The sequence below is a fragment of the Mustela erminea genome, chromosome 14 (genome assembly GCF_009829155.1).
Source record: "Mustela erminea isolate mMusErm1 chromosome 14, mMusErm1.Pri, whole genome shotgun sequence".
NCBI classification, from domain to species: Eukaryota; Metazoa; Chordata; class Mammalia; order Carnivora; family Mustelidae; genus Mustela; species Mustela erminea.
In genome coordinates, this window is record NC_045627.1 from 75,454,025 (window position 1) to 75,526,113 (window position 72,089).

Below are 72,089 nucleotides of genomic sequence, written 5' to 3' on the forward strand. Positions count from 1 at the left end.
GAGTCAATTTTCTGCTAGGCTCCCATATTTTGGGACAAGTCAGAAGCTGTCTTGGCTTCCCTTTCTAAGTCTAGAAGACATGTCTCAATGGTTGAACATGGTATCATGTACAACAGTGTTTTTATAACAGTACAATGGGTTAAGTGGGTTACGCAATGGTTTACGGAGTCAGACGGACACAGGTTCAAGCTCCAGTTCTGCTCCTTACTGGCTGGGGGCCCTCCCATGTGTTAAATGGGCTATTTCAGAACTAAATGAGATTAAACATTAAAGGGGGAGTGTAGCCTAGTACTTACAACCTAAGAGACACCGTTGCCCCATTATGATGGCTATTTTATTAAACTATTATCATTATCTGGACTCCTGGGTGGCTCAGTCCATTAAGCCTCTGCCTTCGGCTCAGGTCATGATCCCAGGGTCCTGGGATTGAGCCCCGAATCGGGATCCTTACTCAGTGGGGGAGCCTGCTCTCCCTTTGTCATTCCCCCTCTTGTGGTCTCTCTCTCTCACACACACAAATAAATAAATATATTTTTTAAAAAGATTATTATCATCATCATCATTATTCCAATTCCGAGATCAGCCACTTCTTAACTGAATGAACTTGGAGAACTTCCTTTTCTTCCTGAGCCCTGATTTCTTCAGTTGTCAAATATGAGTCATAGCATCAACCTCTCAAGATTCTCAGAATTAAATGAAAATATTGTGTAATCCACAGACTGGCATATTTGAGGTTCTCTCACCGTATGATCCACTAAGCGCTATTTTCTCTCTTTCCTTCTGTGGAGAGATGTAAATCTCCTTCCTTTTTGTGGCGCAAAGACACGAGAACATGGCTGACTTCCCTCAATTTGGTGCCTGGGGAGACAATATCCACAAGACACCTACGGATTTGGGGTGTGTTTTTTTTGTCATTTGTCACTTTACCATCTCCTCCTTTCTGCATTTCATAATAAAAATCTGTAGGAACCAGCTTGGCTAACTCAGGACTTCATTTTTCCAAGTTCCTGCACGGGACTCCATCTTCCAAGGGGGTGAGTCCCCATAGCCCCTGAGCTGTGTGACTGAGAAATTATGTGTTTCTAGGACTTCTGCCATGAGAGCTGCCCGAACCACATACACACATTTAACCTCTGATGATCCACTGAGAGGCCCCAGTTTTTACGGAGGTTATTAACTGGCTGGGTGCTTTGGGATTAGCAACTCCTCCAACTGTAATGACTCTCCAAACAAACCATTTAAAAATCTGCCTTCCAGGAGAGTGACAGGACTGACTCATCTGGACTTGCCCGAACTTTCCTTCTTTGAAGACTGACAGACCCATATCCTCAAAACCCCCTCAGTCCTGGGCATCCTACCACATCTGTGAACCCACTTTCCCGGGTGATCAAATTATCTTCCCTATAAGCTAGTGGTGACACCAAAACAAGTGTGGGGTTTCTCTGGCAGAAAGGAACATGAACACCCAAAGAAACCTGGGGTCTCATACCTGAACTCCTCTTCCCGAAGAGAGCATATGAGGCAGGTCTTTCCTGGAACAGATTCTGTAGAAAGGACTAGATGGTATGGATGGTATGATGGGGCCACACTCAACTTCTTTGAAACCAAACCACTCCTTTTCTCTACTCGCTACCTTTCCTTTGAGTCTTATGCAAGACCCCTTTGGGTAAAGCGCAGCCCAAAGTAAATCTGAAGACAATTTTGGTATCTCTCTGGGTGTAAGAGTCATAAAAACTCTAGTCTCTTCGAGAAAGAGCAGCAGAAGCCACTCTACCAGATTTGTAAGAGAAACTTGAGAATAATTTTAAGCATAAGCAAAACAAACCAAGTTAAAAATACTGGTCAATTCCCAGTGTAAATGATGTTTCTGTGGACTTTAGATTGGGAAGAAATGGAGTAAGTGAGGAAAGCAAATATAGTAGTGGATGTTTCCTGGGTCCGTGGTGCACTCCAAGCACTGTGCTAACCACTCCTCTGCCTTATCTCATTTATTCCCAGTCGTAAGTCTAGAAGAGAGGTACCATTATTATTTGCTTCTTGAAGCTGAAAACATGAGTTCCAAAGACGTGGAAGGAACTGATCTAAGGTTGCACAGCTAGTGAGGGTCAAGGCCAGGATTTGGATTTTGGTCTTCAGGGCACAGAGCCATGGTCTTGACTAGTGAGCGACACTGCCTATCACTGTCTTATCTTCCTCTTATAGCCAACCTTACCACTGTCCCTATAGATTTTTAACATGGTTGTTGAAAACTCTTCATAGGTGCTTTGCTCAAGAGGAAACAAAGTAGTCTACACTATTGTAATGCCAGGTATCACATGCATGCACACACACACACAGACACACATACAGACACACACACACACATCTGATGAAAAAAATGCAGAGACACAAGTGGAATCATTGTAAAACATGCAGCTTTCCTTTTAACTTTGAGATTTCCATGCATGCATCTCTTTCAGCCAGACATCAGACATAGCCCTGTAAATTCTGAGGGATTTGGAGGGGGTGGGAGAGGGAGATGAAGACGCTGGAGCAGCGGAGGGAGAGCCATGGAAAGTAGGAAGCTCTGTGCAGGTCACTGCCCCTCCCTCTCATGTCTTCAGAAAAGTTAAAACCTTTAGGATTGGAAGCCTTGAGAACAACAAGGGACCAAAATCTACCCTGTGGCCATCCTGAGATGTCACCGCAGGAAAACATGCCCAGAACTTCATGGAGGGTGGGAGGAGTCTGGGAACTGGAAGAAGCTGGGAGGAGGGTCTGGGCTTAGTGGCTGAGCTGGGAGGCAGATTGGAATTGGGAATGTGAGTCAAGTTCACCTGGTCTGTCAAGGGAAGATGGTTTCAGGTGGTGTCTGGGCCACACACATCCTTCAAGTCCCCAAACTTTTGGCCACATGTTTTCAAAATCCCAGACTCCACTAGCCCAAGACTCTGAGAGCAAGGAAGTGCTGTTCTGGGCAGCTTAGCCCTGTCCATGTATGTCTGTAAGAACCCTAAGGGCTGGAAAATTCTGATTCTGCCACAAAAGTCCTTTGAGGGCATCTCCTTTCCCTCTCCTCTACCTCAGGTTCCTTCTCATTCCTCCTTCCCCTAAAGGATGCTGACCAGTGTATCAGATACTTTGGGTTTGCCAGCTTCCAGAAGCAGGGTGAACTGAGGGTATGAAGGTGTAACTTCAACTGCCTTCAGTGTTGCCCCTTCATAGGAGGCAAACACTGAAGACCACCCCAGGGCCATGTGGTTCACCATTGGGAGAGACTTCTTGGAGATACCTCCAGCTCCAAGTTCCCAGAGTCCTCCATGAGCTAGAAGTCACTTTAACTTGCCTCTAGAAAGTATCCTCCTTTATAGATCATGTAGACAGTATGGTGTGGGGGCCCTGTTCTCCGAGATTCTGCAAAAGTTTTCTTGAACATCAACTAGTCGCTGACGTTGATGTTCAAGTCTCCAAGACCATTAATGCCTCCTCACCCAAACGACAGTCAATGAGGAGCTTTTGAAAACACCATCTTCACAAGGTAAGGCATTAGGCAGTAAATCTGGACTTTTTTCTCCCCCTTCCCTGTCTACCTTTTTTTTTCTTGCTAATTGGCAGAAAATTAATGAACGAGGCACTGATTGAACAGATGCTCCTCATGGAAAAAGGCAGAATTGGAGTTTTTCTTGCCCTCTTTTTTTTTTGAACACATCAAGAAAATAGTAACATGTGGCAGGTCAAAAATTAAGAGAAGGTAACATTACAGATTGTACAGAACACAAAGGAGTTGGAGTATGTGTGTGTGCATGCGTGTGCATGTGGGTGTGTATTTTCTCTTTTGTTTTAACTTCCTTGCATCTTTTTTTTTTTTTTTTTTTTTTTAAAGCTCATATTCGGCTGTAGCTCATAATTAGCAGCTAGGCCTCTGGGACCTAATTAACCAATTCAATTAACAAAAAAAGCACACAAGTCACCCTGACATTTGTCAGCCATTAGGAAGGATGTCAGACTGGCAGTTTCAGCCGAAACATTAATGGTGATTAGCTCATTTGCGACTCACTTTCCTCCACCATCCTTCTGGAGAGGCGGCCTCTAAGCCATGTTGTCAGGAGCTAGGGCCCAGTTGCTTGACCTTCAAAGGTCAATTGAAGGCTCCCTCCTCCCTCTTCCACTGGGTCAAGGGGTCCCACCCCAGCCTGAGCTAAGACATGCCTGGACTTCTCCCAAATTCTCACCAAGTCCTTTTGGATAATCCTAACTACTCCGGGTATTTCTCCAGGGCATAAGAATCCAGCAAAGACTTCTTTATTAGGGATGAAGTTTTAAAAATCTCATTGCCATTATTATTTTTGGCCTCTTGGTTCCCGCATTTACTTCCTGCGTTCAGCAAGGTGGCTGTAGCCAGATCCAGCAGGCAGTTCTTGCATTTGGGCACCGCCTTTGTTCCTGGACTTGATTTAAAGTCTGGTATCTTAGAGGAGGCAGACAGGTATACTTACACGGTAGCCGTGGCTATCTTTGCCTCTGATCTCCCTTAATTTAACTCTACTTCCCTGGAAGCCCTGATTTAATAATAAGCAAGGAAGTCTATGTAAATATAAGTCAGGTGGACAGATAAAGGGGGTTCGTGAATATCAGAAACGAGGTGGTTTTCTCCCTGCCGTCTTCCTCTTCCTGACTTCTGGGGGTCTTCAAGGAAGTTTCCAAGGCTTCTTGTGCCAGCCTGAAGAAATAATAATCAGCAGGTATCAACAGGGAGATTTTGCTTGGCTGCGTGTAAGAGAAAACTCGAGTAAGCATGAGTTAAATGCATGGGGATTTACTGTTTTCACCCGATAAGAGGACCTGTACCTCAAGCTGGTACAGCCACTCCGCAACCCCACAAGCCTTCCCCCCCATCCTCTATCTACCCTTCCGCCCCCTCTCCTCAGCCTGTGTGGGGCCCGTCTTCATGGTTGCAAAATGGCACCTCCCAGGCTTCCAGGCCTGGTGACTGTGTCCCGGGAAGGAAGAGTGTGCAGGGCAGAAGGCAAAAGGCTTTCAAAGTCTGTGTCTTTTTAAGGCAAGAAAACCCATCATTTTCTAGGAAGGATACCCCCTTTTGACTGACCCAAACCGTGTCAGATGGCTCCCTCCCCTACAAGGAACACTGAGAAATCGGGATTTTCTTGACCAGATACACTGCTGCCCTGAACAAAATTGAGATTCTGCCGGTAAGGAAGAAAGGAGGGATGGATATTGGTAAGCTAGCAACATCCGCCACAACCGTGTACTGGATCCCACTGGAGGGATGTATTTTCTCTGCAAGAGCTCTGCAGGGTGGTAATGAGATCCTCTTTTGAGGGATCAGACAAAGGATGCTCAGAGAAGTTAAGTGTTGGCCTAAGATCACACCGCAGGCAAACAGCCGTGCAACAATTGAGATTCAGAGGTACTGGCGATGAAGACTGGGTTTTCTCCACCGTTACCACCATAGGCTAGCCACGGGTTCTCAACCACTTTGTCTATAGCCACGCAACATAAACTCCTGCCAATTAAGATTTTGCCCCGATGACAACTCGGGCATAGGACACTCAGAAGGTGCTCTCGTCCTTCTAGCTTGCCTCTGTCGTTGGCCTGGGTCCGAGCCTCATGTTAACAGCCACACATACGGGTCTCATTTCCTCCCAGAGCTGGCCCAAGGGAGCCCCCAAAGCCACCTTGCTTGTCACCCTCTGCCCCTTCCTGCCAGCCCCCAGCCCCGGCTCATACACAAAGTTGACCCATTCAAACTGGAGATACCCCAGGCTGTGCAATTAGGCTGGGGGAGAAAACAGACCCTGTTTCAAAAGGTGACTCCCTACCATTTTGAAATAAGACTTCATTAATTGCAGGCCCCTATTGATTCATTACCATGAAACAGCCTGGACGGCTCACGTGTAGCATAACCTTTCTCAACCGAGGGAGCTGGACATTCTTTGCAGGTAATCTACAGGGCCCAGCAGCAAGTATCTGGAATCGGGACTATTCATGCATGAACAATATAGCAGCTCCGTATTGTTACGCCCATTGTTCCTGCACAAAGAGCAGCGGGCAGGTTAAATCTATTTTAGCTGAGAAGGCTCTACAGAAAGCCTTGCTACCAAGCATTTGATACTGATCACAGAGTCACATCAGGGAACAGCCGCTGAAAGGAGGAAGTCATTTTTATTGCTGAACGTGAGAGGTGACAACCTCTCTTCTGCTCCGGCTCCCCAGGATTTAGGCCTCTAAGTGGGAGTGAGGGTTTTGTTTTGTTTTGTTTTTAAGGCCACTCAATGAGAGTGGGCTTTTAAAGGGGGAGATGGTACGGATAGTCGAGGGGGGCAGAAAAAAAGCTATCACACAATGTCGTATTCAGGCAACATATGTGAACTCGGGATTCATTCAATTTTAAAACCACGTTCCCAGGGGAATCAAGTCTGTGAGTGTGAATTATAGCAAAGGGTGTGGCAGCTGGAGAGTTGGTGGCCCCAGAATGGTACCCTTTGGAACAAGGCATCTAGCATAGGAGAATGGGCATTCGGCCCCGGATTTGCCTTTCTTGGCCAGGCCACGCAAAGGCCACTGGCTCCACGAACCCCCCTTCTGTCAGGGGTGGTCCCTTCGAGATTTCTGGGATGACCAAAGCATGGGAAGGCTGGATGCCGATGGAGTGTAGATTCAGCCGGGTAAGATACAGAAGGGACCGAACGTATTTAGTCCGTGCTCCTATTACAGCAAAAGGAAGCCACTGGTGGCTTTCCCTGCTTGTTAGTTCTGGGATTAGAAGCCAACCCACAGCTCCTCAGCCTCTGAGGTCATTTAGCATAAGAAAGACAGGGCTAAGTTGGGGCCAGAGCACCGAGCTGTCAGGATGGACAGCAGCCATATACACGCTCCCGTGCCCTCCCAGGGCATCTCAGAGCCGACCATCAGGCCTGCTCTAGATGTCAGGAAACCATCATGTGTGCACCGGGGTTGGAGTTGGGGAATGAACCTCCAGTTCCAGGGCAAAGAGGAGGGAGCAGCTCTGTTTGCCAGCTGGCCCAGCAAGAGGCGGAATCAGGGAAGTGGGTGCCATTGGTGGCTTGGAATCATTCATGCCACAAATACCTAGAAAGGTGTGGGGAAATAAAGACCAACCAAATGCAAAAAGTAAAGGCTATTTAAGCAGAGCTTGCCACAGCTGGGGGTCAGCCCCCATCACTGGCATTTGGCAGAGACTCAAAGGAAGGCAGGAGTGAAGCAGCTTTCCTGTGGGAAAGAGAAGCTAGAGGCGTGGCCTCCCTGGAGGCTGTTGGTCAGGGAAGTTGGAGGCGGGAGAAATGGAGTGTCCTAGCCGGGGAGTATCCCATGGAGCTGGTTAGGGTACGTCTTTGGCTTTCTCTGGTTGGTGCTAAGTTGGAATCAGGGATGACCACTAGGTTAGGCTGTCAGTTATTATCTGAGTCCTGGCTCTTTGGGGCTGTTTAGCTCCCTGGACTGTCACCAGAGAGAGTAGCCAGGCCTCCTGGGCTGTTGGTGGCAGATAAGGGAGCACTGTGCATTGCGGGTCAAAGTTCCCTTCTTACTTATGGTCATTGTGCCTTTGTATTTTCAGTCTCTCAAGTGGATGAGGCCGTAAGTTGAGGATAGATGCCTTAATCCCTCATGTAACTTCTAGTTTGGTTCAATTAGTTCTTCCCCACCATCCTTGTCCTTGGGAAAAAACAAAAATAATAACACAGATTTGCTTAGATGTGCCTTCTCAGTAACACAACCCACTCTTCATGGATCTCACTTTGTTCCCAAATCACAGTTGCCTCCAAAACTGAAAATCGAAACTTGTTGCTTCAGGTAGGAGCCGCCATGTTGTTCTGTGAGCCACGTCCCCAAATAAGAGAGACCTCTGGGAGTCCGGCATCCACCTTCCTTCTTCCATCCCAGCTCCCACATGGTCAGGCAGATTCATAGTCAAGTCCAGGGAAAATACCATTCTGCTTTTGGTTTTGTGTTGAACTTCTTACGGTCTTGGGGCCACTGCCATGTGCTAACATTGCCCGCCGTGTGGTAATACATGTGTGCACACATATACATTTCATTGTTGTAAATTATGTAACTTATACTAACATATGAAGCATCCCATGGATCCTAAGAGTAAGAACAAAGGGTACGTGGTTAAAAAGTGAACTAGTGGGGCGCCTGGGTGGCTCAGTCGGTTAAGTGTCCAACTTCTAATTCAGCTCAGGTCATGATCTCAGGGTCCTGGGATCCTGCCCTACGTCAGGCTCCCTGCTCAGTGAGGAGTCTGCTTCTCATCTCTTCCTCTGCTACTCCCTCCCCATTCCATTTGTCCTCTTTCTCTCTCAAATAAATAAAATTTTGAGAAAAAAAATAAGATTCTCTCTCCCTCTGCCCCTCCCCACACCCTTCCCTTAAAAAAAAAAAGGGGGGGTACCAGAGACTTTCACAAGAGCAAAAAGAGCATGTCCTTAGAAAATGATACAAAAGGTTGTAGAAGTTGTTTAGTTTGTGACAGTAAATTTTTATTTATTTATTTATTTTTATTAATTTTTTTTTAATTTTTTATTTTTTATAAACATATATTTTTATCCCCAGGGGTACAGGTCTGTGAATCACCAGGTTTACACACTTCACAGCACTCACCAAAGCACATACCCTCCCCAATGTCCATAATCCCACCCCCTTCTCCCAAACCCCCTCCCCACAGCACCCCTCAGTTTGTTTTGTGAGATTAAGAGTCACTTATGGTTTGTCTCCCTCCCAATCCCATCTTGTTTCATTGATTCTTCTTCTACCCACTTAAGCCCCCATGTTGCATCACCACTTCCTCATATCAGGGAGATCATATGATAGTTGTCTTTCTCCGCTTGACTTATTGCGCTAAGCATGATACGCTCTAGTTCCATCCATGTTGTCGCAAATGGCAAGATTTCATTTCTTATGATGGCTGCATAGTATTCCATTGTGTATATATACCACATCTTCTTGATCCATTCATCTGTTGATGGACATCTAGGTTCTTTCCATAGTTTGGCTATTGTGGACATTGCTGCTATAAACATTCGGGTGCACGTGCCCCTTTGGATCACTACGTTTGTATCTTTAGGGTAAATACCCAGTAGTGCTATTGCTGGGTCATAGGGCAGTTCTATTTTCAACATTTTGAGGAACCTCCATGCTGTTTTCCAGAGTGGCTGCACCAGCTTGCATTCCCACCAACAGTGTAGGAGGGTTCCCCTTTCTCCGCATCCTCGCCAGCATCTGTCATTTCCTGACTTGTTGATTTTAGCCATTCTGACTGGTGTGAGGTGATACCTCATTGTGGTTTTGATTTGTATTCCCCTGATGCCCAGTGATATGGAGCACTTTTTCATGTGTCTGTTGGCCATCTGGATGTCTTCTTTGCAGAAATGTCTGTTCATGTCCTGTGACAGTAAATTTTTTTAATTAAATGGATAACACAGAGACATTTCCTGTATCCTTTACCCTTGCCCAGGTCTATTGCAGAATAATTGACAAATGTACTTATTTGAAGGGGACAACATGGTGATTTGATGAGCATATATTTTGCGGCATGATTACTAAGATCAAGAAAATTAACACACTTATCATCTCGCATAGTTAACTCTTCTTTTTTTGTAGTGAGAATACTTAAGAACTACTTTCAGCAAATTTCAAGCATTAGGTATCATATTATTAACTATATAGTTGCTACGCTGTACATTAGATGCTCAGAGTTTATTCATGATATAAATGAAAGTTTGTAACACTTTGACCTACATCTCCCCATTTCCCCCTCTGCCCAGCCCCTGGAAACCACTGTTCTATTCTCTGTTTCTATGACACTGATCTTTTTTCTTTTCTCAGCGTCCACATGTAAGTGATAAATACAGTCTTTGTTCTTCTCTGTCTGGCTTTCACTTAGCACAACGCCAGGTTCATTCATATTGTTGCAAATGTCAGAATTTCCTTCTTTTGTATGGCTGAATAATATTCCATTGTGATATATATATATATATATATATATATATATATATATATATATATCACATTTTCTTTATCCATTCATCAGTCAAAGAACATTTCGGTTTTTTCTATATCTTGGCTATTGTGAATAATGCTACAATGAGCATGGGAGTGCAGATGATCTCTTTGAACTACTGATTTTGTTTCCTTTGGATATTATGCCCAGGAGAGGGATTGCTGGATCATAGGGCAGTTCTATTTTTAATTTTTTGAGAGACTGTTACTCTGTTTTCCATAATGGCTGTGCCAATTTACATTCTCACCAGCCGTGCTTAAGTGTTTCCTTTTCTTCGTGCCCTTGCCAACATTTATTACCTTTTGCCTTTCTGATAATAGCCATCCTAAACAGGGGTGTGATATTTCATTGTGGTTTTCATTGACATTTACTTGCACTTGTTTAGTGATGTTAAGCACCTTTTCGTTATCTATTGGCCACTTACTTATCTTCTTTGGCAAAATATCTATTCAGGGTCCTTTGCTCATTTCCAATTTTTTTTAACTATTTAGTTGTATAATTTCCTTATATATTTCAGATATATATTTTGGACATGTGATCAGATATTTATTTGGTTTACAAATATTTTTCCCATTCTGTGGCCTGTGTTTCAATTCATTGATTGTTTCCTTTGCTGTGTAGTATTTTAGTTTGATATAGTCCTACTTGTTTATTTTAGCTTTTGTTGCTTGTCCTTTTAATGCTTTATTCAAAAAATCATTGCCAAGAACAGTATCAAGGAGCTTTTCCCCAAAGTTTTCTTCTAAGAGTTTTATAATTTCAGGACTTATGTTTAAGTCTCTAATTATTCTGAATTAGCATTTGTGAGTGTTATATGAGAGGGGTCCAGTTTCATTTTTTTGCATGGGGATATCTGGTTTTCCCAGCACCATTCATTGAGGAACAATTCTTTCCCTGCTGTGTGTTCTTGGCTCCCTTGTCAAAGATTTCTGGGTTGTGTATGCCTGGGTTTCTTTCTGGACTTTCTCTATCCTGTTCCATTGGTCTATGTGCCTGTCTTTATGCCAGTACCATACTGTTTTGATTACTATAGTTTTGTAATATAGTTTGAAATCAGTTAATGTAATGCCTCCGCTTTATTCTTCTTCCTCAAGATTTGGCCATTCAAGATCTTTTTTGATTCCATATGAATTCTAAAATGGTTTTTCTATTTCTGTAGAAAATGGCATGGAAATTTTGATGTGGATTGCATTAAATCTGAGATCACCTTGGATTTTATGGACATTTGAATTATATTGATTCTTCTAATCCAAGAACACAGGATATCTTTCCAAAGAGGCTTGAGAGTTAAGTAAGGGCCAAATGCTATAGAGGGTCTTGCCTACCATGCTTGGAGCTTGCCCGTACTTGAGTAGACACTTGGTAGCTCTGATTCTGAACAGTAAAATGATGTGGTCAGATTTGAGGTTGAAGCACATTTTTATGGTGGCTGGGTGGAGGACAGATTGGAAGGGGACAAAGACAATGCCAATTCAGAGTGTGCCTTGGTATTCTGGTGGAAGAAGATGAGGTCTGATAAATAAGCTGTACATTGTGGGGTAATAGTAGAGAAGCTGCCATTCAATATATTCCCAATTTCAACCCACACCTTGAGAAAATACTCCCAAACTGGTTTGAAAGACCCTCAGCAGAGAGCTTAGTGTCATTGAAAACAACCAAGACCTACTGAGAAAGAGCAGCAGGGTAAATGACAGCTTGACAGAGGTAGAGGGGACAGAGACATCGGGACCTGTTTTCTTCTTCTTTGCTTCCCACTACATTGCAATTTTTGGCACAAACTAGGTACTCAATGACTGTCCTTTGAGTGAATGAACAAATTCACTTTTGAAGGTTATCCACTACCTTGAACAAGTTTACCATTTTCAGGGAGACTCTCATCACATAGCAGCCAGAACAAGATACCCTTGGTTAGTTGAATTTTTACCTAAAATTTTATTAGGTCCATCCTACGATTATCTGTTCATTTGTTAGAGACAGCATGAGTTAGAGGGTCTGGGACTTTGGGGCTGTACAGGCTATGGAGCAAAGGTCCCTGGTGCTAAGGAGCAGAGAGGAAGTTCTAAGTCAGACCCTAGACTCTTCCAGGCTCCCACTCGTAGCCCATAGTGTCCCAAAGCATTTGACCGTCATGGTCAATCCCAAGTGTATTTCAGGGGAAATTTCATCCATATGGTTTTGATTCATTTATACTTAACTCATCAAAACACTTCCTTTTTCCTGGGAGAGTTTGTTGCCATTTGGGAAGCATGTTCGGATGTGATAAAAGCCTTTAAGCAGGAAAGATGCTGGGAAGCGGCCACAGATTCGACGTGTGAGAAGGCTGTGGGCCAGGCTTTGGCTTTCTTGGCTCCCAGTCAGAGACTGCCAATTTCAGCCCATTTTTCTTCCTTAACTTGAGAAACAGACTAGGGTAGGGAAATATGGAAACCTTGGGAGAGAAGCTCCAAGTGGCAAACATCACAGAGCAGGGAGGGTGAGGCCCTGGACCACACCTTTAGGCTGCCTGGCAGGGAAACGGGTTCTCAAATACAGCCATGGTGCCTCCAACTCCATGTCAAGCCCAGTTCATGTGGTCTCAGTCCCCTTGGTTATTGAATGGCTCCCAACCCTGCACCAGGAGATGGTTAGAGTGGGTGGATCCTTTTTTTTTTTTTTTCCTTGAGAGAGAGAGAGAAAGAAAGAAAGAGTGAGCAGGGGCAGGGGTAAAAGGAGAGGGAGAGAGAATCTTAAGCAGGCTCCATGGCCAGTGTGGCGCTCAATGCAGGGCTCGATCTCACAACCCTGGGATCATGACCTAAGCTGAAATTAAGAGTCAGACACTTAACTGACTCAGCCATCCAGGCGCCCCATCAACCCCATGATTTACGTAAGAGAAACCAAAGCCCAGAAAAGCAAGTGACTTGCCTAAGATCACATGTGAGGTTAGTGGTAAAGGAAAATCTAAACCAGGCCTTCTAAATCCCACTCCTGCATCTGCCCATTACTGCAGACGTGACCACGCCCTGGAACGTAGCCAGCTGGTTAGCACTCTCCTAGCTCCTCTGTGTTCTCTCAACGCGTGTCGGTATCAGACCCCAGGGTAAGCACTTTGTGCCCAATATTATGAGATATGACCTCACACAAGTCACTCCACATCTTTTAGGTTCAAGAGGTGATAAACATGGTGGTCAGGAACTAATGTTCTCCAAGCCATGTTGCCAAAGTTCAAATCCCAGCTCTGCGGGGAACTAGTTAGCTGATCTTGAACAAGCCATTTAATGTTCCTGCCCTTCAGTTCCTACTCCTAGTACTGGGATAAGGCCCAATATTCTTATTATTTCAGACAGACCTCCCTAATGACCCAATGATGGAGCTACTCTTGTTATCACAGTATTACAGATGAGTAAACTGAGGCCCATGACCATTATGACAGTTGTCCAAGGTAATTGGCAGAGTCAGAATTCAAACCCAAATCTTTCTGACTCCAGAGAAGTAGGCTCTGTGATTTACTGGATAATATGATTAAGTGTGTTTGTTTATTTTTGTTTATTTTTTTCCATGAGTGTAGGCACAGCACAATTTCTCTTACATCTTTTATATCTCCAACATGAAACAACTTTGATGGATATTGCATATCAAATACATTTCAAATGAAATTTTCCATTGTATCTTCAGCTCTCAGTTTACCGATACAATATTTCAGGAATGTTTCTATATTAGGAGGCCTTCAGGACTAAGAGACAGTAACTCTACTCAAATCTGCAAAACACCAAATGAAATATATTAACTAACATTATTAGAAAAATTCACAGTTGAATCCAGCCACTCAAAAGATGTCACCAGATATCTTTGTCACAGTATCTCCTTTCTCTGCTTTTCTCTGGGCTGCCTCCTGTCTCAGCTTGTTCTCCTCATGTAAAGCAACACAGCCATTAACTCCAGGCTGATGAGCTCCCAGCTTAGCAATGCCTGCAGAAAGAGCCTGTGCTGTCCCTCAGTTCCAGCAAAACCTCAGGACTGACTCTCTCTTCGTTTGGCTGAAGAGTGATACCCACCTCTGAAATACCCCGCCTCCAGAGTATGAAGAGTAAGGATTGGCTGGCCTTGGTCATGTGCCCATCCCGGAGCCAGTGAAGAGAGTAAGCCTCATTCAAACTGGAAGCCTAGGAGTGGTAGAGGGGAGACCTTCTCCCCACACACCTCCCAACCCCCTGGAAAACCCAGGATGCTAAGATGAGAAGAAAGAGAATTGAGGTCAGCTGTGAGAAACATCAGATGTCCACAAAAACTTGCCAAACAAGTTTAGAGGGGAAAAAAAAACAAGCTGTTTGCATCACACTTGACACCGCCATTGGACCCAAACCTTCAATCCAAATGTTTAATTTGTAATAACTTTTTTTTTTTTTTAACCTGAGAAACCCTGTAATCTGCCAGGGCATCCTAAAGTCCAAGGTGGCACAAAGAGCGGCGGAGGAAGAGGGACTTGTGTGTGGCTCAGCTGCCATCCATCTTCTGGGCTGCCCTGGCCTGCGGGTTGCTGGATGCCACTGTTTTCCTCGTCAGGTGGGGGGAGATCTTTGGAGGCATTTGCTGTTTCCCTTCTCCCCTAGGCAGCTCGAAACAGCCTTTGCCTTGGGCGTCTGGACACAGTTAACTTTACCCCTGATTGACTTGGGACAATGAGATCTCCTTCCTAGAAGTCAGATGAGACAGCCATAGAGCCAGAAGGGGGCTCTGAGGAGCTTCCTGTCCCACAGATTGGCAGTCTGCCCACAGGAGTCAGCTCACCCAGGTGCAACTGAAGGTGGGCTGGACAGAAGCTTATGATGGCATGTAAGCTGATGGGACGGCCACGTCATAACTTCCCGGCATCCTGTGTTGTGCACATGTGCAGCAGGACATAGCCTCCTAGGACAGAATGGGTCATTGGGACCAATGCAACAAGCATCTGAGTGCCTCCTTTGGCCCGGGGACCACCTAACGGTAACATTCTAGTCAATTCCATCAAACCTCTCAAGACAGTCTTCCAGATTTAGAGCCCGACTGCCCTGGGTGTAAGCCTCGTTTCAACACATATTTGCTGAGGGATCTTCGGCCTCCATTCCCTCACTTGGATATCTGCTTACACAGGGGCACGTGTCACAGGGCTGCCCAGAGGATGACCGCAGGAAACAAATATCACCCAGTAGCCGCCACCGTGAAAATCACTCCGCAAAGGGAGTGACCTTCCCTCTCCCCTCCCTCGGCTGCCTCGTTCTTGACCTGAGGGGCCAACCCTTCGATCTTTCTCATAAGGATGGGTGCTGACCAGGTCCTGAAAGCTGAGACGGAGGCATGGGTATCTCGCCCCATGCATGGCATTAGCTTTCTCCACCACCCCTTCAGGGGGTAAGAAGAAACAGCAGTGACTGTCTGAAAATTGGCCATTCATTGCCCAGATGCATACCTTCATGGGCTCCTGGGGCTTTCCATTGGGCTCCAAAATGCAGATTTAAGCGTTTATATTGAGCTTTGATACCAAGGTTCCTAGGTCTAATAATAATGGACGCCAGGCATGGAGCTGGATCTAACACTTTCCATAGCTCATTTCGGGCTTACAACAGTCCACGAAGTCACCATTATTATTCTCTTTACAGATAAGGAAACTGAGCCTCAGAAGGGGCAGTCAAAGCCTCCACAATCCCGTGCGGTCTGTGTGAATAGCGCCCTCTGGAGCTGTGAGGTGCATAGCAGTCGGGAAGGCGGCAGGTGCGCCGGTCTGCACCCAGGATACACCAGACACCGTTGCAACGTGCATTCTCTAGTCCTGCGCAAAATCTCAGGAACCATACACGGCGACCCCGGCTAAGTAACTTGCCCAAGATCAACAGCTAATAAATGGTGAAGCCTTCCAGAATCCGTGCCAAAAGACCCTGCACTTCTCCCGCAGAGCCCTTGTTATCACTGTAATTCATTCCTTCCCTCCATCCCCCACCTAGATGCACGTTCCCTGACGGCGGAACAGTCCATTCTTGGATCCCCACTGCACAGCAGGACACCTGGCTCGGAGGAGGTGCCGAATAAATACTGAAAAGTCAATGAATGAACGAACAGACAGCATGCGGAACAGATATGGGGAAGACTTTTTAATAGCCCACACTGTCCACTCTTTCACAGGGGATGCCTGGTGCGGGCATCCGGGGTGGTGGTCAGGGCGGGTCAGGGGACCCTGCCTGCCTGCAGTGGCACCAGACTGTACAGAATAAAGTCCCCCAGAGCAGCCAAACTGAGGTTAGTTAGCGAGGATGGGCTCTCCAGAGCACCGCAAAGATCCTTGGCCTCCACACATCTGGCCAAACAAGCATTCTGTTTCTCAGACAAACTAAGACAATCCAGCCCAACATCCAAGGTGGCTACTGGCCAACAAGCGCTTGGGTTCAACGCTGATTTTGTTTAAACAGCTGAAGGTGCACCAGAGATCCAGCCCGTCTGCTCGGGCCCTCTCCTCTCTCGTCCCTGGCTGAGGACGAGAGCACCTCAGGTCGGGACTCTTAATCCTCCTAAATATGAGGAAAGATATACTCCTGACTGGAGGCCAAGGCACCCCGGCGCCCTGAGAGGCGTCCCCGTGGGGGGTGGGGGGGTGGGGGAGAATGATCTGGAACATTCAGAAATGCTGCCATCTTGTGGTACCTTCGGGCCAGAGCAAGGTACTCAGGCCGACTGCAACCAACCGGCACCTGGAGGGCTCCTCCCAAACTCCTATTTCCCTTTTTTTCATCTTTTTCCATCTTGACATGGCCACCTTCCAGCCCTGCCCCCAACACACACCCTGCTCCACAATGGCAACAAATTCAAGTTTGAATATCATTTGGAAATTTGGATTTTTTTTTTTTTCCCTGAAAAGAACACAACTTTTGAACGCACTTTGGAATCCTTGGGCATTTTTTAGAATTCTTTCTTCATAGAGAGCACTTCATTGAGAGTCTGTGAGGGGAGTCTCCCCAGTGTGTGCAGCATGGTTTGGGGCCCAGCTCAGAGCACAGGCCGTGAAGGCGAGGCATCCGGGCTCCATCCACCAGAGCCGCTCCTGCCGGCCGTCCCCTCCAGGAAGCCCGTGCTGGACGTGGGTTTTTACCCTCAGCTTCTGAAAGCTCCCTTGCGAACTGTATGGCATTCGCACTGAAAGATTCGGCCTCAAATTGAAAGAATTTCTGGATCAGGGACACCAGCAAAAAGTCCCCTAAGGGCTCCAGGTAAAAAAGCCACTTGCCAGTTCCAAGATGATGGCACTGGGGCCGCCGGCCCTGGGTAGCCTGGATAGTTCATGCTCACAGCCTCCCAACCCTCCCGTCATCCTGGGGCGTCCTGGACTCCTCATCGGAGGATCTCATTGGAAATGAAGAAACCCAGCCTTGACTGGGTGCTCAGAGGCTGACAGCTGGAAGACGTTGCTCTGAACCCACCGAACACACCGTACAGGCCCTGCATGTTTGCATCACAAGGAGCTGAGCTGCGGGCACCACCAAGCTGGTTCTGCCCAGGGTGGATTACCTGCTCCAGGGCCAGCCCTCGGCAAAACTGTCAAGGGAAAAATAATGATCTCTTCCACCTCCCAGCTCCCCTGCAATGCATGGGGTCTGCAGAGGGCAAGCTCCTGAGGGAAGAGGGTAGGACGCAGGGCAGGTGAGCTTTGATGGAAAGTGAACTGGGTTACCATGTCAAGGACACTCCTAATGGAGCCTGCTTGAGCCCTGAATAGATTGGCTAGAATCGAAGAGTGGGAAGGTGCCCTCAGCCCTAGCCCTCCCTGCTGGGGCAACAACCAGCAGCAGAGTGTCGCCACCATGAACTTGGATTATCAGGACTCTGCCTGAGTGCAGCTCCCCGCTCTGCCTCTTGGTGGCTTTGTGACCTGGGGAAAGTTACTTAACCTCTCTGGGCCTCAGTGTCCTCAGCTATAAAATGAGGGCAATGACCACAAAGGGTTTTTTTTAAGTATTAAATCATTTTTAAGTCATTTAAATAGCGCAGGTGTATTGTAACTGCTAAACCAACAATTAAAGAACATGTCTTGTGTCCTTGGAAGCAGTTTTCATCTTCCCACACCCAGGCCCTGCGCTGGGTGTCAGAGGTGCAAAGACGAAGCCCCAGTCTGGCAGGTGCAAAAGGCTGCGGGATCAGAGTTGAAGGCACCCTGATGTCCCAGTCAAACAGAGCTCTCAGGAGTACAGTGTATGGAAGAGGCAGGTTTTGTAGAGGAAGGACCGTGGAGGGGAGTGGGAAAGAGGGATGAGGGGAGGGACAAGCGCCCTTGGCCAGGTATTTTCAGCGTCTGCCCCGCAGATGCATGGCGGGTTTGTTCTTCCTTTCACTCGAGGCCCCATGTAGTTGGTTGGAGCCTCCTGATTAGTTCCCACCAATGAGTGTGACCAGAAGGGACATGTGTCACATTCAGCCAAAGTGCTAGACCCTCCAAAGCGCTCTCGTCCTTTCTGGCACAGTGACCCCTGTGATTTGAAACGATGGCTGCTCCGTCGGTCTAGGCGCCCCCCATGACGGCATACATGCAAACCCATGATGGACTTGTAGGATGGGTGACAAATTAAGCTTGTGACCTGGAGGTTTATTTGCTACCATACCACACCTTGATTTAGATCAATGACTGGTTATTAGGAAAGAAGGTGTGACTTTGAACCAGTCACTTGCCTTCTCTGGGCTTCCTTGTTCCCTCAACACAACATTATCTCAGAAGGGCGGCTGCTAAGAGTCCATGCACAAGAAGGAGGGAGAAGCAGCACCACCGTTGGTCTCCCCTAACACTGCCGTTTAGAGACTGGTCCCAACAGACCTTCCTGTGATTTCTCATGCTAACCTAAGGAGGTAGGCAGCGGGTGGATTTTACACTTGCTGAAGATGGAGAAAGTTGGGTCTTCTGCATTTCTGGTTTCCCCTCACACCTCCCCCTACCCTCCGCCACGCCCCCATCTCTCTCCCTCCCTGCTCACCTCACCCTCTCGCCCACATTTCCCTCCCCCTCCACCAACGCCTGCCCAGTGACCTCCATCTTTTCAGGCAGTGGTTGCCCTCTCTGGGTGTTCATGCGAATGTCTCCTGGAGTTGCTTTCATTTTACTTTCGTAAGAGTTAAAAATTTATATATTTTGAAACCAAATCTGGGCTATGCTATCTTCTTAGTTTAGATCCACCCTGGGATCTCAGATCTACACGGATAGCTTTGTACAGAGAAAACGGAAGCTTGCCACAATGGCCCCAAGGTGGGATAAAATCCTAAGGTGTCTTCAAAAATGAAAGGAAGATACAACTGTGTGTGAGAGATCTTGAGTTATGGAAGGAAGCCTAGGGATGGGTTTTTCAGGTTATACATAAGAAAAATGAGACCCAGGAAGATCAAAGGACTTGCTCTGAATGATGTAGGAATGATATAATTATTGGAAGGAGACGGACTAAGTATTCTGCTTTCCAAATTCCCTTGTGTTCGTTTGCAAGATGCCTCCTGCAGGCTCTGTTCAGTCGGTCTGGGGTAGGGGCTGGGATCCCATGGTTTTAAAGTCTCCCAGGTGGTCCAGGAGGCAGTCGGGTAGAGCGCTGCAGTGGAAGCGGGCAGGGGTCAGAGCAGGGAAATTGACAGACAGGGACCTTTGCGTGGGAAGCTCCAGGCAGCTTGCTAGAGCGCAGGAGGCCAGGCTTCTGTCCTCCAGTCAGGCTGCTGGGAGAAGGCTTGCCGGGTGTCTGCAAACTTTCGGGTATAGGGCAGAGCCACACAGTTGTATGTTAGTGCTGAACTGACTTCACGGGTCCCCCCCGGCACACCAGGCCTGGAGTGTGTGCAATGGTAAGAAGTGATCATGGCCCCACTCTACTGATCAGGACACTTACTCAGAGTGCATGGCGGGCTGAAGCATCAGGAAAAGGCAGACTTAGAGCCAGGCTGCGTTTGTCTGCTGTTACGAGTTACCACTTAGCGGCTTAAAACAACACAAATTTAGTATCTTAAAGAGTAGGACACCGGTCTCCCTGGCTAAAATCAAGGTGTCAGCAGGATTTGTTCCTTCGGGAGGCTCTAGGGGAGAATCCACTTCCTTGCCTTTTCCAGCTCCCAGAAGCCACTGCATTCCTTGGCTCGTGGCCCCTTCCTCCGTCTTCAGAGCCAGGCATCCCCCGCCCCGCCCCTTCTGCCGGCACACCTGGCTGTCCCGACCTGGGAACGCTTCTCTGCTTGTGAGGACTCGCGGGATTCCTCTGCACCCACATGGATCATGTCTCCGTGTGCAAGTCCTTAATTAGCCTCAATCACATCCCCAGAAGCCCCTTCTGACAGGTCGGGGAACATATTCACAGGATCCGGGGGATTAGAGTGTGGGCACCTGGGCAGGGGGCGGCGGTTTGCTCTGCCCACCACACAATCTCCACTCTTCTGGCTCTTAATTCAGAGCTCCAGGCCGTCCACTGGGCTGTGCATCTGCCCTTTTTCCTTCCGCTCCCTCCCAGTCTCCCCTCAACACAGGGAGTGACTCCACCTCGGGCTACATCTGCTTCCAAAGTATGTGCACGGTTCTCACCCGAACCCACCATTTGCTTCCGAAATTACATGCAGGACTAATTGTTGCTGGAGGCTACTTGTGAAATGGGGATAGTTTGCTACAAAAAAGAAAAAAAAAATCCCAGCACAAGGATTCAAGGTAGGAAATGAATTGCTCTGGGAATGGGAACGGGAAACACACACACACACACACACACACACACACACCCCATTGGAACACCATACGACAACTCCCTCCCAGAACCCACGGAGACCTCCTATGGGGAAGCGGAGAGCGGAGACGCATCTTTAAAAAAGTTTTGTCTACCCCGACACTGAAAAGGAAGCAGGCAGGCAGAGCAAAGCGGACTCCGTCGGGACCACTCCGGGTTCTGCAATTAGAAAGACGGTGAGCAAGTCATCCCCTCCTCCTGGACACTGCCTTCGACAACCATCAGAGAAGGGGAGATTGCTTGTCTGTGGGGTCGTCCCACGGTAAAGCCTACAGGGTAGTGTCCTCATTATTAAAATGGACGCGTGCTCCCAGGGCTCCTGGAGAGCTCAGGGGCAGAGCTGCGTAAAAAGTCCGGCTCTGGCGCACGTCAGGAAATCCTGGCTGACCCTGGGATGCTGTAACCCGCCTTATTCTCCTTATTCCGCGTGACGTGCTTTGTATGCATCACCTTATTGAACTCTCATGACAAACCTGTGAGGGGGGCGCTAGTCTTACTCATAGTTTCCCAATGAGGACATTGAAGCCAGAGCTTAAACAACAGGTGTCAGGTCACACAGGGTTAAATATCTTCTGTAGGGTTCCCATAGCTTCTCTGAGGCAGGGCTGGGGCATGAAGCTAGGGACACGGAGCCCAGAGTTTCTTCTCACACCCCCAACATGCTTCTCTGGGATGCTGACCCCCTTGTCTGGAGCTCTTAGCCTGTTCCAGTATCATCGGTCCTCAAAGATCATCACGGAGCGGTCATTGTGAGCCAGCATTGGATTCAGAGAGCACCTCAGGGATTGTTCTTTTACGTGTCAAATGAATCTGAAGGAAAAACTGTCCAATAAAAGAAGAGAGGAGGAGTTAAAACCAATTGTTTAATATATAGGCCTTTGAAAAAGAGGGATTTAAAACTAGAAATGTTTGCTGTAGATTTTCTGAAAAAAAAACTGCATTCAGTGATAACCCCCAGTTGAATGTGGCCCAGGGCTTCCGGTTGACCCCAGCTGCCAGAAAAAGTTGGGGCTGAAATCCAATGATTTTTATTTCCTGAAAGAATTCTTTGACCTTCCCGTGTTTGTGACTTGGAGTCTCTCAGACTTTATTTGGATGTGTTTTTGTTTCTCACTTTACATGTTCTTTTTTATTATGAGCCCCTTCCAACCGTTTTGGCCAGTTCAGGGTCCATACAATAAGGCCAAGGTGGGTGGGAGGATCTTAGCTCGTCTGAACTGCCGGCCCCTGAAGATGCAGGCAAGTGGGGTCCAGGCTGTAGGACCTGAGGCCCACCCAGCGGGAGTTTACTTGCCTGAGAGATGGGAGAGCCTCCTGGGATGGAACTCACCCTAGGGGAAGGGACAGCAGACAGTGTTAAACAAGATGGGGGGTGGTCCTCCAAGGGGCTGGTGGCCACTCACAGCCCCTGATCCACCCACCCAAGCTGGGCCTGAGTCCTCGGAGGAGGGTCCTCGACAGGAGAGGAGGAGTGGAACTTGAAAGGGCAGGACAAGATGGCGAGCTGACTGGGTTGCTGCTCCCTTCCCCGACCCCAGCCGTGCAGATGTCACAGAGGCCAGAGCAAGGTGGATGGAACGAGCAAAGTGATGAACAGGGTGTGGGGCTCTGAAGGACGCCCAACATGAAAGGGTCTCCAGGTTGAGGAGTGGGAGCACTCCAAGCAAAAGAGGATCGGTACCCCTGTGTAAGAGTGCTTTTAAGCTATGTTCTTTTCTTGTCAGCACACTGCCCAGGCCGACCACTGATTCCTTTGTCTCCTGTGGGAGGCATTGCAGTGCCCAGACAGTGGCTCCTGGGGGCGACAGGTAAGCATCACAGCGAGCTCCATCCTCCTGCGGAAGTTCTTCTCCAGCTGGAAGCAGTCTTCTCTGCTTTCCCTGTCCTGTTCTGTGTCCCTGATTCTCCCTCTCCTGAGGGCTCTCCTCTCACCCGTCACTTGGACAAGAATTCCTGCCTCAGGCTCTGCTTCCAGAGAATTTGACCTAAGCCAGTGTAACAGATGCAAACACCTGAATAAAGTAACAGGAATGAGTCCTAATATATTAGTTGTAAATAAGTTAAATTCACTGATTTAAAAAAAATAGAAATTCCAGGGACGCCTGGGTGGTTCAGTCGGTTAAGCTGCTGCCTTCGGCTCAGGTCATGATCCCAGGGTCCTGGGATCCAGTCCCACATTAGGCTCCTTGCTCAGCGGGGAGCCTGCTTCTCTCTCTGCCTCTGCCTGCCACTCTGCCTGCTTGTGCTCTCTCTCTCTCTCTCTCTCTCCATCTGACAAATAAATAAATAAAATCTTTTAAAAATAAAAAAAAAGAGAGATTCCAGGTTGAAAGTAAAAACTAAACAAATGAATAAAAAACAAGGTATGGAAATATATGTAATAGGTAAACTCAGATTAGGTGTTTATAGAACAAAGCATTTTACACAGACGATGTATACATCAAGTTTTGAGCACACATAAAACCCACACAGAGGGCGCCTGGGTGGCTCAGTGGATTAGGCCGCTGCCTTTGGCTCAGGTCATGATCTCAGGGTCCTGGGATCGAGTCCCGCGTCGAGCTCTCTGCTCAGCAGGGAGCCTGCTTCCCTCTCTCACTCTTTCTCTGCCTGCCTCTCTGCCTACTTGTGATCTCTGTCTGTCAAATAAATAAATAAAATCTTAAAAAAAAAAAACCCACACAGAAACTGGCATAGATTCAGCCATAAAAGAAAACTCAAAAATTTCTAAAGAAATAAACCAAACAGTGTTTTCTGATGGTGTTGGAAAAATAAAAAAACCAATATCTAAGTATTATCTTAAAAAAATTGTATTGGTTAGGTAACTAAAAAGTGGGCTATTTAATTACTCTTGGGTCAGAGAGAAAATCATAAAGGAAGTTCTAAAATAACACTAAAAGCAAAATGAAAACACTGTAGGTCAAACTTGTGTGACAGATAAAAGAATGAACATATGGCTTTAAATACATGTGTCAAAAAAAAAAAACTTGAAAACAAATCAGCTTAGTTTTGATATTTAAGCTTTTACACTTTTTAATTGGCAAAAAAGAAATCTCAGAAAGGCATGATGGGAAGAAATAAAAAATATAGGATAGAAATTAATGAAACAGAGAACAGAAAAAAATAGGTAAGACTAGCAAGACCAAAGCATTTCGAAAGTTTAGTAAGCAGGATCAAACATCTGGCAAAATTGACCTTTTTCATGCAAATTTTGGTTGAAAGAATTGTGGATTTACATGCAATCAGAACAATCAATGTAGAGAGAGTCTCGTGTACTCCTTCCTCAGTTTCCCCAAAAGTAACACTTTGCAAAACCAGACTACAAAGCACAATCAGGATATTATTGCAAATACGATATACTGATTTTATTTAGAATTTCTCCTCTCTACTTATACACATTGGTGTGTGTGGGTGTGTGTGTGGATGTGTGTGTACTTAGGGCTATGCAATTTGGTCACATTTAGACTTGTGTGTCCCCCACCCTAGTCAAGACACTGAACAGTTCCTTCACCGTAAGGATCTCTCATGAAAAATCAATTTTTAGGGCACCTGGGTGGCTCAGTGGGTTAAACCTCTGCCTTTGGCTCAGGTCATGGTCTCAGGGTCCTGGGATCGAGTCCCACATCTGGCTCTCAGCCAGCGAGGAGCCTGCTTTCCTCTCTCTCTCTCTCTCTGCCTGCCTCTCTGCCTGCTTGTGATCTCTGTCTGTCAAATGAATAAATAAAATCTTTTTAAAAATCTATTTTTAAAAAAGGGAGTGAAGATATTTAAAAAAATAGCTACACAATGAAAGCAGATAAATACTTACAGATGCAGTAGAGAGGAATAAAAGTTTATTTTGAAAAACCGTGTACCAAAAAAATCAGAAAACTTAGGCAAAATGGATAAATTGTCAGTCAAATACAAAAAGCCAAAATTGGGATAAGAAAACTATAAGTATTGAATTAATATAACTAATCAAGTAATAGATATGGTGATCAAATAGCTTTCCATGTTAAATCCTGGTATTGAACAATTTTGGAAGTAAGTTCTATTAAATTGTCAGATTAAGAGATAATACCTACTTTACACAAATTGTTTCAGAGATCAGAAGGACAGAAAGTTGCCTAACATATTTTGTGAGAGGAATATGCCTCAAGTGAACACCCAGATAAAACAGTTATGAAGTAAGAGCTAGGAAAAGATTAGTCAAACAAATTCAACACTGTAGCTAAAATAGATAATGGCAAAGCAAGCTGCATCTCAGAGTACAAAGATAGCTTCACTTCAGCAAATCCAGTATTGTAATTCGCCATATTAATGTACTGAAAAGAAAAATTAGGGATGCCTGGGTGGCTCAGTCGGTTGGGTGTCTGCCTTTGCCTCAGACCATGATCCCAGGATCGTGGGATCCAGTCCCTCATCAAGCTCCCTGCTCAGCGGAGAGCCTGCGTCTCCCTCTGCCTGCTGCTCCCCCTGCTTGTGTGCTCTCTCTCTCCAACAAATAAGAAATACAATCCTTAAGAATACAAAAATAAAAATAAATAAACAAATAAGAAGAAAAATTACATGTTTATCTCAATATATCCAGAATATGATTTCAATACAGTTTAGCATCTAATTATGATTTTTTTTTAACTAGGAAAAAAGGTAAGGTAAGATTAACTAAAAAAAAAGGTAAGGTTATTTTTTAAAGGTAAGGTTACTTTTTAAAAATATGTAGTATATATACTAAACTTAAAAATCTCTATAATATAGTATAGGATATTCCATTTTCAATACGACAGTGTAAGAAAAGGAAACAAAACATGGAAATTCTCAGAATAAAAAGAAAAACTTTCTTTACAAATGGTAATGATCAATGGAAAATCTCAATACTCGGAAGTGTTCATAAGATTGCCAGACACGAGAGTAGTTGATTTATGTCCGTGAAAAAAGTTATCTCTGACTTCTGCTTATGGTCCTGTTGAATTACCGGGCCAGGACTTACCATCTTACCAGAAACAACAAGAAAACAAGATAAAATACACGAAGCAGCTGTTTTCAGGCATCAAACAGGCAGCACAGGCATGTGGTCTCTAGGAAAAGGCAAACGAATGAAATAAACCTTATGATCCCTGCCCTTCTTCCTGGAGGAAGGTTCTAGAATACAGCACCAAGAGGAGGCTCTCAAGCAGCCCATGGCTGCCTCAATGCATTGAGGAGATAGTGATCAGAGGCTTTGGTGAGGCTGAGGAGACGGGAACCTGTGGGCAGAGAACCAGAGAGGAAGGATAGATGCAGGAAGAACTCCACGTATTTCTGAGGACTACGCGAATGGCACGTGGGGAGTGAAACTCCACGAGGGCAGAGAAAAGACTTTCCTATACGTTTCCACTGTGAGGTAAACAATGTCCAGAGTTGACCCAGGCCTGGGAGACACTAGAGTTCTGACCAACTAAAGGAGAGTCCTTCGTATATCTGGGATTTTCAGCAGAGTCACTGAAAGAGTCACGCAGTAGTAATAAGACTAAAGTAACCCAGAATAAAAGTTACTATAAATTACTCCTTTAAAAAAGCCGAAGAACAAGACATTTTATGATGTCATAAAGATAGTGGAGTATTAGTGCAGAAACAGACACATAGAACTTAGAAAGTAACTTTGAAAGAGACTCGTGATATATGATTTTAAAAAAATAATAATAAAAAAGGCACCAGGATTCAGTGGAGGAAAAAAAATGAATTATTTAGTATATGATGTGGGGGTAAATGGCTCACTGGATGAATAAAGTTGTGGCTCTAATTCAAACCACATTCAAAAATGAACTCCAAAAAGGCCCCGATGTAAGAGAAAAATGCTACGTATTCTATAGAAGAATATGTAAAAGAATATCTTTTTGACGTTAAGGGTGGTAAGGATTTCTTCAATTAGACACCAGAAACATAAACCACATGGCAAAGATCGGTGAACTTGACTACATCGAAATGAAAAAGAGCTGTTCAAACATGGCCCCAGAACCACGGTTAACTGACGGGAGGCAGATTGGGGGGAGATAATGACCATCGTTTAAACCAACAAAGGGATGGACTCTAGACTACAAAACACGGCGAATGAACACGAGAAAAACAGGAAACCCAAAGGAAAGGTGAGGAAGCCGAATGGCCCGTACATTGATGGAGAACTGTTTCACCTCCTCAGTCATCAGAAATAGGCAATTAAAAATAGCAATGAGATGCTGATGGGCAAAAATTTGACACATCAGAAAGAAAAGACAAAATGTTAGGGAAGAGGTGGGGAATCAAAGTGTCCAACCTCCTTTCGCGCCAGCAGAAATCACCGGGCATCATCTTCCAGAAAGGAAGGGCCCTGGCGTCCTGGGTGAGCTCTGGGTTGCTGGCTGTGCCTGGGCGGGAAGCGCAGGGAGCCCTTTGGAATGACACACTCAAGTTGGAGCTGTTAAAGGAGCCACCAGGGCTGCCTGGGTGCAGGCTACCAGGAGAGACCATGGTGGCATTCAGGTCCTGGTACTTGTCCAGATTGGACTGGACTATTCAGGAGAGGGGGAGGCTACGGAGCACAATTTCTTTCCACTTAGGAGAGTATAAGACAAGGTGGGAGAAAGAGGCCAGTCCCCAAAACATTGGAAGACTAATTCGGCCCCCTGTCTTTCATTCTTCCCAGGAGGGGGCAGGTGTGGGTGAGATCCTCAGGCTTGCCTCCTAAGGTGCTTCTGACAAGCTCTGGGACCCTGGGTAGGGCCCTCCGGGCCTCAGAAGCCTCATCCACGTGGTGGGAAGGGGTCGTAGCCCTCACCTACCTCACCAGCCAGGTTACATAAATACGAAGGCCTGTAATTTCAGAATGCAATTGGTGGGCTGGACCATTAGGGAGAGTTCGCTTGACTGCTTTGAGGTTTGACCTATTTATTTTTCTCCAGGAGTTTTTTTGGAAATTCTCTTTATTAAGGTTTTTTCCTTCCTTCTTCCTTTCTTCCCTCTGACTGACGTCAGCACAAAAGCCAGCGTGGGCAGAATTTGGGCATTCAAGGACACTGCAGGGTTGTCCGTTCCTGGCCCCTCCTCCTCCCCAGGTCCTGGTCTCTGCCAGAGCCCCATTGAACCCCAAGGACAAAGGACAAGACAAAGGACAAGATATTTCTCATCCCTCTATTCAGCAACCCAGGACTGGGGTCCCAAGCAGAAGCCTCAGGACCCATGGTTTATCCCGGACCATGTAGGCCCAAGGTTTAGTCACACTGCCTCCTATCTATTACTCCAAAAAGAACTTTGAGTCTGCAAAGTGTACCCCACAGAACATTCAGGAAGCAGGACAGACTTTATTATGGGTTGAGACTCTGGCCACCGGCTTCACATCCCCTAAAATTTTCTCTATCCTGATGCCTAATGGCTCAGAATTTGCTGTTTGAAATAAAATTGAACAAGGAAAACTTGAGCCCAGTCAGAAGTATCCTATTAAGCCTTACTAGTAGTTTATGGCTCAGTGTGAATGAAATACTCAGAGCCTTTCCTGAGGGTCAGGTGTGAGAAAATTCTAGAACTTTCCAGAAGCCTGCCTAGAATAGGGGAATGTCTAAAAGGGGGAAGGGGCACAGGCAGGACATGGGAGGGTGCCAAAGACAAACCCCGCCCACTCCTGCCCGACCCGGGACTGGCCAGCCCCAAAACTGGCCAAGCCCCTTCCCATGTGGCCTGTCCCCTGGCATCTGTGGACCCCACCACCCAGACTGGTCCTGCCCTGCCGCTCCCGTCACTCCTCCTCCCTCTGTCTCTCTCTACAGATCTCCGCATTCCTTTACCTTCTTTCTTTTTGCGTTCTATTTTACTCTCATTTTTTCTTTTCCTTTTTCATTTTCTGCCTTCGCTTTTGCTCACATTTTTACCTGATTTATTGCCTTTTGCCTTCTCTTTCAGGTTCTCTTTCACGTTCCCGCCTTCTCCTGCCTTTCACTTTCACTTTCTCTGATTTTCTTTCTGATTTCTCTTTCCCGTCTTTCTGCCTATCCTTCAATGGAGGTTTTGGTTCTTGTCAATGCTACACATCGATGAGCATACATTTATTTTTTTCTCTTTTCCTGGTTCTTTTCCGTACCCACCCTCCCTGGTCCACGCCTCCTCTCCTCTTTCCCTGTCTCCCTTCTCCCTGGAAACCCTTCTCTCCCCCACCCCCTTCCCTGCAGCCCCGTGAACATCTCAATTGTACCAGGTCGGCAGGTCCTCGCCCGCCTGACATTTTATCCTAGGTGCGTCTGCTTTAACTATCCCACTTAAAAATTAAACCCATCTGCCCCAAACTGAAAACAGCCTCTCCCCCACCAGGGACAATAAATATTGATGACTTGAGGCATGATTGGCTTTATGATGTTTGATGACAACTGGTCTCAGTTACAGAATTTACATCACTTAATAAAAAAATGAAAAGCCCTAGCAGGGATGTTGCGTGTCAACAGACATTATTAAATGTCAAAAGAAATACGTTTTCTTCAAGAGCCTGAAATCTAAACAACGTGAGGGTGCCGGGAAGGGGTTGGGGGCGGGGGGGACGTGGGCGGGGGTGGGGGGGTGCGTTTGGACAGCTCTTATTTGAAGTTCGGAATATTGTTTCTTTTTGCATTTGCCTTGATTTGCTCCGGATGAGTTTTTCTGGAGCCCTACTGTAGCCACCACCACAAAGCCTTTCTCGAGAGGTCTTCTTCCTTTTCAATATCTGAAAAGCTGAGCCCATTTGACTTCTCTCTCCTTTCCCCCTGGGAGAGCTCTCAGATGCTCTCGGAGGAGAAAACTGGGTGTACGAAAGCGCATGATGGTTGGAAGCCGACGAGGAGGTGAGGACGCTTACTTGGGTCTCTTTATTTTTATTGTCAGTGCAAACTCAGGACTGTCTGGCTCTCAGGTCGAAAGCAAATAAACCCAGAGCTGCTATGTGAGCCTACTGTGCTTCCATTTATATCCTGATAAGTTAAATATAAATAGTACTATTAAAGGGGTGGCTGCCAACATTTCTATTTGGGGTACGTTCCGTCATTTAAAAAAAAAAAAATAGAAGGGTGGAAACAGTTACTGCTATTTTAAATGTATTTATGTATTTTACGGAGCTGGGTTCTGACTACCTGAGATGCTTCTGGAGGCTCATGTGGCTATATTTAGAAGGATTGTAAATGCTTGTGGTCTTCAGAGTGGTTTCGTGAATTAAGTCCCTACAGGCGTTTGTAATTGAAAAGGTTAACATGGCTTCTTGGAATTCCTCTCCAGATCTTCCTCCCCCTCCCTGTGGCTTAGGCCAGGGGAGAATCAGACTCCTTCTTCATCAGGGCAGTTGTTGTGGTCTTTCAAAGAAGGTTCTGGAAAAAGACAACAGAACTGCAATAGGAATGCAGGGTTTGGTGCTGCGTTTGTAAAGCAGGGTTGTTATTCATATCCACCTGACGGGGTCATTGTGGAGGCCCCAGAAATGCTATTTGTGGGAATGTCTTGACAATGGAGAAGAGACTGAGAAGTGTCTCTTCTGGAGAAAGGGTGTGTCACCAGGACATCCGTGAACTTTGGACACTTAACCGTTGGGGTCTTAGAGCAAGTCGTGTATTGTCTCAGGGCCTTTGAATTTATCACCTGTGAAATGAAAATGCTAAGACCTACTACCTCTTAGACCTTTAGTGGAAATTAGATGCCAGGGATCTAAAACTGTTTAATAAACATGGAACGCTGCCTTCTTTCATTCAGAAGTAGTTAGAGCACTGTGAGCCAGGAAAGCTGCTAGGAGCTGGGGATAGAAACAGAAGTTGTCAGAAGAGCAGTTCTGACCCAGAGGGTGGCATTCTGCAGCTCTGGCCTCAGACCTTGGAGGCCCTCGGAACCTGTGCGGGAATTTCAGGAACAGTGGAGGAATGTGGGAGAAAGTTCCAAAGAGGGATGGGAGAGAGCAACTGGGTCTAACTTGTCCAGGATATGGATGGTGGGGAGTGGGGGCACTAGGGAATGGGGAAGTTCTCTTTTCTTGGCAGATGAGTCACCCGAGGCCGATGGAAGCACAGCATGGTGCTGAATGGAAAGAATGACGCTGAGTTTTGGACAAAGGAGGTCCACGGAGGCTGGAACAATGAGTCGCAAGTCCTTGGATGAGTAGCATGGCAACCAAAATGCAAGGTTTGTTAAGATTTTTATAGAGATAGCGATTGTGTTCACATTCCCAGGATTTGCCCTGTTTTCTCTTTGTGCGGTTAAGGTTGGAACGAAGCTGGAATGCTCAGAACGTCCCATGTCCAGGTTCTGGCAGGTCCTCTCAGACCCAGCCCCTTACCTGAATAATCTCAGCCACCTGAGCGGGGGGCGGGCAGTTGGCAGGATTCTCACAGAAATGACTTTCTTGTGATTTGTCCAGCCATTCCTTCCCTCGGCCAAACCAGAAAAACCACTGAATCTGAGGTATTTGGCGTGGGTGGATGGTGTTCTGGAACCTTTAAGGGCAAATGGCTGTAAAATGAAATGATTCCCTTAAAAGCTCACTTCATCCTTGAAGTCTGTGTGTGTGTGTCTGTGTGTGTGTTGGGGAGGAGGTCCTACGAGGCTCTCACTTTTTCCAAATGAACTTCCCCAACTTCATTAAGAGCAAGTGCAAACAGATGGGGAGGGTGTGTTTCATAATAGCAACGGCCTCTTCACCACTGACCACCATGAGAAAAAAACAGCACTGCCCCCAACCCCCCTTCTGGAAGTTGTCCTTTTAAGTGAGGTAGGAACGTTGGAGCTGTTTGCCTCCAAGGAATTTAAGAGAATCAACATGTTTTCCTTTCCTGGTTGCATCTGTGGTTGGATTGCTTAAAATATTTCACTTCTTAAAGTAACCTCAGTTTGTTACGGTGGATTTTTTTTTTAGGTTTTGTTTTGTTTTTCTCCCTCTTGTTTTTGTTTGGTTTTGAGGCAGAGAAGACCAGCTCCAGGAAAAGGAAAAAAAAAAAGCAAGAAAGAAACTTCGAGTTGTCAGAATCGGAATGCATATCAGTTATGCTGGAGACAATGAAAACATCAAAAAGCACATACAAGCCATAAAAAATTCAGGTCCTCTGAAGCAATGTGGGACACGCTTGGTTGTGTTCCTCATTTGCATGCCAGTACCCACAATGCTCTGCAAGCTCCCAGATCTTTCCGAGCGGCCCCAGTTCTGAGCTCTAGGGAACAAAGTGAAAGGTTCGCGTGTGCTCGTGGGTGAGACAGGGACTTTGGTATCAGCGGGAAAGGCAAGGCGGGTGTGGGGAGAGAACTGCCCCCACCCTGTGATTTGCAGACAGCCCTTTAGGGCTTAACCTCAGGCTTGGGAACTGTACCTTGCGTTTTATTTTTTTGTTTGCTTTTTGGGTTTTGTTTTGTTTTGTTTTATTTGTTTTCACCTTCCTCTTCTTCCTTCGCCCAGACATGCCGTGATGGTGAGGGCGCGCTGTGCGGTCTTCAGAAGCCCTGACCGATGGGGTTGCTGCAGCGCTTGGCCGGAACTGGAGATTTTTGCGCGGCGTGTGTCTTGGGAGGCTGGCCTTCGTTCCAAGACATGTTAGCCTCTTTCGCATTTGGAATCCTATGGACAACCCTCGCTTGGTCAGTGCGAAAACACACGGGTGCCACCGTGGGGACCAAAGGGACACCCTCTGACTTCACTGTTCCCTCTCACGCATGACACTTCTCTCTGCAAAACTTGCTCCCTGGGAACCCCCAGAGAGCCATGACACTTGCCCCTGGACAATCCAAATTCCAGGGGCAGATTGGGAATACAGGCCCCAGCCTAAAGGTCGGTGGAGGCAGGGAAAGAAACTTGGCCCCTGACTAAGTGTCCTCTGCCTCCTGGGTGGTCTTGGCTATGTCACTCGCTCCCCGCCATGTCTCCGTTGCTTCCCAAGCCTGTCCTGTCCTGGAAGGACTTACGGAGTATCCGTGACTGTCATTCTCACAACTGTGATTTTAACAAGGCCAACCGTTCTGGGACCTGACAAATACATTAAAAAAAAAGGGGGAAGCCCAGTCTTGGAGGCTTCCTTCTGGAAGGTTCTTGTCTGGGCCTGTCATCTCATTCTTGAGCTTCACTTTTCTCAAAGCCGCAAAGGAGTGTTTAGGCTCGATAAATTGAGCGGCAGGAGGATCCTGGCAGAAGAGTGAAGGTGGGCACATGCGGGCTCTCACCCCACTGCCGGACACCCCCAAGTGTCAGAGGTCAGAGAAAAGCCAGCCCCCATCTAGCACTCAGAAGCTGCCCCCTGGGAAGCTGGACCCAGCAGTGGGGGGATTGGTCTGCCTCAGCCTGCACACGGCACTAGAAAATGTCTTCTAGCAGCGGCCGACATTTGAAAATCAGGAGTTTTTATAGCATTTCTGGAAACCTCTGAAGATCGGACCATGCCAGGCCTCCAATTGCTTCATCGTCATCCTGAGACAGTGGCCCCGGGGGGTGGTAGAGGCTGTCCTCTCCTGCAGGGCCTCCTCCTCCCGCCCACCCACTCCTCCACCCAAGTACAATCCGGTCTGGCTTTGCAGCCTCAGCCTTGGCCAGACTCATGCTCTGAATCCCCGAGTTTAGGAAAACTCAGGTTACCAGTCACATCTGCATTAAGGGTCACCCAGGCCCTCCTACCCCAACTCTGATAGCCTTTCCTAGTGGTGATCGAGGGGAAGCAGGACGGAGGGCCTTGACGTATAAACACCCCCGGCTTTTCATCTCAATCCCCAAGCACGCTCCACCTCAGCAATGTGCTTTTCACCTGCTACAGCCCCAGGAATCGGCTCCAGCGTCTGCCTCCTCCCTATTTCCCTTCCTCGCTGGTGAGGCCTAAAGCAGTCTGAGGTGAGGGGTGGGTTGCAAGGTTTGGATGTTTCGAAATTCTTTCCCAGGTTTGTTGTGTCTAATTTGGGCTGCAAATGGTTTTTGGTGTCAACGGCTAACCACTGTTTGGTCTGAACATTCAGCTCTGTTGAATTTAGATGGCGGTGAAAGCCCGGTTTCTCCAAATACAGTCTAAATACATTTACACATTTATTCCCACATGTGCCGTTATGTTTCTGCCTGTCTCACCACACCTCAGACATGTCCGTGGATGGGAGCGTCCAGGGAAGAAAATGGGCAGGTAACTTGACCCTCTACTGTAAACTTCATGGGGGAAAAAAAATCAGCAAGTTGACCCAATCAGATGGTGAGTGATAAAGATGTTTCTGAGCAAGGGCGTTCGACTGAGAGCTCGGACTGGAATTTGGTTGTTTCCTTACAACCTAAAAGATAAACAATATCACCAGAGAGAAGAAGGAGAAATAAAGTAAGGGAATTGAGAAAAATAAGTAAAAAGGTCACTTTTAAAAATTACCCCCCACCCCCCAGAAAAATCTAACCGGATTCTTCATCAACATCAGAGCCTTAAATGTGTTTAATGTTTACCAAGTTACAAGACCGTTAAAAGAACAGATGAGTAATACTGATGGTGACAGTTAACATTTACTGAGCACTCACCGTGCTCTAGGAACAGGGCTGAGGGTTATTATGCACTTACTCCTTAATCCTTATAGTCATGCTGTAAGGTCGATATATTATCCCCAAGGAAACTGACACTTAGTGTGGTTAAGTAATTTGTCCAAAGTCCCAGAGATCACGAGGGATGGAGGGATATTCAGATCACGTGCCCTCCCATGTAACATGGACCTGGACAGCAAGACTTAGGCTCCCCTCACTAGCTGGCCAGAACAAGGATCTGGCAGATGGCCTGCTTTGGTCATGACTGGCTCAGGAGCTAGCACTTGGGGGAGTCTAGGAAGGCTGAAGAGAGACAAATGTTGTATTGGGACCACAATTCCTTTCCTAAAAATGACCACGGAGATGTCCCTCAGGAGGGACATCCTGAGGGATTTCATCCGCTGGCTCCTGTCTGATGAAACCCGTGATCTTCAGAGATCAGCCCACTCCAGACACATTGACGGAATGGGCCACAACCTGGCAGATTTGATGGTTCCCTCACCCTGAATACGTGGGACCTGGTTCGAGGGTACACAGTGTGCTCATCACCTAAGGGTGCCTGGCTGCCTCCAAGAGGTGATGCCTGATGCGAGGCCAGGATGGAGAAGCAGAGCCAGCGCAGACAGCCAGTTCCATCTTCCCCTGCACTGTATCCGATGGCGGCAATGAGCATGGGAAGGGGGCCTGAGCTCCAACGTGCGTGGCTGGGAAAGGGCATCATTGGGAACCTGGAATCTGAAGTGGGCAGCCCTTTATATGGTGATTTTCTGATACAGGCAGATGCTTAAGCAGCCTGGTCTGGGCTGAAAACTCAGCTTTCACGTACCCCTGCCCAGAGACCTTGAGTACCTAAGGGAGAGGCGTTGTGCAAAGGTCTCTGGGGAATAGTAAGAACAACAAGGGAGGTTTTCTGCCTTCTCTGTTTACATAATTCCTCTGTTGCAGGGCAGCTTGAAAAGAGATTCCAAGCTTGAACAGAGAAGTGTCACAGGGTCAGAGACCCTGCATACTCCCCCTTCCAGTCCCCAGTATGGACTGGAGAGTTGGGCATTAAGTAAATGTCTGTTGATGAGGGACTGTTTCAGCTGATGGTTGAATTTTTCTAGGGCTCTTGGAAATGTCTGTGGGGAAGGTAGAAATTGAATGTAAGCTGCGTCTGTCAAAAGTAGGCTTGCTGCTATTAACCAAAAACCCAATTAGCAGTTGTGGTATAAGTTAAAGGTTTATTTTTCTGTCACGTAACATGAAACATGGAGGCTGGTGATCCCACAGCAATATGGAGCTTCCTAGTCATCAGGGACTCCACCTCCTTCAATCCATCTTAAGTTCATGAATTCCTCTCCTAAAATCCCCTCATGGCCACAATATGGCTGCTGGAGCTCCATTTATCACATCCATGTTTCAGGTTGGAGAAAGACAAAGGGGAGAAGGGCAGCCTTCTAGACAGAAGCCTCAGTTGACTTCCGCTGACATTTCATTGGCCACTTAAAATTGCAAAGGAGACTAGGAAATATGTGTTTTTATCTGGGCGTATTTCAACCTGAGTAAAACGTTGCTTCTATGAGTAAAGAAGAAGGGAATAGTGGATAGTGGGAAGATCACTGCAGACTCTGCCTTTCAAGATTCAGCCTTCCTCATAGAGAGGAGTAAGGAAAGGAATTCATCAAGGTAACCCCTGTCTCACTCCTGTCCTTTGAGATGGCACAGCTTTGAGACATTTTTTATTGAGGCCTGATGGTATGGCAAATACAATATGTGGGTGCCCAGGGTGCATAATTAGTTCCTTCACTATTCAAATCCTATTGTTAAGGGCCTGGTTAATTGCACTGACTTCTCCTTCATTATTTTCAGCTATGTAAAGTGCCTCTAAGACAGCTTGGATTCTATTTCCTAATGAAGCTTCTGGTGAAAAATGGAATCTGACAGAAATGCCCTGCAGTGGCTGACAGAGCTGGACATGTTAGCCGGGCAGGGAGATGGACAGATAGGCAGATGAAGCCTTTCGTAAATACCAAGTGTTACTTAACAGCCAACTTAGTGCCTCTCGCTGACTCGAACAGGCTCCTACAGGTTATTTAGTGACTTCTGCTAAACAGAATACTAGAGTTTCTCACTTTTCTTAGGGCTACAAAAATTAAAGCTACTGTGTAAGACAATTGCCAAATTTCCACTCTCGTGTTTGTTCAGCTTTCTTAGCTTATTCCGCCAACGAAAACCAAACAGACACTCTTGGTTTTTCCAAAATGGCAACCCAACAACCAGCCATGTGTTCTAAGGAAAGTGCTCCCTCGACACAGAGAGCATAATGGGGCTGGAGGTTTTCCAGTTTTCTTTAGCCTCGGGCTTGGGAAGCTGCATTGAGGTTTTTGAAGAGGGAGGCAAGGATGTGAAATGGAAGTGCTTGGAGCTCTGCCCATTGTTAGCCTTGGACGATCGCTGAAGGAGTGGACCACCGCCTGGTGAAACCATCAGCTTCTACTACACATGGTAGAAATGACCATTCCTTAAAGGAGGTTGAGATTATCCAAAATCCCAAACCTCACCCATATTCTAGTATCTGGAAAGAGACTCATCAAAAGAAAGAGACTCATCAAAAGGAGAGAATAAATTCTTCATATCATTCATATTGGTAACTAATTACAGACATCTTCCTTTCTAGGAGGGAATAAGTCTTCCTGGTTCTCAATTAGCTTTTCCCCCCAGAACTTAAATGGTGCTCCATAAGAATTAGTTCAATGTCTGTAGAGATAACACCACCTAATTTCTTCAGGAGCAGTGTCCATTTGGGCTTCTCCCATCCCCTTTGTTGTCAGTCTTTTGACATATTTTCTTCTGGATATTTTCTTTATATGTTTTTAGTGATTAAGATTATACTGCACATACACAACACTCTGTGTAATGTAATCCACACTATAACACAATGTAATACACAACTGTGTACAATGCTCTAGTAGTCTCCTTAGCAGAAATTGTTAGTGCTACACCACTGAAGTACAAACATATTCCTAGGTGTGTCCATATGGCTAAGCTGCTGTAATAAGGAGACCCAAAACACAGAGGCTAAAATAAAATAGTATTTCTCTCTCTCTCATGTAATGGTCTAAGGATAGGTTAGGGTACTTGGGCCATTCTGCTCCACAAGACAATTGAGGGACAGGCTAGAGGAACACTGTCTTTAACACATGGTCTCCGTATCTTTTTTTTTTTTAATTTTATTTATTTATTTGACAGAGAGAGATCACAAGTAGACAGAGAGGCAGGCAGAGAGTGAGAGGGAAGCAGGCTCCCTGCTGAGCAGAGAGCCTGATGCAAGACTTGATCGCAGGACCCTGAGATCATGACCTGAGCTGAAGGCAGTGGCTTAACCCACTGAGTCACCCAGGCGCCCCTGGTCTCCGTATCTTGATCCCATATGGCTCCTCCAGTTTTCATTACTTCAAAGCCAGGGAGAAGATGGAAAGGGAGAGTGGAGGACAAACAGCTTTCTCATAAAAATATAATCCAGAAGGTTCACGCTTCATTTGGGCTTACATCTTATTGGTTGAAACTTAGAACATGGCTATACCTAGCGGCAAGGGAGGCTGGAAATTGTGGTCTCTAGCCGGACAATCAGATGTTGCATCAGTACTTTCCCCAGTGGATATTAATCTTCAGCATTTACAAATGAGAAGTTGGAATTCCTGGGAATTTTTGGAACTACCTGAAATCACAAGATGGTCATAAAAGAACTCCAACATTGTTCATACTCTTTTCTCATTCTATAAATATCTAACAATATTGGTTCAATAAATAAGACACACTAAGTTTAGTAAATTTACAACAATGATAATGTGTAGTAAATAATCAAATGTTGGAAAACATTATTGGGTAATATTCAAATAATGTGACATTCAGATCTAGCAGAGTGAAAACACTATGCAGAATTACATGTCAAAATTACTGATTTAAGGACTTACTTAGCCCCCCAAACTCATTATTTCTGAGATTATTATTAACAGGATATATATATATATATATATATATATATATATATATAAATTTAACTTTTTTTTTTCAAGAATGACTCGCCATTCACAGCAGTCAGAGTTATGAACACACAGTTGTAATGAGATAAGAGCTACAAACAAGATTGACTGAGTAGGTCATGACCACTTCCCTCCTACGTACTCTGATACTGGTACCTGGAAATGTTCATCTTAACCTGACCGTGTTTTCTGCTCTGGGTTTTGAGTTAACATTGAAAGATTCAAACCAGTAATGTCTCTCTGTTGACAGTGAAGCTTTGATTCTTGCAGGAAAATTACAATACTTATTTTCATGGTCCTAATTTCTTCACTCATTTTTCTTTCAGGATTTTGAACAACACAAAAATTTCCCAAGGAATTCTGGAAAGCAATCCTCACATGGAAACCTTAGTCAGAGTGAGAGTGGAGTGGGGGGCAGTTGGAGGGAAACCCTCAATTCCCCTGGGACTCCCCCTGGGAGATCTCTCTGCTTAGAACCAGCTACATAATTTGTGGGCTCAGTGCGAAATGAAAATGTGGAGCCTCCTGTTCAAAAATTATTAAGAATTTCTGGGTAGTAGCCATGGAGTATTAAACCAAGTGTGGTCACCACGGATGGGAACCTGTTTAATAGCTCAGGTCCCACACCCATGAACCTGACCCTGCCTCTGCTATATCACTTTACTTAATAATCTTTGTTAATTCCATTTTAACTGGCTGCATGGTATTCCATTATATGGATTTACCATGATTTATAAAATGATTTCTGTCTTCTCAGGCCATCTTTTCCACCAGTTTCATTTATCATATTCTTTTTTTTTAAGATTTTATTTATTTGACAGAGAGAATGAGAGAGAGAACAAGCAGGCAGGGGGGCAGACTGAGGGAAAAGGGAGCACAGAGTGCCCAATGTGGGGCTGGATCCCCTGAGATCATGACCTGAGCGGAAGGCAGGCACTTAACTGAGGCACCCAGTGTCCCCTACTTATCCTATTCTTGGAATAGGTTTGGTCTCAGGATATGGAAATGTATGGAAACATTTGGTTTTCTGCCGAAGATGTGGAGCTTTAACTCTGACACTCCTCAGGGGCTGCAGACCCCAGTAGAGGGGTAGTCAGTTACCCACGGGGTTTATGTCTGAACCAAAGCCAAACAGGCAGAAACTAGCACAGGATGGGAACCCTGCACAGGCATCATGGTGATGAGTAGCATCAACAAGCAGATCAAGCCGTGAGTGGGTAGAAAGACAGAACAGGAGTCAAGACAAACATGGGCCTGAGTTCACTGATAGGACCAGGGATGAACTCCATGGAGGGAGTGCTCAGCCAAGAGAAGTTATTGCCCTTTTTCCTGGGGGCTATCTGGCTCTTCTCAAATTCTTCCCCAGTCCACGTATCCCTGGGCTGGTCTCCTGGACTTTACAGAGCTATTCTGTCCATGCTGGATGGCTCTCTCTTTCTTATAAACTCTGGGCAGGCTGGGAGCTCAGCTGTTAGGGGCTTGGAGAGGAGGGGTTGGGCTGGATGACCTCTCTCTGGGACTCCAGAATCCCCTGCAGGCCTCTGTGTGACCATCAGCCTGAGACATAACGTTCACAGCAGATAAACATGTCCTTCTTGGCTGACACATTTAGCAGGAATGAGCCAATGCGACAGAGCAGGAAGCATGGCAGTGAAGGCTAGGAGAAGCATGGGACTGGTTATCTCTGGGGGCCAAAGGCATCTCTGACCCTGTCATTTATAACCAAAATTATCTCAGGTGACATACAGTCATTCTGTGCCTCTGTTTCCCCATCTGTAAAGTGGGGCCCACCACTTTGCATCTTAAAGGGGTCCCACTGTTCGAGGGATCAACACATTTCTTCCATAATGGGACATATAGTAAATATTTTAGACTTTGTGGATCATAGGGTTTTGTTTTACTTTTTTTTTTTTTAAGATTTTATTTATTTATTTAACAGACAGAGATTACAAGTAGGCAAAGAGGCAGTCAGAGAGAGGAGGAAGCAGGCTCCCTGCTGAGCAGAGAGCCCGATGTGGGGCTCGATCCCAGGACTCTGGGATCATGACCTGAGCCGAAGGAAGAGGCTTTAACCCACTGAGCCACCCAGGTGCCCCTTGTTGTTGTTTTAATAACATTTAGAAGCTCCTCTCTTTGAAACTTTGAAGTGCTGTTAACATAGTCACTATGTTTTACCTAATATCTGAAGAAAATACTCATAACTCAAAGCTGATGCCCTTTGACCAGCATCTCCCCATGCGCCCCAACCCTGGACCCCTGGCCAAGACCATTCTACTCTCTATTTCTGAGTTCGGCCTTTTTAGAGTCCATACCTGGGTGAGAACATGCAGCGTTTGTCTGATTTACTTCACTTAGCCTAATGCCCTCAGAGTCTATCCCTACTGTCGCAACTGGTAGGATTTCCTTCTTATTTATGGCTTGATTTCTTTTATTTTTGAACTGAAATATTCTTGTCTGATAAACATGGACATGGAAAGTGTATGCTTAAAGTATACAGAATATTGAACATGTAAATTCGATACACTTATACATTATAATATGATTGCATTACAGTCTTAGCGCCTCCATCACTTCACGTAATTATCATTTCGTGTCTGTGGCAGGAGTAACGGAGAGTTCGGTTATCCCAATACTGCAGTGTCGTCTCCATTCACTGTACTGTGCATTAGCTCTCCAGGATTACTTACCTGCCAGGCTGCAAGTTTGTACCCTGGAACATTTCTCCTATTCCGCACTGCCCCCCGCCCTGAGCCTCTGGTAACCACCCCTTTACTCTCTGTTTTCATGAGTGTGGCTTTTACAGATTACACATAAAGTAAAATCATCCAGTATGATTTTATTTTATTTTGTCCCTTTTGGGGTCTGACATGTCTCATGGAACATAATGTCCTCAAGGTCCATACACGTTGCTACAAATGTCACTTTGAGTTTCTTCTCTATCTCGTGCCTCAATACTATTCCCACACCTTCTTCCTCCCTCTGATGAGGGGCACTTAGGCTCATCTCTGTCTCTTGGCTATCACGACTAAGGCTGCTGTGAACGTGGGAGGGCAGATGCCTCTTCAATACAGGACATAGGATTTTTGTCCCAAGCACCCCGCTCGGCTGCTGGGGAGAGAAAGCAGCTGTGGGGGCATGTACACGAATGGCAGTCCCGATGTGCCCGTGACACTGCATTTACAAAAGCAGGTGACGGCCATAGCGTGCAGATCCCTGACCCATATCACAGGACCGGTGTGATAACGAAGCAAGATAGGGAGTGGAAAACACTTGATATAGATGCCTCCGTAATAAGAGCCTCTCCCCTGTTGCAGCAGGGACGGCCAGGCGGGAGCCCTTGGGAGAACAGTCCCCAGCTTCTCAGCTTCAAGATCCGGCCCCTCCCTTCTTAGCAAGATCCCGAGAGAGTGTTCCTCATCTGCTTTTTCTTCCTGAGAGCCAAAGGGCTAAAAGGAAGCATCTTGACATTCTTCTAAGCAGACCTCACGGCATACGTCTCCACTGCATTAGTCACTCTCCGTGAGCATCACCGAAGATGAATGCTTTCTAAGGTGTGCATGTAGACATGGGCTGCCACCATGAGAAGGGTCTTTGAGTATATGCCCCTCTCTTCATTTCCATACTGCGTGTTCTTAAAAGCACATCCCTCCTCTTCGATGTTGTCGGCTTGGTCGTCCACACGCAGCCCTTCGGGAGGAATTCTCTCGAGCTCAAGACCCCTGGGTGAGCTGCAAAAGATGTGAAGTAGCTTGAAACAATGCTGTCTCTGGGAATGAAACAGAATCGGGGTGCCTGCACTTTCTTTCACCATAGAATCTCCAAAAGAGCATGTGCCATGCAGAGTCTATGGTGAGACCTAGGAATCTGTCATTAAATAATAATTTTAATAATGATAATAACAGTAATTTAAATAAAAGTTCCCTCCGGGGTGAGTCTGCTGCTCATCCTGGTAGCTGCTTAGCTCCCGGCCATTCTCCTGGCTCTGGTTAATTCCCCCTTGCTATTCCACAACCCGTCTCTCCAAAACCCCAAGCCCTACAGCCCTCTGATCGCCTCTTTTCTCTGTGCACTTGCTGTGTTAGCCAAAAGGCAGAGGGCTTCGCGGGCACATTCGTCCCTGCGGTGGTGGCTCTGTGCTCCAGGAAGGAAATGATTTCACCCTGGATCGGCCAGCTGGGGAGGCTGGAGCCTGTGTGCTCAGCCAGAGGACTCAGGAGAGCTTCAGGCCAGGAGGACTTCAGTGTTTCCAAGTCAACGCCGAAGGCTCATACACTGATGGATGGGAAAGCCATCGATTTTTCTTGAGAATGATAAATCGAGTGTATTTGTTCAGTGTTTTTCAGAAACAAAGGCTTGTCTGATTTTATTTTCATTTTGTTTTGTTTTGTTTTTTGTTTGTTCTGAGAAGAAAAAGCTTGAGCAGCTAAAGCAAAATCTTGGTGTTTTGTTATTCAGTGGCTCCTGGGGCCAAGTTGGTCGCATCCCTCTACCAAACACATTGATTTTTCAACAGATATTTCATGAGCACCTACTGTGTATCGTTCCAAGCATTGGAGGGCTTTGGGAGAAGCCGAGACTGGGCAGTTTCTGTGTTGGCTGTCCTGCTCCTGGCTTCCACAGTCTACCACCACCTCAGCCCCCAAGGGACTTCTTGGTCCTGATCGCAGTTCCACAACAAGGAACCAATCCCAGACAAAAGAATTTTAAGGAAACTTGGACCAGCTGCTCAGTAAATCAGGTGTGTTGTCTGGCCTTGCTGGGCCACTTCCTATACCCAGTCCTTGCCTTATTTCTAGCAAGGAGGTCTTCCTTCCTTTTACTCACTGCTTGCCGTGGAATATGGTCCTGAGTGCTTTATACCTGCTATCTGGTTTGCATTCCCATAACCATAACAGGCAAAGAACATGACGCTCATAAAACAGACGAGGAAGCTGAAGCTGCAGAGGGAATATTTGCCTGGGCTTTGATGCCAGGTTGTCAGATGCCAAAAGTAGCACTCCTCACCCCTGTCCTAGATGAGCTCCCTTGTGCTGTGGCTTCTGTGATGGCGTTTAGTTATGTTCCCAGATAGATCTCATCTGCACCTTTCCATCCTCAACCCTGGTCTCTTAAAGCCAAGTGTCTCTTCACTGTTATGTATTTCATGGGGGAAATGGGAAATTCATGTCTAAAAGGATCAGCTGTACTAGAAAATCACTTCTGTTCCTCCAGGTTGTCTGTTGCTGGTGAATCACTAAATATCTCTAAACCAAAAGTTCTCAAAGTATGGTCCCTCCACCAGCAGCAATAGCATCCCCTAGGAACCCAGAAACGCATATTCTTGGGCCCCACTCTGACCCACTGAATCAGAACCTCTCAGGATAGGCTCAGGTATCATGTTTCAACTTCTCCAGGCAGCTCTGATGCACACTGATGTTTGAGAACCACTTGTCTAGATTTGATGCCCGAGCGCTAGTAATTGTATCTACTGCAGGTGGCCGCTGTATGAGGCACAGGGGCAAAACCGGAAAGGGAAATCAGAGGAGTTGGCACTTCAGTATTCAAAAACTTGGAAACATTGTATATTCTGTAGCTATCTTGGAAGTTCATAAAGATACATGCCACCAGCAGACTCAAGGCCACATCCTTCTCTACTAAAAGCCCTGTTTAAATGTATTTAAAACAGCCTTTCCTAAATTCATTTAAATTTAAATCATGGCTCTTGTCTTTTGCAAAAGATCTGCTGACATCCCAAGAAATGAGGAATGAATAACACACTTTGGGGAGAGTTGATGATCATGATCTCGAAGTGTGTATGACCCCCACTTTGAGCATGGTAATCAGAATTAAATATCCAAAAGTCCTATCAGAAATTCAGGAACATCAGGAAGACTTGTTTGGGAAAATCATTTTTGAATCCATATAGACACCATGTTGCAAGACTCCAGGAGACAGCTATGTGAGTGGAGCCCCCGGCGTTGTGCAATACTATAGCCTGGACCGTGAGCCAAACACCGAATTAACAAAAGGTTTTAGAGAACTAAAATGTTTCCATCTAACAGAAATAACTTAGAGTTGAGATGCTTGGAGGGAGTCTAGGAAGAGGATTTTCGAGATCTTTAACTCTTTGAAATTGCATGGAAACTATTTCAGGATGAATTTTGTCAAGTGTAACTCTTGCAGTAAATGAAATGACCTTGACTAAGGTCATATTTCTGTCCTTTTGGCCTGGATTACTGTACACATCCAAAGCATTTGACAAGAATAGTCTGTATTTAGGTAACATCTTTCACTCCCAAGCTTCAAGAGTCTACTACAGACAGAACTGGCCAGAAAATTCCCAGCATGGAGGTTCCCTCCTCCCTAGGGGGATGGTAACTTTTTGTGAAGCAGGAAGTCTGAAGACAAGAAAGTCACGGGCTGGCAATGGAAGACAGAAGACCATATCAGAGCTTATCAGCATGCAGAGGAACCAGCCCTGACAGCATGACTGTGGGCTTCATATTCCCGTGAATTAACTTAAGAGAAAGAAGAGGATAGCTAGTTCTTGTTCTCTTTGTGGAACCCTAAGATCTTCACATTGGCTAGGGAGATGTTTGTTTCCCTCCCAGGCCCCAGTCTTGCCTGAGAATCGCCCCAAATTACTTCACATGAGATGCAGGTTCCAGATTCAGCAGGGATCCAGAAATGCTAGACACACATGACAGTCCAGCACAGGGAGGTGGTGAGAAGGGCCAGCTTTGAGTTCCCCTCTGCTTGGTGGGTGACTTCTTTCTCCTTTGTTTTCAAATAAAGTTTATCATCTTCTCCCTTATACATTTTTATTATAGGAAAATTGGTGAAAATAGAAATATACAATGCAAAGACACTCCCGTCATCTGAAGAGAAGCCCTATTAACAACTTGGTCTACTTCCCTCCAGTCTTTTTTCAATGCATTTTTAACAACAGAATTAAGATCACCCTGTCTATGCAATCCTGTTTGTGGAGCATTATAGTACAAGCTAAGCATTTACTGTTTTGTTTTGTTTTTTTTTAAATCCTGCACAAACAAATGACACCATATGCTCTTGGAAGGCAAAGACCGAGTTTGTCTTTTTAACTGTAGTGATCCTGGGACCTAGCACAGTGCCTGGCAACAGTGATGTTATTGAACAAAAATCGCAATAAGCAATATTTCATTGAGTAGATATACCAGAACATGTTTAGGCTCCCTCTACTGTGAACATTAAAATCACTACCATTTTTTCATGGTTACAGGTAACACTGAAATTTTGTTACTTTTTTTAAAATATTGGATTATTATCTATGGCCGATATTGTCAGCATCCAATCTCTAGGCCTCTCTCAAGGGTGCCCAAAGACTGTCTCTGGATGGTCTACTGGGTTCCTATGTCACCTGACTGGACTTATTCCCCAGACATGGAAACATGCTTGGCCTACATACATAGAGAATAGCCTGGATGTGCCAGCATTACTGTCTCTGAGCAAACTTCAACCAATGGGGATGGGAATTCCAGCTTCTTTGTTCTTCAGCAAGACAATTGACACAATTGACAGGGTGCGTTCTCTACACTCTGTCAGATGGTCCTCACAAGATTGAGCCCCAGCTACCCACCTTGTCCAACTCATCATCTTCACTTTTCTCTCACTCCTGTTTCCCACATTCACCCCCTCCCTCATCAGGCTTCCTGGAATCACCTCATAAAGAAACATCTCACTTGCACCAAATCCTTTTCTCAGGCTCTGCTTCTGGGAGACTCCAAACTAAGCCATTGACTTTAGGTCAAGTCGCAGAAACCAAACTATTGAGCCAAACCAGATGACTTCTTTAAAGATCCAGGATTCATATTGCTGGGCAAATCATTTCCGTGGAGGGGTTTGCAGGGTTCTTTTATCAGCTCCTGATTTTACTATAAGAATTTGGACCAAGAGCTGGACATTTAGGAAGAAGAGGAAAAGAAACCAAAACACTCACCTGCTGGGTCTACACTATGAGATTGGTAAGCCATTCCGTTCGTTGTTCATTCTTCTCTGTTGTTTGTCTTGCTTCATCTTCTTCCATGTTCCTGGACAGAGGCCAGTGGTTATAGAATTTTCTCCTTTGTCTCCACCAATGGAAAAGGAGGGCGAAATGAAGGCAACAGAGAAAAGAACCCTGGAGGAAGGACCATTGACTTGTTGCTTTGCAATATTTCAGCCTCGGTTCTCTGTTACAACCAGAGTCTGGTATTTTGGCGGGTGGGGGGAATGAAGAGAAACCGACTGTGCTATAAGCAGGTTTTTGTCATTATGAAACCCCTGCAGTCCATGAGGAGGGAGCTCAGTTATGTTCCAAAATAAAGCTCCGTGTTTGGGCATTGTCATAGTGACCCGGGAAGCATGGCTTCTTCAGCGAAACAGAGGAATGGAGTTTCCTACCAACTTTACTGCCGAGGCCATGACTCCACAAGGAAAGAAAGCCGAAGCCATTATTCTGAAAATGAGGAATAGAATCACCCTCTTTTGCCTGAGAATGACTGGCTGTTCCAGGAGGGCAAGGTCAACCCTGGCTGGAGGGGCACGGAAGAGAGACACGTAAGGAGTCTGAGCACTCATCTTTTGTGTGTTTGGGACGAATCCCTTTCTATTTGGTGCGTCCCCACTGCATGTGGTATTTTTGTTTTTCTGATCTAGGGTTCTGTAGAATAAAGAGAAGGGTGCCTTGCTCAATGTCAATTTAAAGGCAGTTATTAAACCAGACATGTCCTCCCTCCAACCAGAAAATGTCAGATGCCTCCCAATTTTCTAGGCCCATATAGAGATCTCAAAACTCCTCAAACGTGTTCAAAACTCTGTGTTCCTCTGGAGGATTCCAGCTTCTACATAAGTCCATTGTGTGGGGAAAGGGAATCACATGACACCCACAGACCTGATGCTTGGTTGTCTTGGGGAGCAACACCAGCAGGGGTCCTGAGTCTGGCGGATTTGGGAACAGCTGGTACTATGTGGAGGGCCCTGCATGGCAGAGACCGCTTGATGTTACTAAACCAGACCTCCATCTCCTTCGGGAGGCACAGCTAGACCACGCATGCAGGCCTCCCTGGTGGGGAGGTGGGAGCACGTGATTAGCAAAGTGTTGTGTGCATACTTCCAGGATGGCTCCTGGCTTGTGCGCCCTTCACCCTACCCTAACTTTCTCCTGTTCTCGCAAATGGATGTGAAGGACTCCATGGCCCCAGAGGATAGTGGACTAGTGAGACTCTAAAAGCCCGGTCCCTGGAGTCATGGCTTGGGAGTGGGGGGATGACCTGCCCAGGAGAACCGCTGAGCAGTGCCAACACCAAGGGACGTCATGCGAGTGAGAAGTCAGATTTCATTCTGTGAAGCCACTGACTTTCTGCAGCTGTTTGTTGGGGTCCTACGACCACCTGTAAATACTGGCCGTTTCCAGGCACGCGCCTGCATTCACGGGAGGGCAGAGTCTGCTGTGCCGCTGGTTCTGCCAAGCACCAGCAAGGCTGCTCATGGGAAGGAGCGTTCCATCACAAAACAGTGGCAAAAGTGTTTGGAAAACCTGCAATCGACACCCTTTCTCCATGGCCTGGGGCCACCGAAGCTCAGCCGAGAGGAGGGTTGTGAAAGGGCAGAGATGTGCCCCCTGTGGAACCCCCTAGCCCTTCTGGTCGCGCGCAGAGCGAAGCATCAGTGGGCATCCGAGAGAGGCTCACCAGCAGCTCAAGTCTACAGCGCATGCACTTAAGGCACCACATCATAATGCAACGCAAAACTTCTGAAATTCTCCCCCATCTTACTGTGACACAGTTCACGCAGGCATGGTTGCTGCTGCCCCAGTCTCTCTCGACCGTGGTGCCAAACTCATCCCCTAAACCCTCTCTCTCACCCCTCCCACGCTGTCCTTTTCCCCTGTTCCGCGTCCCCATCCCTCTCCAGAGCTACTCTTTTGTCTCCCGGTAGCTGTCCACTTTGGAGCTCTGTAAACGGAGCCAGGCTTTCTGCTCTCCCTGGCCTCAGCATTTCCTGTTACAGCTCATCGGCTCCATTGATGAGTTGGTCATAAACCCAGAAAGGCCCATGAACGAAAACAGAATTCTCAGGGGTGGCCTTGGGGCAGTGCCTGCGAATATACATAAAATAATAATAATAATAATAATTATTATTATTATTATTATTGCAAACAGATTGATCATCAGCTCCACTCCTTATGAGTTATGTGACTTCGAATAAATTCCTTACAGCCTTTAGACTCAGTTTCCTCCCCTGTAAAATGGGGTGAACGAAGGTCCACCAGCTTCCTGCAGGAAGGGGGTGCCGTGTAGTGTGTGTGAGTGCAGTGAGCCTGCAGCTGGCAATGAGCCCTGCTGCCCCTCCCGTCCTTTCTGAACTTGACTCCGCCGCTCCAGGTGAGGAGAATTCAGGGTGGGGGTCCAGCCTGAACGGTGCCACGAGGGTGAACTGAGGCCCCAGCCCTCAGCAGCGCCCCACCTTGATGCCAGCTGCTCCAGAGCTCACTCCTGAGTTTCCTGGTCAACTTTCAAGTGACCTTGAAGGAAGCGCTGCTTCTCCGCCTCCAGCCGAGCGTTTCCACCACAGGGGAAACATGCCCACCCTTTGTCCCCCAGGGTGGGTTGTGAAGGTTAATGAATTGCTATTTGTGAAGTGCTTTGAGATCCGTGGATGAAAGGCCCTATGAAGTCAAAAGCATCGGGATGATGATTAAATTGCCTTGCCTGAGGTCAGACAGCGCAGGACTAGGGGAGCCGGAAAGGGAAGACACACTCCCTTTCTTCCGTTCCCCTGCTAGAACAACTAAGACCGTCACCTGTTCTTGTGAAGATGGGCCTGTCCCTCTGTGGGTGGATGTCCTCGGGCCTTCTCATCCTGCCTCCTTTATTCCCGGCACCCTGGTTAGGGGCCGATTCGGGCTCCTACCCAGCTCCGCTCATTGGAATGCCGAGCAGCTCCCTGCTCTTGGGGAGAGCTCTGGCTTGCAGGGTTTTTAAAAGCCCAGGGAAGCTGTCCTGTGAGAGATGAAGAATCACACTTGACCCCAAGACCCTTGTTGAGAAGGAAAGGACGCAGTCTTTCCTAAGCCGACTGGCCACCCAAGCTAAGGAAGACCTCTGCCCCAGCCAAAGGTGGGGGAGTGGGGGTTGGGGACCCCACACCACTGGCAGTCTCCTACACCCCACTTTCTCCTCCCCTTCTTTTCCTTTTCCATTCAACCAGCCTCACAGTGGCAATATTTGTTTTTACAAACATCTCCTGCACACCTTTGTCTTTTCCTGCCCCCACGTCCGCGGTGGTAGAGACACCTCATTGTAATTCAGATACCTGTCACTTTCGGATGTCAACGTGGCTGTTGCCACACTGATTAGTTAAGATGAAGAAAAAAAAAAAACTACAGTGCCATATAAATAAAAAATTAGAGACTGTCACGTTGTGTAAAAAGGGTCCACCTTCTAACACCAGATCTCGGCAGAGCAACATTCTTTCTGCTTCCTGGGTATCCCAGCTAAGGGGAATGCTTATAATGTCTTGTTTTTAGTGATTAAGTGGTTAATGATTTAATGAACTAAAAAAAAAATCTCATTTGTTGCTTCCCTTGGACTTGGAAAAAACCTCAAAGAGCTGATTTTCTGTGTACCTCAGTCCAATATTGCTACCTGCTGGGATACGAACACAGTCTCTAAATAAATTGCCAGTGGCCTTAGGCGGGTAGAAGAGTCTCCCTTTGATCCTGCTAGAGCAGATGAAGTCAAATGTTCAATCAATCAATCACATTCATAACTAGCAGCTACAATCGGGCTGACAACAGCCTATTATTTATTTTTAAAATCATATATTTCATTATTGCAAAACACACAGGCTCTCACGAGGGGCAAGAGACTAAATTATTGATAAGCCGTATAGATGACGGAGTTCGCTGTTTCTGACATGCTTGTCACTAACTATTGTCAGGAAGAATTTACTAAGATGTAGAGCCAGGAAAGTTGGCCAGAAATGTATGTCGTGCCAAAGCGGAGATGGGGAGAGGAAACTCTAATGGCCTCTCTCTCTCTCTCTCTCTCTTATTGAATTCTTGTAGGTAAAAGGCAGCTGAAGACAGAACAGGTTTCTATTGTAAAGCAAGACTTGAAAAGCCCCCAATTTGATTGCTACAGAGCAGGAGATTTGGTTCTCAAAATAGCCATGCGTCTGGGAAATGAATTTTTGCTGGTGTCTGTGCATTCCTGGAAATAACAATCGTAACTCTCCAGAATTCCCACATGGACCAGGGCCAGGCGTATTTATTCAGGATTGTGCGTCGGGGGCTGGGGGTGGGAGGCGGGGTGCAAAAGCAGCCCCAAGTGGAAGGGATGAAGGCGGCTCGCTCTGGACTCCAATCGTGGAAGAAAAGGGGGCGCTCCATGGAGGCAGACTCCCTGTGGGCCTGCAATTGAACTTCTCCACTAGACTTGGGAGAAGGACGACCAGTGAGAAAAATGCTCAGCTCTGGTGTCCGTGTTGTTCTTTCTTTTCAGTTTTCTGGGTCAGTAGCTGGGGAGGCCACGGCTAACTGTGAGCCCTGGTGATGCTTGCCGTCGCTACGGGTCCACTTGTCTGACCAGTGAGGGGCTGGACGGGAAGATCTCCTGGCACTGTCCCTTGGCTGTCACCACCAGGTTAAGGATCTGCTGGAAGACAAGAGCCCCTTGGACTGAGGGAAGGGAAGATGTTTTATTAAGGGAACGTAAATGCTTACTGGTACAAATCAAACTCGATTAGAACAAATAGCGTTATATTTGAGCAAAAACAGCTGTGGAACTAAAGACTGCTCCCACCCCCCACCCCCACCCCCCCCGGATACCCCCTGGAATGAAAGTACAATGTAAATAGAATGTAAGCTCCTTTGGAGGTCCAGTCGAGATTTGACTTGTCCTCCTAAATTATTTGCTAATTCCAAGATGCTTTCTCAGCGGTTGGGATGGAAGAGAGACTCTGTTACGGGTCTCTCTGCCCTAGAACCAAAGTTTTCTCAAGGCAGAAGGGCCCTTCCAGATCAGCCTGTCCAAAGCCTCCCTCCCTACTTCACAGATGAGAAAACAGTGTCCGAGGAGTTGGAATCAGACAACCAGTTGATGGCAGAAGGGGAATGAGATCCTAGCTTCCAACCCCTTCCTTAAGATAATCCGAGGAATTATGAACAGAACTTGAGTCAGGGGGAAAAAAAGAAAAAAAGTGTCTGGACTCCCAGTCAAGTGTTTGTCCTACGTACTACATGATGCTGCTTTCTGGTGGAACATTCTGATCTGTGTTCACTTGATTTTAAGACCATAAATTCCATATAGAACCCAAACAACCAGAAAGTCACCTAATCACTCATGGTTTTACGATGCTGACCGAGAAAATGCGTAGACAAGGTTATATAGGAGTAGGATTTGGAAAAAAAAAAAAACTTTTGGATCCATTGGAAGATGTTGCATCACCCTTCCAGGAGTCTGGAGCCCTTCCAGCCTGGACGGCCACTTGCTTTGTGTGTCGCTCCTGGCTGACATGGCCCTCTCTGGGGCACACGTTTCTGTCCATGATGTAAGGGGTCATCTATGTGTGCTGTAAGCCAGTGTCTAGCTCCAAATTTCCACATAAAATCCTCCTTCAGTGGTATCTTCATTTTATTATTTGAACATTTTACAGCACATATGGAAATGGAACCAACCGAAGACATCAACGCAGCAGAACAAACCTACCTTCTCATTTTCATGGTGCAGGAAAAATAACTCTTCACTGGAAAATGAGGAAAACCAGCTGTTTAGCCTTGGCCTTGCTAAACTTAGGTGAGTCATGGAAGCGTGTGCATCTCAGTCTTCTCGTCTGTAAAATGGGAATATTGATTCCTTTTCTATCCACTGAGCTGGGGCAGATGGCAAGGAAGATCTGACTCCCTTACATAAGTGAGAACAGGGAAAGAAGGCGCTTCAAGTGCTTGGGAGACATAGAGCAGTAGCATCACTTGGTGGGAGGAGGTACTGCAGATGAGAGAGCTGGCTGCAAATATAAGATTACATTGCTAATGACCTTCAGATGCTGACCTATATAAATAAGCCTGTTTCACTTCTTTGGGAGGGGAGAGGAGAAAGGGACAGGGCGGGACTCATTAGCTTCTTGGCAATGCTTTTTTTTTTTTTTTTTTTTGCAGCAGTTTCAAGGAAAAATCTTTAGGAGGAGGCAAGCCAGCTGCTTTTCTGTAGAGGGAGAGAGAGGCAGGAGGGAGTGCCCCTTCTCTCATTCCTATCCTTGTCTGTTCTTTGGGTTGCAAGGTGCGTCCGTCCCCTACCGGCACGTCCGCAACTCCCCTCGACAATGTCCATAAACTTTCCAGTCATTTCCTCTGTGGCTTTTTCCCTTTTGAAGCCCGGGTGCCGCACAGTTTGGGGAGAGTTGTTACCTCAAGAAGGGCTGGAGTACCTGCACGGCCCTGGCTTGCAGCATGCTGGACAGATGGCTTTTTTCCCTGGCAAGATAAGACTATATTAAATATGATTTTATGAATAGCCTGTCTCCCAGCCGTGGTCCCCCTGGGGGCCTCCCGTGATTGGTCAGTTGTGTGATTACAATGGGCACTAATTATACCCAGAAGCGAAGGAATAGCAGGCGTAACTTACAAAGCCCTTGGTGATAAGGGTCTGGGTAAACACAATGAGATAAAAAACGACTTCATCCTTCCAAAAGGACAAAGGCAATACTTCTTGGGGGGGAAAAAAAAAAAAAAAAAGGACGGTATAGGAAAATAGTTAAGCAGAGAACAGAAATAAAACAGAAATGCTTCCAGCTGCTGCTGCTGCTTCTTCTTCTTCTTCTTCTTCTTCTTCTTAGGGGAACACAGGCAAATTTGGGTTAACCCTGTGAGAACCACAGAAAAGCCAGCAGAGCACAGTCCTTGACTTGTGCTGGGGACGCTCAGATTTCATGGTGACGCCTCCGGGAAGGGGATTCTCAAGCATGGAAGCCAACCGTGTACATATAAGATCCAAAGGTATACATTGGAGCCAAGAAACAGCCGCACCCTACACTCCAGTACAAATGCTCTTTCAGGGGCTCCCTCTTTTTCTTCCAAAAGGCTCAGCAGTAGCTGTGCCCCAAGCGAGCCTGTGACTCTTCCCCTGAAGACTGGTCAACCGAGTGTTGAGCAGAGTCAGGACGGCTGTATAGTCTCATGTGTGAGAGGCAGCTCGTGCACACAGAGGCAAGGAAGGCCACACGAAGCCCAGAAGGTGCTCTCTGGAAAGAGGATGATGGGGAGCAGGAGAAAGACGCACAAGAAAAGAAGAATCATCTTTTTGCTGAGGATGGCTGACTCTGGTGCCTGAACTTTGCCCGTATTTCCTGCCCTTGCCCCTGCTGCAACACCCTCCCCCTACATAGCTTCATGGCTCCCACTTGCTTCTGTCAGGTCTCTCTCAAAGACACTTTCCTTGGTCAAGCCATTCCCCGACGCTCTGCATAAGATACAAACAACCAGCCCCCAGGTCTCATGCCAATTCCCTCGGAGATTTCTCTAGGAAGTATTTACTGTTGTGTGACACCTTCTATCTTATCCACCTGTTGGTTTATTGCCTGTCTTCTCTCACTAAATGAAGCTTTATGAGTGAGGGGACCTGGCTCCATTCATGCCGCAAGCCCAGAGCTCAGCATAATCTGATTGGGTTTGGGGATAGCTGGTAAAATATTGTGTGTGTGTGTGTGTGTGTGTGTGTGTGTGTGTGTGTAAGAGACTAGCATTTGAATTGGTAGGATGAGTAAAGAGAATAGTTCTTTCCAACGGGAGTGGGTAACCCCCAAGCCGGTTAGGGCCTAGATAGAACAAAAAGGCAAAGGAAGCGTCGATGGGCTGTGTCTGCTTGAACGGAGGCGTCCATCTTCTCCTGCCCTCAGACATCGGCACTCTTGGTTCTCCAGCTTTGGGGTTCAGACAATGCTCACACTATCGGCCGCGGTAGTCAGGCCTTCAGATTCACACTGAATTATATTACTAGCTTTTCAGTTTTCAAGCCTGCAGACAGCAGACTATGGGGCTTCTTAGTGTCCACAGCCACATGAGTCCATTCCTCCCATAAAGCTCCTTATCTACAAGGTATCTCTCTTATTGGCTCTGTGGCTCTAGAGAGCCCTGACTAGTACAGTGAGACTGTCACATGCACAACCCCATTGAAGCCTTGGTTTTACTCATGAGAGCACAGTTGCCATGATGTTAAACCATCCAAGATCCAAGACGGTGGGTGGGGAGCTAGATTTAGACCAGGCAGTTTGCTCCTGAGTTCAGTTTGCTCTGAACCACAAGGCTCCCGAACCTTCTTTCTGAGTTCTTGACCGAAAGCATGATTTCTAATTTCCAGGTCCTCACCAGCTACCAAACCCCAGCTGAGACCATGAAGGATGCAGGGTCCCTTTCTTCACCCACATTCCCCATGGTCTGTGGCCTGATAAAGACGCATCGCCATCATCAGAGAAACATGGACTTGACCCTTCCTAATTCTGTTACTGAATTGCACTTGGGAGTGGGTGGGCCATCAACCCACACAGAGCGTGTTACACAAGAGAGCTGTATGACCTGCAGTTTTACTTTCTGTGGTTTTAGTCACTTTCAGTCAATAGGCAGGCGGTGGGAACAGGTGATCGTCCTCTGACACATGGTCAGAAGGTCAGTCGTAGCTTAACATTCATCACGGTGCCTCTGTCATTCACCCCACTTCATGTCATCACGTAGGCATTTTTTCACCTCACCTCATCACAAGGGGGAAGCTGGCTATACCACAATAAGGTATTTTGAGAGAGAGAGAGAAATCATATTCAGATAACTTTTATTACAGTATCTTGTAATTATTCTATTTTTTATTAGTTATGGTTGTGACTCGCTTACTGTACCTAATTTATAAGTGGAACTTGATCATAGGCACGCACATATAGGACAGAACATTGTCTACATACGGTTCACTATTATCTGTGGTGTCAGGTACCCACTGAGGGTCTTGGAAGGTCTCTCCTGCACGTAAGGAGGGACGAGGGGCATTGCCCTAGATAGAAGTGACCAGTGACAGCCCCATGGGGGTACATGAGAGAAGATTCATACGTCTAATATCTAAGCGACAAATACACATATACCTTATACGTACCATGAATCGAGTAACTTGCACTCTTTCCTGCTTCACAGCGACTCCTGGGAACTTGGAGACAAATGTCTGGTCCTTCCTCTAGCATGTGCAGAGAGCTCCCCAGTCCCAAACTGGTGAATTTGCCTCCCCCTCTATCTGGGTGCAAGATAACTCTTCTAGTCTTGGCTTCCTTTTCCTTTTCTTAACTGTTTTTAACGGTTCTTACCCTATTATGTGTCCGTGGGTGTGGGATATGTGTTATGTCTGTATACATAGACATAACACATATGTAGGTTTCTTCAGCTTAGGACACAAATACAGTCATAGCTCTTTGGATTTTCCAGTCCGCGGCCTAAGCACCATCTTCCCTCTGTTAGCAGAATGCCCGCCCTCCCACCCACTTCGTAACCCCTGAGACTTTTTTTTTTATTTATCCATTTTTAGGGAGGGGGGAGGGGCAGAGGGCAAGAGTCTTTCATGTAGACTCCCCCTGAGCAAAGAAACCAATGTAGGGCTCTATCCCACAACCCATGAGATCATGACCTGAGCAGAAAGCAAGAGTTGGATGTTTAACCGACTGAGCCACCCAGGCGCCCCTTGAATCAACCCTGAGTCTTTAAACGAAGAAGTGAAACTTTCAGTCCTGCCTCCAGTTTCTGGATTAACAGAGAGGATCAGAGAGCTGAGTGGTTTGCTGGGTTGTTGATGTAGCCATGGTCCCGTGATGCCCCTGCTGGTGCTTTGCAGCCCACTTCCGTGTTTGAAATCCTTGCCATGGTCTTCAGCACTCCATCATGGACCTCACATTTTTCTTTCAATTCACTATCATGTAAGCCATTTATCCTCAGAACATGACATAAGCAGGGTCCCAGGGTGCCAGGCGCACACCATTCTAGGCCAACTGCCTGCTCCTCAACAAAACTCCTGAACTCTTGGGATGTATTTCTGGCCATCAGTCCAGGCTAACTCTCCCTCTTCTGCTCTCCATGGTTCTTCTAGGGAGCCCATGTCTTTTTTCTTGCTAGGGAACCTTAGCCAGAGCCATCCTATCAGATTTCTAGAACTTTTAATCTCAGAAAGCAGTGTTTGGGGTTCTAATTTCATCCCTCCCAGTAGGTTCTGAGTTCTTAATGCAAACGAGTCCACACCCTCCCCAGAGGTGTCTCCAAGGTCAGTGTCCAGCTCCCCCACTCTGTTTTGTTTATCTCTGCTCTGCTCTCAGCTTTATTATTTCCTCTCTTCTGCTTGCTTTGGATTTAGTTTTCTCTTTCCTAGTTTCTGAAGGTGAACGGTTCTATCATTGATTTGAAATCTTTCTTCTTTTTATACATAAGTATTTACAACTGCAAATTTCTCCCTGAGCATTGCGTTTGCTGCCTTTCATGAATTTCAGTATGTCGTACTTAAATTTTCATTCATCTCTGAGTATTTTCTAGTTCCCAATTCCCAGAAGTTGTTATTTCTTTGTTGACCCATTGGCTATTTAAGAGTGTATTATTTAATTCCCACATATTTGTGGATTTTCCAGATTTCCCTCTGGTATTGATTTCCAATTCTGTTCATTGTGGCTGAGGAAAGTATGACTTCAAGCTTCTTAAACTTTCTGACACTTGTTCTGTGGTTTAACGTAGAGCCTATGCTGGAGAACACTCCACGTGCACTTGAGAAGCACGGTATTCTACTCTTGTTGGATGGCGAATTCTACAACTGCCTGTTTAGTCTACAGTTTATGGTGTTGTTTGCGTTCTATTTCCTTACTGTTCTTCTATCTAATTTCTCTATTATTTAAATAAAGCTATTGAAGTACCCAACTATTATTGTGGAACAATTTTCCCTTTGATTGTGCCAGTTTTTGCTTCATACGGTTTGGAGAATTCTGCTGTCAAGTGTGTATATGTTTATAGCTGTTATATACATCGTTTTCATGGTTTCCTTTAGCTTTATGTCCATGGCTTCCTTTATTTCTTGGAGCATATTCAAAATCGTTGCTAGGAAGTCTTGGTCTAGTATGCCCACCATCTAGGTAGTTTCAGGAACAGTTTCTGTTGCTTACTTTCCTGCTCTGCATGGGCCATACCCTTTTGTGTCTTTTCATACTTCACCGTTTTGTTGTTGTTGATCTTGTTCTTGTTCTTGTTGAAAACTGGACACTAAATATTGATGTAGCATCTGCAGAAATTCATCCTTCCTTGGGTGTATCGATGCTGGGTATTCTAGCTATTGACTTGTTGAATGATTTCACTAAACTAACTTCATAAAGCCTGGACTCCTTGTCATTTGTGGCCCCTTAAGACTCTGTTTCATTTGTCTGGTTACCAGGTAGATATTGGACTGTGGTTTCTTTAAATGTCTGGAACAATGACAACCACAAACCTTCCAGTCTTTGCAGATGGGCTTTGTGTGCGTACCAAGACGTGTCCTCAATACTCAGCTGAGCAGTTAACAACTTCTCTTGACCCTTTACTTAATTCTTGTGCAGCCTCTGAATGTCAGGCAGAAGGGACTGCTCAGTGTTTTCCTGAGTAGGCAAAGAGCCCTGGGCATGCATGTGGCCTTCATGATTCCCAAGAAAATGTCAGAGCCTTTCAGAGCCCTTATTTTCCAAAGCATCTCATTCCCCAGCCTTGCCTTCCAAATTTTTTGGTTAGTCTATGATTTGCACCAACTGTTATCCACTGCCCAGGCAGCAGGAACTAGTACCCTGGCCTTTAAGTGTTTTTGACAAGTGGTACATGGACAGCCATCCCAGCACTGGGTCAGTTCTGAGTCAGTTCTGAGTCAGGCAAGGTAAAGGTGAGCTCTTTGAACTGCTTGCTCCAGGGAGCCACCAGACAGGTCAAAACAACCAAACACAATTCCCTGAGAAAAAGATCTATTTTTCTCCCTCAAGTTACCAGTGCCTATATAGGGATTGTGGAACATTGTCTTCAAGACCACTGCTGAGCTAGAGAGTGGGGACTAGGACCAGGATAAGTTAAAAATGCCACAAAGGTCTTTTACTGAGATAAAGTTGTTAGGTTTGTTTTTGTCTTTGGGGGGTTGGGTTTTTTTTTTTTTTTTTTCAAAATCTTTACTAAGTGTCCCCCTTTCTGCTGTATACTTTTGTTTAGTTTCCAGAATTCCAAAAGGGTTGATTCTGAGTTTTTTGCCAAGTACTCATAGCTTTCATGGAAGAATGAGCTATTCGAGTTCCCTACTCTGCCATTTTCACTGATGTCAGTCTTGTAAGTGTCTTGTAATTCCCACACTGGGCTAGGTAATGGGGATGCAGAAAGGATTAAAACATGGCTTCTGACCTCAGGGAGTTTACAGTCTGGTAGGGGACAAGATTGTGGTGCATGAAGTAAAGGTACAAAATGACAGTTGCTCAAGGTCAAGATTCCTACTCCCAAGTGAGGTCACGGAGGACAGAATTCTTTAAAAAGCCAAGGGCGATTGGGCCAAGTCCTTTTTACGAGTAGTTTCCTAGACATCTCCTGTCCCTTCCCTTAAGCTTCTGGGGTCACATTCAGAAGTGGTAGCCATTGCTCTGTTACTTTTGGTATTTGTTTCTAACTCCACAGTAGACAAGGGCAATCCTCTCCTAGGCAGCTCAGAACTGACCTTTTTGAAGCTTCTCTCTTTAAATTAAATATGTGCATCTGGGACTTGGAGAGCATTGATTAGGTCGAGGCTGAATTGACCTTGTTTGGAAATAGGTGGCCATCAGATTGATAGAGTAAACATGTTAGAGGCTCTAGTTAATTTGGAACAGCTGTAGGCCATGACAGCAGCCAAAGAACAATCTCTTAATTATTTGGTTGAGCTCTGCTGTTTGCCAGGCAGCACTTTGTCAGCCCCAAAAGCAACTATTTCATTAAAAAAATAAATATTTTGGGCATCTGGGTGGCTTAGTCAGTTAAGCCTCTGAGTCTCGATTTTGGCTCAGGTCAGGATCTTGCAGACTTGGGATTGAGCCCTGCATGAGGCTCTGCATTCATTGTAGTCTGCTCCAGAGTCTCTCTCCCTCCCCTTCTGCCCCTCCTCTTGCTCTCTAAACAAACAAACAAACAAATACAATCTTTTAAAATAAATATATAGTTTATACAATTTTATGTACTAGAGAGTTGGTAGAGACAAAATACAGAATAAGTCAAGGTCCTTGGTCCTAAGGAGATCACAATCCTTAAGATGAACAGAAACTCTTGGCAAAATAATCTGGGTCTACAGGACAAAAATGCACCATGAAGAGTGCTAGTCAATTATTTGACGCATCCTTCCTTCTTCAGCTTTCTTTTCCACTTTTTGCTTTCCTTCCTTCTTGTACCTTCCTTCCTTCCACAGATACAGGATGTGCCCAGCATTGCCTACTTGTTAAGAATGAACACTAATAAAAACAGACTTAGTCTCTGCCTTCATGGAATCTACAGTCTGGTAGTTGGGTCAAAGTAAAAAGACAATCACAAATAACTAATTACCATTGAATCCATGTAATAACAGAGGCTCATGACCATTATAATCTCATTGCATTGTAATTGCATCCCCAAAGAAAGAATATCTAATGTGGGAAGATGAGGTGAAAATAAAGACTGATTCAGGAGAAGTAAAGGAATTTTTCAAGAGGAAGGACTAAGAGATGTGCAAAGGCCCTGAGGCAGGAGGAAATCTGAGAATGGGGACTGGAAAGCAGGGCAGTGTGTGGTGCATGAAGTGGGAGGAGAGGCAATGGCACCAAATGAGACTGCAGAAGGGACAGCGTAGGGACATGTCATCCAGGGTCTTGTGGGACTGAATTGGACCATATCCTAAAAAACTGTCATAATCATAAAGCCACTGGGGGATGTGTGTCCACACTTACACTCTAAGGCTCAAATGTATCCTCAGAACGTTACTTTCCCCCTGTAATGAACGTCAGTGTGACCTTGCACCCTCGCCACAGAGCAATATAAAACTCGTACTTGACGTTGCTCATGTCTCAGTCACTTCCCATTTAAAACAATCTAAGACGAACTCTCTGGGATAAACATTTGGTCTTTTCAGAATGAGATCTCAATTGATTCTGGATTTTTCTTCAGCCCCTTCTTCAGCCCTCTTCCCTGGGACAGCCTACGTGTTCCCAGTTGTTTGTTTGTGGAAGGGATCTTCTCTTCCATCCTGGCCTTGTGGGAGAGGCATGTCTGTGGGCATCTCCTTCTTGAGCTGGGTCTTCACCAAGCTCTCCAGAGATGTGTCCCATGGCATGGTCCTTGGTGGCTGGTACCTGTCAGGGGAGGATGAGCCTCCCATTTCTCTACAACCCAGGATGACTCCCCACCAACACACTCACACTAGGTAGCTTCCTTCTCCGCCCTCCCCTTGGTTGTGTGCCCATGTGGTAAGCGCACCACATCAGAATTAGTAGTGGCCCTGGACAAATGTCCATGCATTCTCACCCAGTAGCTGGGATACTTTACTTTGAGACACCCTATTCTTTCCCCCATGCCAGGCTCACCATTTGGTCCTCCTATGTTGTGCCCTTCAGTCTCAGGCAAGCGGAGACAACTGGTCACCTTCCACCCATTCCTCCCCAGGGCTGATGGCTGGAAGTCAGGAAATCTAGGTGAAGAGGACAGAGAAGAACCCACCTTGACCAGATAAGGGAGCACAGTGAACCAACCCCTAGGTAGCCACCGGCTTTCCCATGGCATTCATCCCACCTCAGTGGAAATACAAAACAACCTCCTGGCTTCTGTATTTGCCAAGAAAGAAGGTATTCACTGCAGAAACGGATTTGATAAAGCACATAAAGAGAACACATGCTTTAAAGTGTAAGGATTAAGTAGCTAAGTCTTATGCTGAAGTCAGAAGGGAAACAAGAATCTTAGGTCACGTATCTTAAGTTTACACAAACACCATCTAATTCTTATTTATTTGGTTAACACTTTGGAGCAGGAAAAAAAAAAGTCAAATGTTATAGTTTCAGCATCAAAAACATATGTAAAGCAGCTCTTACTCTCCTGCGCGGTTGATGGAAATGCCCCTCTGGAAGGGGCGTGGAAGAATGCCTTTGTGTAGCTGAGTTTTTATGTTCTTGACTCACCAGATCAAGGACAGATGTGAATGTATTTTTCGGCTTCATAACCAACAGGGAGTATTGCAACTTAAAGCAGCTGGAGAGAGAGCTCTGTGTAATACAACGTTCTTCCTGAAAACTAACATATTTTAATGGAAAAACTGGGAGGTATTGGGGGTGAATACTTTGATTCACTGGGAGAAATCTAGTGGGGGAGCATGGGGCACATCCTGGAGCTTCTTCTGGGGTTATGGGAAGTCGCTTTTGCTCCGTCAGGGAAGAAGCCCCTCTTCGAAAGAATGCCCAGCTGTCTTTTCTGTTTCAGGCCCCCCCGGCCGCAGTGTCCTTCGGGAGTAGGGGCTGGGGAGAGGTTTGCTTGCTAGGTGCCAAATCCCATGCTAAGTGCTTTACACGTGTTCTCTCATTTGATTTCCAAAATAATCTCTTGGATTGCAGGTCATCAGGCCTTTGTCGTAAAATGCTTGGGGACTGATGTGTTTCAAAATGAGGTCTTTCCCCCCAGGAGTTTGTCAAGGAAACAATGGGGGTGTCGACCAGCCCATCACACCCCCCCAGTAGGTCTGCGGTAGCACCCCTTAATCAAACACAGTTGTATTTTCCCATTTGATGGGACAAATAAAAGTTATAAGTTGTTTCACATGAATTCTGGTCAGACCTCACCACTTAATGGGTTTTAGTGCCAAACATTTGGGAAGAAAAGGAAAGGCTTTGTGTTTTCTGAGCTTTTTGGCTTTCAGAATGACAGGAAGGAAATTTGGACTGTCCTATGATGCCCACGTAACAGAGAAGGAGGCTGAAGTCAAACACGCTCGTTCTCTGTATCTCATTCTCTTCTAGTTTTAAACTCACTTCTCAATTAACCCCATATCTTTTGGGTCAGTGCTCAGTCTTCTTAGAATTTGTTTTCAGCTGGTTCTGGCTTTGCAGTCACTTCCCAGGTGGGCCTCCTTCTTGGGCCAATGGCTGGCTGCTGTAGCTGATTCTCAGGCATCTCTGCTGGGCTCCGCAGCCGCATGGGGGACTTGGCATGCACCCTCTCTTTATCTAAACGTAGCTCTCTTTTCTTGTCTCCTCAAGAAGGAAGATTTGGGCAAATAAGAAACAAAAATGTGGCTCATTTCTACAAAAATGAGATATCCATGGACTCCCCTACCATGGCTTGACAGCTGTTATTTGAGTCTTTAGAACATTCCATGTCTCCTGAAGAGTAAATACTTCCAGGGAAGCTTGGAAGGACCTCTGTCCATCCACACACAAGGGCCTTAGCTCAGCATGTAATAACCATATACCCAAAGGTGGTTCTAGGGAGAAAGAAATCGAAGGTGCTGGGGGTAAGGGAGGTACTCCCCTGATGGCTAGGTGGGTACATATGGGTATACATAGCAATGAAGTCTTTGCCAGAGAAGCCCAGGCTGGCTTGACCAGCAGAGAGCCAGTGGTGAGATGGAACTGGGTTCTCCCACCTGTGCGAGTGAGGGTGGGTGTTTCTCTGAGCAGGGTCCAAGCCAGTCTCTTTTCGAAGCCAGAAGCGTCCTTGATGATTTCTGCCCTCTTCCTCCTCCCTACTTCTGGCCAAGGGAAAACAAGGGGTCTAGAGACAGAGAGGCCAAAGCCATGAGGAAATGTGTATGTGATGGGCTGGGGGTGGTGGCCCTCCCCATCCCTGCCAGCAACACCATCCCACCGGCTGATGGACGACCAGTGGCTCCCATGTCAATCACGAGTACAGGTGTTCAGAGCCACCAAACTGACTTCTCTTCCTCAGAAAGATGATGAATGTCTTTCTAGAAGGTGAAAGGGCCTCATAATTCAGAGAGCCAGCTGTCAAGAATTGGGGATGCAACAGAAGACTTGGTCCCACTAAGGCAGAAAGAAAAGTTCTACCCTAGTGCAGTTCTGCGGTGTGCTTGGACCCCCTGCCAACACAACGAATGTTCTCACTTTCAAAGAACAGGTGGGAGTCAGACGTGCTCCTATAAAAGATATACAGAAAGAAATCCTCCCCAAGAACTTTAAAAGTCACTTTTCTCTCCATTTCTGAAAGGACTTGGCCCACGTTCTTGCCCAGGGGAGAAATGGCTCCCAAGAGCTGAGGCAGTGGGAGAGAGAAGGACTCCTTAGACCCTGGGCCCAAGTGTCTTCATCTCTGAAGACACTTACTAGAAATACTACTGGGAGAAGTTCATGTAGGGAAAGTGCCAGAAGTGTGCAGGTGCTCAGTAAATTAGTTAACTATTTTATTAGCAGTAGTATTGCTATCGTGATGGTGGTGATGGGGATGGTGGTGATGATGATGATGGTGATGATGGGGATGGTGGTGATGAAGATGATGAAGGTGTTGATGGGGGATGGTGATGAAGGTGATGATGGTGATGATGGTGATGATGGTGATGATGGTGATGGTAAAAGTGATGGGGATGGGGATGGTGGGAATGGTCATGGTGAAGCTGGTGGGGATGTGGTTGAAGTCCCCCCTCCTGGCCACGGGTACAGCCCCAACACTGAAAGTGTTATGACCCCTTTTTCCACCCCAGTCCTGCCCAAACTGGGCTCCTCTTGACAATGAGCATCTCTGGGATGGGCTGGTTGAAAGGAGCAATGATGTCCCCCCAGCACTCCCCAGGGTTGGCTTCTCCCTCATCCACTTCAGACCCTCTGGGCTTCCAGCTTCCTTGGCTAAGGAACAGCACCATAAGAGACAATAGTTGCAATCTTCCTCAATAGTTTCTGGGGGTCCTTTCCCACTGAGATTCCCCATGCTGGAAGAGGAAGGGCAACCAACTACTCCAGTGGGCTCTCTGGGCAGTTGGACTATGGCACTTGCCTAGTTCCTGACACCCCAAGATGCCCATTTGCTACCCCCAGATCCTTAAGCATGCTGGGGTCCAGAGCCCAGGTCCTCACTTGGACCCCAGGTAATGGTTACCTCTGATACCTCTCACCACAGGCCTGGGAGGAAGGGCCTGTGATGCTCATTCTACAGATGTCTCCTGGCCTTGCTTCCTACACGGAGGTTCAGATCAACTGCCAGGAAGGCTGCTGTTTGCCAGACTCTGCACAAGGCCTAAAACAGGAGCAAAGGGATAAGGACCATTTTGGGAAAAGAGCCCAGGGGAAAAGAGCTGGAAATCCAGCTGCTAGGCAGCCTGTTTTCCAGGACTGAGGGCTGCACCAATGCGGGAGGGGTGAGGTAGGAGTACCCCCAGGGGTTCACACCCAGACATGTCCCTTTGGGTTTGTTCCAGAGGAAGATCTTGCTGCCCTTGCTGGGAACTCCCATGAATGTGCTCAGGAAGAATATAAATGAGAACTTTCTAGAAAAGATGGGTTTCCACTGTTACCCTTTAACCAGACCCTATAGCTCCACTCCTATAGGTGGTTATAAACCTGACCAAAAGGACAGGAGAATTTCAGGAATCTTTATCTGAAAGTGGCCATCAAATTCCAGCCCCTGGCAAGCAGCAAAAAAATTCACTTCCACTCCAGTGATTTCTGCAGCTGCCACTTTCCTCTTCCTTTTGTCTGGGATGTCCTTTTCCCAGCCTTCTCTATCTGGGGAACTCCCAGACCTTCTCCAAGACCCAGCTCACATGTCACCTCCTCTGAGATGTCACCCTGGACTCTCCCAGGAACATGGTGAGTGCCTCCTTTGAGAATGCAGATACTTTTTGGAAATGTGTGCTGGGTTGTTAGTTTACTTATCTGTCATCCTCAGTAGCAGCACAGTGCTTGGAATACAGTAGGTGCTCAATAAATGCAGATGGGACAAATATATTCATGAATAGAAGCCCATTTAACTTAATTTATGCTGGAAGTTGAAGCGAAGTCAGATGTTAGGTCTTTGCAGCAGCCTGTTACGGCTCATCTCATCTGCAGATTATTGATAGTGGCCTTAGAACAAGAAACAGCCACTGCCAGGGCCTCCCCTTGCTCCAGAGGCCTGGATGGAGGTTAGGATATTTGGTTCTGGTAGCCTTGTCTTTACTTCCCTCTTGTGGCCAAAAATTACTGCTGCATCTGAAAAAGCCAGAGCTCTCACTGAAGCCAGAGAGGGAGGTATTTTTGCCTGTCAGAGGAGGTTTTCTTAGGGTCCCCTGACTTACTCTGATCTGGTTCCATATTTCCTAGATGTATCTGTGACACTTCTTCAGTGCCTTGAAAATACATTAAAATGATGGTAGATAGATAACCAGCAGAGCCTGACTGGCCTCAAACTAAGCATCTAAGAGACTCCAAGTATCTATCAGCTTTGGCTTAAAAGTGTTTGGGTACTTGGCTATGAAAAAGAAGGATACGACAAAGTGTGTGGTTAGATTACTCCCCACAAACACTTCACAGTCTATTTGTAACGCATTGGCCAGAAGTTCAGGATGATGCCGCATGACACTGTATACTAATAGAGAATCATAAAAATGTCTGTCAACCAACAGCCTAGCTTTGGAATCCAGCAGGGTTGGAAGTCCATCCTGGTCCTACAACTTACCGCCTAGGTGACTTTGAACAAGTTATTTTGTCACTCTGGACCTTCCCTCATCTGCAAAATGGACTCACTAAGAGAGTTCCTCCTTCATGGAGTCATGATGATTTAATGAGATGTGTGTGTCCAAACCTTAGCATGGTGCCCAGCCCAGAGCAATTCCCATAAATGCTAGAAATTATTGTTATAAGTATGATTTTTAATTGTCTAGTGCAGATAGAGAACAGAATGGGATGTAATAAAGAATAGGGCAAATACATCCCTAATCATGGCCTTCCTAAAGGCAGATCTCAGGTGTTTTTATTCTTAGAGCTCATCACAATATGGTATTTATTACTATGATAGTGTATCACAGGCAAGATGACCCACAGGGCTGCCTTGTTTAAGGCTGCATGGAAGAAGGAGGCTACCACCTGGCTCTAGCCAGAGTCAGCTTGATTCAATTTCTTCCTGCTTCACCCATGGCAGACATCACTAATCAATCACTTTCCCTCCCACACCCATGGCAGGCATCACTAATCAATCACTTCTCCCTCCAAAACCGGTGGCAGACGTCATTCCTATGACATGGCAGACATCACTAATCAGTCACGGTCCTCTTTCACATAGAGCAAGCGTATAATCTTGGATTTCTCAGTATAGGGCTCCAGGCAATTACAATAATTAATCAGAATGGGGAAATGGCATACAATCTAATATACCTTTTTGTGTCTTGACACCTGGGTGGTTAAAGATGTATAGAGGAATGGGACGGACATCTTAGCGAGAGGGAGTAAAGTAAGCTGAAATATGAGTGAGAAGGCAGATGTGCCAGGAAAAGAAAGTTAGTTAGAAAGGGGCTGCTTTGTGGAGCCCCTTAGCCCATAAAGTGGGCAAGGAGACGGTCGTTGGGCAGGTGAATATGTGATAGCAGTAGTTTCAGGGCAAGATCTCACTGGTGACTCAGCTAGTGCCAGGTGACTAAAAAGGGGTCTGAGCCCTGAGGAGGTGTGCAGAGGGCTGGAACTCAGGACAAGGTGCAGAGAGAGATAAAAGCCAGGGATGCTAGGAAGGAAGCTCTGGTGGGCTTGGTGAGTCCAGCCACATCAGGAATAAAGGAAGTGGTGCCAGCAAATCTGTTTTCCTGGCCTTGAGCTCCGGAGGCCAGGAGAATAATGACACCTCCAGCAGGAAGGGGGGCTGGGACGCCGAGGAGAGGATGTGCTTTGTTTCAGGCACTGGAGGTGCCTTTGGGACATCCAGTGGCAATTTCCTGTGGGCAGCTGGAAATGGGAGATTGGAACCAGAGCTAGAGCTGCAAATATTAGAGAGGAAGAGAGGAAAAGGTTAATGCTTTACAGAGCCAGCCTCTCTTTTACTCAAAGCAGTTTGGGTAGGAAAAGAGAGCGTGCATTCAGGAAAAAGATGAACTGGGTGAAGGTCATGGCTTAATTAAGAGGCATTCTCTGCAATCCGGTTATTCCAAAAGATACTGCATATCTGGGTCAAGTGTCCTTTTCACAATATTACCTAAAATGAGTAGGAAAAAAATGTGTTTTTGGTAATAGGGAACAGTAAGTCTCATGCACAGGACCCCTAATGTCCCTATCGCTAAGAAAGAAAGTGTGTATTTAACTGAAATACCCAAGCAGTCAGAAGAGAGGTCAGAGGGACAATTCCTTTATTAGGAAACTCCATTTCCTAATGTGTAATAAAGTCACTTGGTCTCAAAGGTCAAACAGACCTGGATTTGAACCTCAGCTCCAGCACTTCCTAGCTGTGTGACCTTGGACAAGGCACTTAACCTCTCTGAACCTTGGTTCCCTCATCCATAAAATGGAGCTAATAGAGTACTTCGTTCACAAAGCTTTGGTGGTAATCAAATAAAATGATGTACATAAAGGTTTAGTTCAGTACTTGATCAGTAATAAGAATAGAATGGATGAGAGCTATCCTTTTATCTTATCATCTAACCTTTTTTAGGGACAGACTTTAAACAACCAGTGCATCTTTTCATGGATGATATGAGCCTGGGAAGTCCTCTGATGGTGGCAGAGAAATCCTACACTGATACACACCAGCAGAGCACATTTATTTCTTTTGTTTAAGTCCATCACATTATCCAATAAAAGACAAAGTGGGGGAGGTTTCCAGAATTCTCCAGGAAATAACCAGCTTACTCGTCATCTTCTCTGGTCTTGTGCCTCATATAGGTGTGGAGGGCTCTGAGGTCTGCAATCATGTGTCCTTCCCCCTTCCTGCCAATGTTTCCTGAGGCATTGCATAGACTGGCACTACAGTCCCCATGGTCCATAGGTGAGGACATCTAACCAACGTAAAGAAGATGTCCTTGAGCCAAGGACAGTGAGCAGAAATGGGTTCCCTATTTGGTCGCAGGCCTGTCCTTGAGGCCACTTTGGAGAAGTCCTACCACTGATGGCCAGCAATAGACTAAAACTCTGGAAGGTTCTGGAAGGTTCTGATTTATAGGTTGGAGTTAAGGGCAAAAATGCAATTTTTTGTAGGAGGATTAAACTCAGAGTATACTGACAATATCTAACATTTGCTGAGCAATTACTAAAGGCCAGGAACTGTTCTACATATGTACCAACTCGCTCTATCCTCACCACAACCTTTGAGGGGACTATCCTCTCCATTTTACAGATAGATCACAGAGGCCCAGGGATGTTAGCAAACTAACAGCTACTAAGATAAACTAAGTGGCAGAAGAAAGCTTTGAACCCGGGAAGTCTGACTGCAGAGCCTAGACCGTAACCACCATACTCCAGCTGTGTCCCAGGACCGCAGTCCATACCTGAGGGAGGGGAGGGCAACCATGTAAAGTTGAGGAGAGGCTGTGTGGCAAAGGCAACCCTCGTAAGTGTTGTTTCTCCAGGCCTGAGCCCACCTCGGCAGAATATCCTGCCTGGTACCAGACACCCAGATAAAGAACTTTTTTGTCAGATGTTCCCAGGAATGAGTCACTGTCAGGAAGCTGCTGGATTCTTCTAAGGGCCCCTGTTCTTTTATCTTCTTGTTCTTTTCCTGGGGATAAATAGGACACTGAGAGAATTTCTTTAATTCCTATATTTACTCATATGTTCTTCTCATCCCCAAACAGTATTTAATAGGAAAGGCAAAAAGTTCCCTGTTACACCATCCTCCTCCCAACTAGTGGAGGAACTTGGGAGATGGCCCAGGGACCTAGCTGAATGGCTCTCCTTGTTGTACGCGTAACTGGGGACTTGACCTCTCTTCCCACCTCTATGTCTGCTTTTGTGAAGCTGTAGAGAAAGGGGGGGGGACAAGAGTGGAGCAGCAGAAAGGGGGTGAGGTTCTTCTGCTCCCAGCTTCAGAAGGAGCAAGGGGACACCCAAGGAGATGGACTCGTATGATTTCTCTTGCAGCCACTGGCATTAAGCTATTGTGGTGGATCCCAGAGTCTTAGGACAAACCTCCAGTAGAAATGGTAGAGGTCAGAAGCATGCCAGTGTGTGTCACATTATAGGGCCCTTGGAGAGTAAGTCCCCAGCAACTCATGCTGTCCTATCCTTGGGTCCACCCAAAGTCCAAGTTGGATACTAGAAGGCTATGGAATGAAAGACTGAAGTCTACTCATTCATGATTCACTCTTTTATCACTCTCTTCACTGAGCACTCACTCTGCGCCAGGGGTCTTGCTGCAAGGGGGGTGGTGTGAAGCCACACAGTCTCCGAGAAGCTTGCAGTCTGGAGGAGAGCAGATCTCAGGCACCAGCTGAAACAGCCCCAAGTCTCCGGAAGCTCAGCGCCACATGGGACACTTCCCCTCTGGCATGACCGGAAGACACAGTGGTAAGGTGACCACAGTTAAGGCCTGGGGAGGAGGCAGGTGGGCAGGGGGAACCACATGGTCTCCCAGCTAAACAAGCTGCGCATGATGCTTTGGGCAGATGTGTTTGGTGGGACTTGCCTGGGCCAAAGGTACAAACCCATCCTTTCCTCCATCTCGTTCCCATCATCCAACCTATTCAGACAGCACCGGTTCCAGAAAGAGAGGGAACATGGGGCACAAGAGTGTTTCTGCTCGAAGGGCCAGCAGAATGTCACAGAGGTTAGAGACAGAGAAGGGAGCCAGACCTACTTCAGTGTACATCCAGTTTTGCCTCCTGAGCAAACATCATTTTTCTGAGCTCCAGGTTCCCTTACTGCAAAGAATTGATAAGGAGACCTCCCTCACAGGACCGTCGCGACAATGACATGGACGACGCCAGCAGGGCCCTCGGCACAGCGCTCGGTGCATTGTAGCCCATTCCACCTGCTCTACAGTGTGTGTCTGCTCTGCAGTGCTGTGACGGTCAAATGAGACAACAGTAGGAAAGGGTTTTGTGAATCAATTGCGGTGTGGATTGAGACAATTATGAACCAAGGGCGTTCCTGGCTTCTGTCCCGTGTCTGGGGTGAACACTACCCGGTACTCAGAATTTCCTTCCCTTCTCTGATGTCTTGTCAGACAAGATTCCCAATCCCCTTTTGGGAATGAAGAGTTTCTACCTGATTCTATGTTTGACATCTCCCCAGTCTTCAGTGAAACTGTACGTCTCTTGAGGACCAGATCCATGTTCATACACAACTAAGAGAAGCCTTCCCTTGTAGGCAGGATGTGTAAGCATTTGGTAGGCATCGTTTCATGTTCTTCTCCGTAGACCCCTGCCAGGATAGGACTGCTGCTATCCCCATTGTCTAGATAAGGAAATAGACGCTTCAATGAGTTGAACCCTTTGCCACATACCTACCAGCCAATGTCTGCCTTTTTCAACAGAGCCCACAGCACATGTTTGAACCTTGATCAGTCTGACCCCAAGCCAACCTCTTAACCCCATGAAGAGCCAGACCCAGGCAGGTACCCAGTACATTCATTTTTCTTGGTTACTTTTGATTTCTCTTTTATCGCCATCTCACACCCACGCAAGAATTCCCTAATCATAACCCCACAGCCCTCTTGAACATGATGTGGGCACTGAGAAATTCACATGGGTGCCCAGTACAGGCACAGTCTCTGTCCTAATCCCATCAGCAGGTTTCTGAGTACCTACGATGGCCAGACCCTGTTGGAAGGGCTGGGACGATAGTAAGTGGTCTAGCAGGCGAGGTCTTGTCCTCGAGGGGAGCGTGTTCTGATGAGGAAGATGGAGAATGGGAGAGTGAGTCCCCATAGGATGAGAAGAACAAGGACTAGAGCGTGACAGAGTGGCGTACTCTTCAAGTTGAATAGTCGGAGGAAGAGGTCTCTAAGTGACATCTGGGCGGAGACCTGAATAAATGGAAATGAGCCATGTGGATCCCAGGGAGGCGGTTGTCAAAAGGCATTCCAGGCAGCTTGAAAGGCAAGGACATCAAGGCTCACAAGGGAGGGGGCTGGGTAGAGAGAAGTCAAGCTGGCCAGTGCGGCTGGTGTGGAGCCGTCAAGGGGAAGAAAGGTCAGGTGAGGCTGAGCCAGCGGACCACGGAGGAGCCTGGAGTGCTTGGTAGACTCTGAATGAGACCAGAAGCCCCTGGAGGTTTGAGCAGTCTAACAGAGAAACAAAATCACTCTTTGTCTTTCCGAGCAGAGATCGGTGGCTCTCAACTGAGGGCAACATTGGCCCACCCTGAGGACCTCTGGCCAAGTCTAGAGACATTTTTGTTCATCGTGAATGGAGGGGAGTGGTGGTGTGCTACTGGCGTCTAGTGGGTAGAGGCCAGCAATAATGCTAAACACTCCCAAATACACAGGGCAGCCTGTCCTCCCCAGCGAAGAAGGATATGACCTAAAATGTCAATGGCACCAAGGCTGAGAAAGATCGGTATCGGCCCAAGCCTGGGCAGTACGCTCTTAGGAAGACGGCCGGGAGCCACGAATGCAGGATCCAAGTCCCTGGAGCCCTGGACTCTCCCAAGGTCAACATTCCCTGCACTACTGGTGGTATTTCCTTCTCCGCTCCAAGAACCACTTAATTGGGACACATTCCAGGCCACTTCCTGCTGCTTGGCGCCTGCTGTGTGTCTAAGGTCAGGATGATGAATTTTCTGTGCCCAGGGCCATCCGTACGTGCACGCGGCCCTGGCGTCTTGTGTCCATCCTGCATCCTGAAGTGTAATTTATTGGGCCTAATCCCTGTCTGGGGTAATGGTAAGTCCTCCCTGTAGAAATGCTGGGAAGAGGATATACCCCATTATTATTTCATTAGCACACCACTGGGTATTCGGGGAGTCCCTGAGTA

General features: G+C 46.5%; 1 long non-coding RNA gene across 1 annotated transcript; it reads left to right on the forward strand.

Moving 5' to 3' along the window:
* Positions 1 to 3,412: 3,412 nt before the first annotated feature.
* Positions 3,413 to 32,721, forward strand: LOC116573152. The gene is made up of 5 exons (XR_004278620.1): positions 3,413 to 3,517; positions 5,850 to 5,939; positions 22,479 to 22,562; positions 30,729 to 30,870; positions 32,135 to 32,721. It is a non-coding gene; the product is annotated as an uncharacterized LOC116573152 (long non-coding RNA).
* The last annotated feature ends 39,368 nt before the right edge of the window (positions 32,722 to 72,089 follow it).